A 72,089-nucleotide genomic window follows, 5' to 3' on the forward strand; every position below is an offset into this window, starting at 1 on the left:
TGTGTGAGGCTACCCCAGGAGAGTTCCAAATGTGTGTGGGTAGAATACATATCCCACGGGGGTAAAATTGAAAAAAGTTGAAAAATTATTTTTTTTTGGACTGTCATTTTTCCGGCGTTTAACAGACTTTCAATTAGGGGAAATGTCAGTGCGCGTTCCGATTTCATTTCCAGAGCGATTCGCCCGATGAGTCCTTGATATTTAGTCGTTTTCAGCCAGTTTTCTGAATTTTTGAAAATTTCACTTTTTTGTGAAAATATCCACTAAATGAGGGAATAATATGTGTGAGGGTACCCCAGGAGAGTTCCAAATGTGTGTGGGTAGAATATATATCCCACGCGGGTAAAATTGAAAAAAGTTGAGAAAATTTTTTTTTTTTGGGCTTAGTCATTTTTCCGTCGTTTATCACACTTTCAGATAGGGGAAATGTAAGTGAGCATTCCGATTTCAGTTCCAGAGCGATTCACCCGATGAGTCCTTGATATTTAGAAGTTTTCAGCCAATTTTCTGAATTTTTGAAAATGTCACTTTTTTGTGAAAATATCCACTAAATGAGGGAATAATATGTGTGAGGGTACCCCAGGAGAGTTCCAAATGTGTGTGGGTAGAATATATATCCCACGGGGGTAAAATTGAAAAAAGTTGAAAAAAATTATTTTTTTTGGGCTTAGTCTTTTTTCCGTCGTTTATCAGACTTTCAGATAGGGGAAATGTCAGTGAGCGTTCCGATATCAGTTCCAGAGCGATTCGCCCGATGAGTCCTTGATATTTAGAAGTTTTCATCCAATTTTCTTAATTTTTGAAAATTTCACTTTTTTGTGAAAATATCCACTAAATGAGGGAATAATATGTGTGAGGGTACCCCAGGAGAGTTCCAAATGTGCGTGGGTAGAATATATATCCCACGGGGTAAAATTGAGAAAAGTTGAAAACATTTTTTTTTTGGACTTAGTCATTTTTCGGGCGTTTATCAGACTTTCAGATAGGGGAGATGTCATTGAGCATTCCGATTTCAGTTCCAGAGCGATTCGCCCAATGAGTCCTTGATATTTAGTCGTTTTCAGCCAGTTTTCTGAATTTTTGAAAATGTCACTTTCTTGTGAAAATATCCACTAAATGAGGGAATAATATGTGTGAGGCTACCCCAGGAGAGTTCCAAATGTGTGTGGGTAGAATACATATCCCACGGGGGTAAAATTGAAAAAAGTTGAAAAATTATTTTTTTTTGGACTGTCATTTTTCCGGCGTTTAACAGACTTTCAATTAGGGGAAATGTCAGTGCGCGTTCCGATTTCAGTTCCAGAGCGATTCGCCCGATGAGTCCTTGATATTTAGTCGTTTTCAGCCAGTTTTCTGAATTTTTGAAAATTTCACTTTTTTGTGAAAATATCCACTAAATGAGGGAATAATATGTGTGAAGGTACCCCTGGAGAGTTCCAAATGTGTGTGGGTAGAATATATATCCCACGGGGGTAAAATTGAAAAAAGTTGAAAAAATTTTTTTTTTTTGGGCTTAGTCATTTTTCCGTCGTTTATCAGACTTTCAGATAGGGGAAATGTCAGTGAGCATTCCGATTTCAGTTCCAGAGCGATTCGCCCGATGAGTCCTTGATATTTAGAAGTTTTCAGCCAATTTTCAGAATTTTTGAAAATGTCACTTTTTTGTGAAAATATCCACTAAATGAGGGAATAATATGTGTGAGGGTACCCCAGGAGAGTTCCAAATGTGTGTGGGTAGAATATATATCCCACGGGGGTAAAATTGAAAAAAGTTGAAAAAAATTTTTTTTTTTGGGCTTAGTCATTTTTCCGTCGTTTATCAGACTTTCAGATAGGGGAAATGTCAATGAGCGTTCCGATATCAGTTCCAGAGCGATTCGCCCGATGAGTCATTGATATTTAGAAGTTTTCATCCAATTTTCTTAATTTTTGAAAATTTATCTTTTTTGTGAAAATATCCACTAAATGAGGGAATAACATGTGTGAGGGTACCCCAGGAGAGTTCCAAATGTGTGTGGGTAGAATATATATCCCACGGGGGTAAAATTGAAAAAAGTTGAAAACATTTTTTTTTTGGACTTAGTCATTTTTCGGGCGTTTATCAGACTTTCAGATAGGGGAGATATCAGTGAGCATTCCGATTTCAGTTCCAGAGCGATTCGCCCGATGAGTCCTTGATATTTAGTCGTTTTCAGCCAGTTTTCTGAATTTTTGAAAATTTCACTTTTTTGTGAAAATATCCACTAAGTGAGGGAATAATATGTGTGAGGGTACCCCAGGAGAGTACCAAATGTGTGTGGGTAGAATATATATCCCACGGGGGTAAAATTGAAAAAAGTTGAAAAATTATGATTTTTTGGACTGTCATTTTTCCGGCGTTTATCAGACTTTCAGATAGGGAAATGTCAGTGAGCGTTCCGATTTCAGTTCCAGAGCGATTCGCCTGATGAGTTCTTGATATTTAGTCGTTTTCAGCCAGTATTCTGAATTTTTGAAAATGTCACTTTTTTGTGAAAATATCCACTAAATGAGGGAATAATATGTGTGAGGGTACCCCAGGAGAGTTCCAAATGTGTGTGGGTAGAATATATATCCCACGGGGTAAAATTGAAAAAAGTTGAAAACATTTTTTTTTTGGACTTAGTCATTTTTCGGGCGTTTATCAGACTTTCAGATAGGGGAGATGTCAGTGAGCATTCCGATTTCAGTTCCAGAGCGATTCGCCCAATGAGTCCTTGATATTTAGTCGTTTTCAGCCAGTTTTCTGAATTTTTGAAAATTTCACTTTTTTGTGAAAATATCCACTAAATGAGGGAATAATATGTGTGAGGGTACCCCAGGAGAGTACCAAATGTGTGTGGGTAGAATATCTATCGCACGGGGGTAAAATTGAAAAAAGTTGAAAAAGTTTTTTTTTGGACTTAGTCATTTTTCGGGCGTATATCAGACTTTCAGATAGGGGAAATGTCAGTGAAAGTTCTGATTTCAGTTCCAGAGCGATTCGGCCAATGAGTCCTTGATATTTAGTCGTTTTCAGCCAGTTTACTGAATTTTTGAAAATGTCACTTTTTTGTGAAAATATCCACTAAATGAGGGAATAATATGCGTGAGGGTACCCCAGGAGAGTTCCAAATGTGTGTGGGTAGAATATATATCCCACGAGGGTAAAATTGAAAAAAGTTGAAAAAATTTTTTTTTTTTGGGCTTAGTCATTTTTCCGTCGTTTATCAGACTTTCAGATAGGGGAAATGTAAGTGAGCGTTCCGATTTCAGTTCCAGAGCGATTCGCCCGATGAGTCCTTGATATTTAGAAGTTTTCAGCCAATTTTCTGAATTTTTGAAAATGTCACTTTTTTGTGAAAATATCCACTAAATGAGGGAATAATATGTGTGAGGGTACCCCAGGAGAGTACCAAATGTGTGTGGGTAGAATATATATCCCACGGGGGTAAAATTGAAAAAAGTTGAAAAATTATTATTTTTTGGACTGTCATTTTTCCGGCGTTTATCAGACTTTCAGATAGGGAAATGTAAGTGAGCGTTCCGATTTCAGTTCCAGAGCGATTCGCCCAATGAGTCCTTGATATTTAGTCATTTTCAGCCAGTTTTCTGAATTTTTGAAAATTTCACTTTTTTGTGAAAATATCCACTAAATGAGGGAATAATATGTGTGAGGGTACCCCATGAGAATTCCACATGTATTTGGGTAGAATATATATCCCACGGGGGTAAAATTGAAAAAAGTTAAAAACATTTTTTTTTTGGACTGTCATTTTTCCGGCGTTTATTAGACTTTCAGATAGGGGAAATGTCAGTGAGCGTTCCGATTTCAGTTCCAGAGCGATTCGCCTGATGAGTCCTTGATATTTAGTCGTTTTCAGCCAGTTTTCTGAATTTTTGAAAATGTCACTTTTTTGTGAAAATATCCACTAAATGAGGGAATAATATGTGTAAGGGTACCCCAGGAGTATTCCAAATGTGTGTGGGTAGAATATATATCCCACGGAGGTAAAATTGAAAAAAGTTTAAAAAATTTTTTTTTTGGACTGTCATTTTTCCGGCGTTTATCAGACTTTCAGATAGGGAAATGTCAGTGAGCATTCCGATTTCAGTTCCAGAGTGATTCGCCCAATGACTCCTTGATATTTAGTCTGTAACGGGTCTGGGAGGTGGAACCTCTGAGCTACTATACAAGGGGGCGGTCCTTGTAAGGGAGCGGGTGGCGACCAGGTTATATGGGCAGGCAGTCACAGCAGGTGACTGGGACAGTCTCTGAATGAACGGACAGGAGGTCACGGCAAGTGACCGGGGCAGTCTCTGGATGAACGGGCAGGAGGTCACGGTAAGTGACCGCTGCAGTCTCTCGATGAACGGGCAGGAGGTCACGGCAAGTGACCGGGGCAGTCTCTGGATGAACGGGCAGGAGTTCACGGCAAGTGACCGGGGCAGTCTCTGGGTAAAGGATTGTTACGACCTGTGGCGGCAGATGATAGACGTGAGCTCCCAGGTGAGCAGGCGAGAGTCTCTGGATAATCGGGTGGTCACAGCATGTGACGGCGGAGCCTCCAGGAAGACCAACAGACAGGTAGCAGATGAGTGCTCCCAGGTGAGCGGGCAGGAGTCTCTGGACAGGCGGGTGGTCACAGCACGTGACGGCAGAGCCTCCTGGTAGGCTAGCAGACAGGCAGCAGATGAGCGCTCCCAGGTGAGCGGGCAAGCTGGTCCTTAGACAGACTGACAGGAGTTGGAAGGCAGACCGTCGGACCTCAGGCAAGCAGGCAGGTAGAAGATGTGCGCTCCCAGGTGAGCGGGCAGGCTGGTCCTTAGACAGACTGACAGAAGTTGGAAGGCAGACCGTCGGACCTCAGGCTAGCAGGCAGGTAGCAGGATATCAGGCAGGAATTAGACAGCAGACTGGCAGGAATCTGGCAGGTATCTGGCAGGTAATTGGCAACGGGACCTGAGGGCTGAAGCAGAGTAGTGAACAGTGCTACAACATTGCTCGGGCACCTCCATTTTGGAGGAGGTGCCTTTTATATGGGAGGTCCTCCGGCAATTGTCCGGGGACTCCTTAGGACGGCGCGCGCGGTCCCTTTAAGAGAGGGGGAGCGCGCGCCCTAAGCACACTGCCGGGGAAGGAGCGCGTGCTGGAAGCAGCGGGGAGAGAAGCGCTGGAGGACGCCGCGCCAGGAGCGGGGAGGTGAGAGGGACGGCGTCTCTGCCTAGAACGGGGCAGAGACGCCGATGCTACAGTACCCCCCCCTTTAGGCCCCCTCTTTTTTTGGTCAAAAAGAAATTTCTCAAGGAGAAGCGGGGCGTTGATGTTCTCCCTGGGTTCCCAAGTTCTCTCCTCAGGACCAAACCCCTTCCAATCTACCAGAAAAAAGGTTTTTCCTCTTACCCTCTTGGAGGCCAGAATACTCTCTACCTCAAAGATGTCATCAGCGGAAACCGGAGCCGGAGGGGCACCTGGATTTTTGGAAAAAAAGTTAAAGACAACTGGTTTGAGGAGAGATACGTGGAAGGAGTTGGGGATCCGTAGGGTGGCCGGGAGTTTTAATTTGTACGCCACAGGGTTAATTTGCCTGAGGACTTCGAAGGGGCCGATGAATCGAGGACCCAACTTGTAGGAGGGTACTTTGAGCCGCACATGTTTGGATGAGAGCCAAACCTTGTCTCCCGGATGGAATTGGGGCGGATCCAGACGTCTCTTATCAGCATATCTCTTCATCCGCTCAGAGGAGAGAAGAAGAGCGGACCTGGTGCTCTCCCAAATAGTAGAAAATTCGCTGACAAGAGACTCCGCAGCAGGGTTGTCCACAGAAACGGAGACAGGAAGTGGAATCCGGGGATGTTGGCCACCGACTATAAAGAACGGGGATTTGGAAGAGGACTCGCTCTCATGGTTGTTATAAGAGAACTCGGCCCATGGTAGGAGATCCACCCAGTCCGAGTGGTGAGCATCAACGAAGTGCTGGAGGTAGCTGGACAAGATCTGATTGATCCGCTCCACTTGACCATTGGACTGAGGGTGGTAAGCGGAGGAGAAATCCAGGGTAATGTCCAGCAGCTTACATGTGGCTCTCCAGAAGCGAGAGGTGAACTGAACCCCACGATCCGACACGATGTGGAGGGGCAGACCATGGAGACGGAAGATGTGGCGGATAAAGTCTTTAGCCAGCTCGGGTGCAGACGGAAGACCAGGCAGGGGAATGAAGTGGGCCATCTTAGAAAAACGGTCAGCGACAACCCAAATGACAGTACAACCGGCAGAAACTGGAAGGTCGGTGATAAAGTCCATAGCGATGTGTTGCCAAGGAGCAGCAGGTACGGAAAGGGGCAGGAGATGGCCGGCAGGTAGATGTCGGGGAACTTTGTTACGGGCACAGGATGAACAGGCCGCGACGAAGTCTACCACGTCCTTACGCAGGGTAGGCCACCAGTAATGCCGGGTAATAAGTTGGAAGGTCTCCTTTTGGCCAGCATGGCCAGCTAGTTTAGAAGAATGTCCCCAGCGAAGAACCCTCTCCCGATCTGGCACAGCTACGAACGTCTTACCGGGTGGAAGACGAGTCAGATCCAAGGGGGCCACATTCATCACCTTGGAGGAGTCGATGATGTGCGTAGGTTCCTCCTCTTGATCGGAGGACAGGAAGGACCGGGACAAGGCATCAGCTTTGACGTTCTTGTCCGCCGGACGGAAATGAAGAATGAAGTCGAAGCGGGCAAAAAACAACGACCACCGGGCCTGGCGAGGATTGAGTCTCTGGGCATTTTGGAGATATGCCAGGTTTTTGTGATCCGTGTAGATAATTACCGGGTAGAGAGCCCCTTCAAGCAGATAGCGCCACTCTCCCAGTGCCAATTTGATGGCTAGCAATTCCCGGTCTCCAATGGAGTAGTTGCGCTCCGACGAGGAGAAGATTTTGGAGAAGAAGCCGCACGTTACCATTCTCCCGGTAGAAGACTTCTGGGTGAGCACCGCTGCGGCTCCGGAGGAGGAGGCATCAACCTCCAGGTAGAATTGTTTATTACAGTCCGGACGGTGCAGGACGGGAGCAGAGGCGAAGGCTTTCTTTAGGGAAAGGAAGGCCTCCTCGGCTTCAGGCGACCATGTCCTGGGGTTAGCCCCCTTACGGGTAAGTGCAGATATGGGAGCAGTCCGAGACGAGAAGTGTGGGATGAAAAGACGATAATAATTAGCGAAGCCCAGGAATCGCTGTATCGCCTTCAAACCTTCAGGACGAGGCCATTTTAGAACGGAAGAGAGCTTCTCGGGATCCATTTGCAGACCTGTTTGGGAGATGACATAGCCCAAGAACGGAAGGGAGGTCTGATCGAAGAGGCACTTCTCGTATTTGGCGTAAAGGTGGTTCTGCCGAAGCCTAAGCAGGACCTGACGAACATCCCTCCGGTGTGTGGGGAGATCCGGAGAGAAGACCAAGATATCGTCCAGGTATACCACTACGCAGGAGTACAGGAGGTCACGGAAGATGTCGTTGACTAGTTCCTGAAAGACCGCGGGAGCATTACAGAGACCGAAGGGCATCACAAGGTACTCGTAGTGACCGTCCCGGGTATTGAATGCCGTCTTCCACTCGTCTCCTTGACGGATACGGACCAGATTATACGCTCCTCGTAGATCCAGCTTGGAGAAGATACTGGCGCCCTTGAGACGGTCAAACAATTCGGAGATGAGTGGCAGGGGATATTTGTTTTTTACCGTGATGAGATTGAGTCCTCTGTAGTCAATACAGGGACGTAGCGAGCCGTCTTTCTTTTTGACAAAGAAGAATCCGGCTCCAGCCGGGGAGGTAGATTTTCGGATAAATCCCCTAGCCAGATTCTCTTCAATGTACTCAGACATGGCTCGGGTCTCGGCTGCAGACAACGGGTAGATACGCCCACGGGGAGGAGTGGTGCCAGGTACCAGGTCGATCGGGCAATCGTATGGTCTATGGGGTGGCAACGTCTCAGCTTCCTTCTTACCGAAGACGTCCGCATAGGGCCAGTAGGGAGCCGGGAGACCAGGTAAGTTAGCTGGAGTAGGCTGAGGGCGAAGTGGACGGACCGGGACCAGGCAGGTCCTATGGCAGTCAGGACCCCATCGGAGTACTTCACCGGACCGCCAGTTCAATACGGGTTCATGTGTCTGGAGCCAAGGTAGACCTAGCAACAGGGAGTGAGAAAGTCCGGACAGCACATGGAATGAGATCTCCTCAGAGTGCAGCATTCCCACCTGCAGGGTTATGGGTTCAGTGACGAGCAGGATGGTCTCCGAGAGAAGTCTTCCATCCACGGAGGCGACTGACAATGGTTCAGCCAGGGACTTGGTGGGAATATGGTATCTCTCTACCAGAGACTGGGAGATGAGGTTTCCAGCAGCTCCAGAATCCAGATGGGCGAGTTCAAAGAGATGGTTTTCTCCCCAAGCAATAGAGACCGGTAAGGTCAGAGACGGAGAGGGCTTACTTTTGTCTAGGACGACCTCTCCGAGTGGTCCTAGACACTGGCGTTTCCCGGCTTTTCCGGGCAGGAACGGATGAAGTGCTTCATACTGCCACAATAGAAACAGCTTCCCTCGGCTCGGCGAGATTCTTGGCGAGAACCGACCATCTTGGTCTGGTTGACCTGCATAGGCTCAGGAGAGTGTAGCTGAGGAGAGACGGAGGGAGTGACGGGTTTCTGAAAAGTAGGAGCTAGACGTGGAAACCTCCTCTCACGGGTGGCCTCTTTGGCACGCTCCTGGAACCGCAGGTCAATCCGGGTGGCAAGAGTTATTAGGTCATCGAGAGTGGTAGGAATGTCCCGACCGGCAAGTTCATCTTTAATACGGCCGGACAGACCCTCCCAGAAGACGGAAACCAGAGCGTCATTATCCCAGGCCAGCTCCGAGGCAAGGGTACGGAACCGTATGGCATATTGGCCCACGGTGAGACTTCCCTGACGGAGGCGTAGCAGAGATGATGCGGATGAGGTCTTCCGTCCGGGTTCGTCGAAGACTTTCCGGAAAGCCGTGAGAAAGGCAGGCAAGTCGGACACCAGGGGGTCTCCTCTCTCCCATAGAGGATTTAGCCAGGCCAGGGCCTCTCCGGTGAGATGGGACATGATGAAGGCAATTTTGGCCCGGTCGGAGTTAAACTGGTGAGACAGGAGTTCAAAGTGCAGGGTGCACTGATTTATGAAGCCCCGAGCCTGGGCGGAGTCGCCTCCGAAACGAGGAGGTGCAGAAAGCCGGGGTCCGGGGTAGGATACCATGTTATTAGTGGGCAGTGGAGCTGCCGGATTGCGAGTCATGGCACTGGCGGTGGTTGCAGGCAGAGCAGTCAGAGTGTCCAGGCGAGAATTGACATTCCGCAGGTGACCCAGGATGGACTCCTGTTGGGACCTCTGACGGGACAGTTCATGACACAGGTCCGAGAGCGAGGGAGCTTGGGTGCCACCGGGTTCCATGGCCCGAGCAAACTGTAACGGGTCTGGGAGGCGGAACCTCTGAGCTACTATACAAGGGGGCTGTCCTTGTAAGGGAGCGGGTGGCGACCAGGGTAGACGGGCAGGCAGTCACAGCAGGTGACTGGGACAGTCTCTGAATGAACGGACAGGAGGTCACGGCAAGTGACCGGGGCAGTCTCTGGATGAACGGGCAGGAGGTCACGGCAAGTGACCGGGGCAGTCTCTGGATGAACGGGCAGGAGGTCACGGCAAGTGACCGGGGCAGTCTCTGGATGAACGGGCAGGAGGTCACGGCAAGTGACCGGGGCAGTCTCTGGGTAAAGGATTGGTACGACCTGTGGCGGCAGATGATAGACGTGAGCTCCCAGGTGAGCAGGCGAGAGTCTCTGGATAATCGGGTGGTCACAGCATGTGACGGCGGAGCCTCCAGGAAGACCAACAGACAGGTAGCAGATGAGCGCTCCCAGGTGAGCGGGCAGGAGTCTCTGGACAGGCGGGTGGTCACAGCACGTGACGGCAGAGCCTCCTGGTAGGCTAGCAGACAGGCAGCAGATGAGCGCTCCCAGGTGAGCGGGCAAGCTGGTCCTTAGACAGACTGACAGGAGTTGGAAGGCAGACCGTCGGACCTCAGGCAAGCAGGCAGGTAGAAGATGTGCGCTCCCAGGTGAGCGGGCAGGCTGGTCCTTAGACAGACTGACAGAAGTTGGAAGGCAGACCGTCGGACCTCAGGCTAGCAGGCAGGTAGCAGGATATCAGGCAGGAATTAGACAGCAGACTGGCAGGAATCTGGCAGGTATCTGGCAGGTAACTGGCAACGGGACCTGAGGGCTGAAGCAGAGTAGTGAACAGTGCTACAACATTGGTCGGGCACCTCCATTTTGGAGGAGGTGCCTTTTATATGGGAGGTCCTCCGGCAATTTGCCGGGGACTCCTTAGGACGGCGCGCGCGGTCCCTTTAAGAGAGGGGGAGCGCGCGCGCGCCCTAAGCACACGGCCGGGGAAGGAGCGCGTGCCGGAAGCAGCGGGGAGAGAAGCGCTGGAGGACGCCGTGCCAGGAGCGGGGAGGTGAGAGGGACGGCGTCTCTGCCTAGAACGGGGCAGAGACGCCGATGCTACATAGTCGTTTTCAGCCAGTTTTCTGAATTTTTGAAAATTTCACTTTTTTGTGAAAATATCCACTAAATGAGGGAATAATATGTGTGAGGGTACCCCAGGAGAGTTCCAAATGTGTGTGGGTAGAATATCTATCCCACGGGGGTAAAATTGAAAAAAGTTGAAAAATTTTTTTTTTTCGACTTAGTCATTTTTCGGCCGTTTATCAGACTTTCAGATAGGGGAAATGTCAGTGAGCATTCCGATTTCAGTTCCAGAGCAATTCGCCCAATGAGTCCTTGATATTTAGTCGTTTTCAGCCATTTTTCAGAATTTTTGAAAATTTCACTTTTTTCTGAAAATATCCACTAAATGAGGGAATAATATGTGTTAGGGTACCCCAGGAGAGTTCCAAATGTGTGTGGGTAGAATATATATCCCACGGGGGTAAAATTTAAAAAAGTTGAAAAATTTTTTTTTTTTTGGACTGTCATTTTTCGGCCGTTTATCAGACTTTCAGATAGGGGAAAAGTCAGTGAGCATTCCGATTTCAGTTCCAGAGCAATTCGCCCAATGAGTCCTTGATATTTAGTCGTTTTCAGCCATTTTTCAGAATTTTTGAAAATTTCACTTTTTTCTGAAAATATCCACTAAATGAGGGAATAATATGTGTTAGGGTACCCCAGTAGAGTTCCAAATGTGTGTGGGTAGAATATATATCCCACGGGGGTAAAATTTAAAAAAGTTGAAAAATTTTTTTTTTTTTGGACTGTCATTTTTCTGGCGTTTATCAGACTTTCAGATAGGGGAAATGTCAGTGAGCGTTCCGATTTCAGTTCCAGAGCGATTCGCCTGATGAGTCCTTGATATTTAGTCGTTTTCAGCCAGTTTTCTGAATTTTTGAAGATGTCACTTTTTTGTGAAAATATCCACTAAATGAGGGAATAATATGTGTGAGGGTACCCCAGGAGAATTCCATATGTGTGTGGGTAGAATATATATCCTACGGGGGTAAAATTGCAAAAAGTTGCAAAAAATTTTTTTTTGGGACTTAGTCATTTTTCGGGCGTTTATCAGACTTTCAGATAGGGGAAATGTCAGTGAGCGTTCCGATTTCAGTTCCAGAGCAATTCGCCTGATGAGTCCTTGATATTTAGTCGTTTTCAAACAGTTTTCTAAATTTTTGAAAATTTCACTTTTTTGTGAAAATATCTACTAAATGAGGGAATAATATGTGTGAGGGTACCCCAGGAGAATTCCAAATGTGTGTGGGTAGAATATATATCCCACGGGGGTAAAATTGAAAAAAGTTGAAAATTTTTTTTTTTGGACTTAGTCATTTTTCCGGCGTTTATCAGACTTTCAGATAGGGGAAATGTCAGTGAGCGTTCCGATTTCAGTTCCAGAGCGATTCGCCCAATGAGTCCTTGATATTTAGTCGTTTTCAGCCAGCTTTCTGAATCTTTGAAAATTTCACTTTTTTGTGAAAATATCCACTAAATGAGGGAATAATATGTGTGAGGGTACCCCAGGAGATTCCATATGTGTGTGGGTAGAAAATATATCCCACGGGGGTAAAATTGCAAAAAGTTGAAAAAATTTTTTTTTTTGACTTAGTCATTTTTCCGGCGTTTATCAGACTTTCAGATAGGGGAAATGTCAGTGAGCGTTCGGATTTCAGTTCCAGAGTGATTCGCCCAATGAGTCCTTGATATTTAGTCGTTTTCAGCCAGTTTTCTGAATTTTTGAAAATTTCACTTTTTTGTGAAAATATCCACTAAATGAGGGAATAATATGTGTGAGGGTACTCCAGGAGAGTTCCAAATGTGTGTGGGTAGAATATATATCCCACGAGGGTAAAATTGAAAAAAGTTGAAAAAATTTTTTTTTTTTATACTGTCATTTTTCCGGCGTTTATCAGACTTTCAGATAGGGGAAATGTCAGTGAGCATTCAGATTTCAGTTCCAGAGCGATTCGCCCATTGAGTCCTTGATATTTAGTCGTTTTCAGCCAGTTTTCTGAATTTTTGAAAATTTCACTTTTTTGTGAAAATATCCACTAAATGAGGGAATAATATGTGTAAGGGTACTCCAGGAGAATTCCAAATGTGTGTGGGTAGAATATATATCCCACGGGGGTAAAATTGAAAAAAGTTGAAAAAAATTTTTTTTTAGACTTAGTCATTTTTCCGGCGTTTATCAGACTTTCAGATAGGGGAAATGTCAGTGAAAGTTCCGATTTCAGTTCCAGATTGAATCACCCAATGAGTACTTGATATTTAGTCGTTTTCAGCCAGTTTTCTGAATTTTTGAAAATGTCACTTTTTTGTGAAAATATCCACTAAATGAGGGAATAATATGTGTAAGGGTACTCCAGGAGAATTCCAAATGTGTGTGGGTAGAATATATATCCCACGGGGGTAAAATTGAAAAAAGTTGAAAATTTTTTTTTTTGGACTTAGTCATTTTTCGGGCGTTTATCAGACTTTCAGATAGGGGAAATGTCAGTAAGCATTCCGATTTCAGTTCCAGAGCGATTCGCCTGATGAGTCCTTGATATTTAGTCGTTTTCAGACAGTTTTCTGAATTTTTGAAAATTTAACTTTTTTGTGAAAATATCTACTAAATGAGGGAATAATATGTGTGAGGGTACCCTAGGAGAATTCCAAATGTGTGTGGGTAGAATATATATCCCACGGGGGTAAAATTGAAAAAAGTTGAAAAATTTTTTTTTTTGGACTTAGTCATTTTTCCGGCGTTTATCAGACATTCAGATAGGGGAAATGTCAGTGAGCATTCAGATTTCAGTTCCAGAGTGATTCGCCCAATGAGTCCTTGATATTTAGTCGTTTTCAGCCAGTTTTCTGAATTTTTGAAAATGTCACTTTTTTGTGAAAATATCCACTAAATGAGAGAATAATATGTGTGAGGGTACCCCAGGAGAGTTCCAAATGTGTGTGGGTAGAATATCTATCCCACGGGGGTAAAATTGAAAAAAGTTGCAAAAAATTTTTTTTTGGGACTTAGTCATTTTTCGGGCGTTTATCAGACTTTCAGATAGGGGAAATGTCAGTGAGCGTTCCGATTTCAGTTCCAGAGCGATTCGCCTGATGAGTCCTTGATATTTAGTCGTTTTCAAACAGTTTTCTAAATTTTTGAAAATTTCACTTTTTTGTGAAAATATCTACTAAATGAGGGAATAATATGTGTGAGGGTACCCCAGGAGAATTCCAAATGTGTGTGGGTAGAATATATATCCCACGGGGGTAAAATTGAAAAAAGTTGAAAAAAAATTTTTTTTTGACTTAGTCATTTTTCCGGCGTTTATCAGACTTTCAGATAGGGGAAATGTCAGTGAGCGTTCCGATTTCAGTTCCAGAGCGATTCGCCCAATGAGTCCTTGATATTTAGTCGTTTTCAGCCAGCTTTCTGAATCTTTGAAAATTTCACTTTTTTGTGAAAATATCCACTAAATGAGGGAATAATATGTGTGAGGGTACCCCAGGAGATTCCATATGTGTGTGGGTAGAAAATATATCCCACGGGGGTAAAATTGCAAAAAGTTGAAAAAAATTTTTTTTTTGACTAAGTCATTTTTCCGGCGTTTATCAGACTTTCAGATAGGGGAAATGTCAGTGAGCGTTCCGATTTCAGTTCCAGAGTGATTCGCCCAATGAGTCCTTGATATTTAGTCGTTTTCAGCCAGTTTTCTGAATTTTTGAAAATTTCACTTTTTTGTGAAAATATCCACTAAATGAGGGAATAATATGTGTGAGGGTACCCCAGGAGAGTTCCAAATGTGTGTGGGTAGAATATATATCCCACGAGGGTAAAATTGAAAAAAGTTGAAAAATTTTTTTTTTTTTATACTGTCATTTTTCCGGCGTTTATCAGACTTTCAGATAGGGGAAATGTCAGTGAGCATTCAGATTTCAGTTCCAGAGCGATTCGCCCATTGAGTCCTTGATATTTAGTCGTTTTCAGCCAGTTTTCTGAATTTTTGAAAATTTCACTTTTTTGTGAAAATATCCACTAAATGAGGGAATAATATGTGTGAGGGTACCCCAGGAGAATTCCATATGTGTGTGGGCAGAATATATATCCCACGGGGGTAAAATTGCAAAAAGTTGAAAAAATTTTTTTTTTAGACTTAGTCATTTTTCCGGCGTTTATCAGACTTTCAGATAGGGGAAATGTCAGTGAAAGTTCCGATTTCAGTTCCAGAGTGAATCACCCAATGAGTACTTGATATTTAGTCGTTTTCAGCCAGTTTTCTGAATTTTTGAAAATGTTACTTTTTTGTGAAAATATCCACTAAATGAGGGAATAATATGTGTAAGGGTACTCCAGGAGAATTACAAATGTGTGTGGGTAGAATATATATCCCACGGGGGTAAAATTGAAAAAAGTTGAAAATTTTTTTTTTTGGACTTAGTCATTTTTCGGGCGTTTATCAGACTTTCAGATAGGGGAAATGTCAGTGAGCGTTCCGATTTCAGTTCCAGAGCGATTCGCCTGATGAGTCCTTGATATTTAGTCGTTTTCAAACAGTTTTCTAAATTTTTGAAAATTTCACTTTTTTGTGAAAATATCTACTAAATGAGGGAATAATATGTGTGAGGGTACCCCAGGAGAATTCCAAATGTGTGTGGGTAGAATATATATCCCACGGGGGTAAAATTGAAAAAAGTTGAAAAAAAATTTTTTTTTGACTTAGTCATTTTTCCGGCGTTTATCAGACTTTCAGATAGGGGAAATGTCAGTGAGCGTTCCGATTTCAGTTCCAGAGCGATTCGCCCAATGAGTCCTTGATATTTAGTCGTTTTCAGCCAGCTTTCTGAATCTTTGAAAATTTCACTTTTTTGTGAAAATATCCACTAAATGAGGGAATAATATGTGTGAGGGTACCCCAGGAGATTCCATATGTGTGTGGGTAGAAAATATATCCCACGGGGGTAAAATTGCAAAAAGTTGAAAAAATTTTTTTTTTTGACTAAGTCATTTTTCCGGCGTTTATCAGACTTTCAGATAGGGGAAATGTCAGTGAGCGTTCCGATTTCAGTTCCAGAGTGATTCGCCCAATGAGTCCTTGATATTTAGTCGTTTTCAGCCAGTTTTCTGAATTTTTGAAAATTTCACTTTTTTGTGAAAATATCCACTAAATGAGGGAATAATATGTGTGAGGGTACCCCAGGAGAGTTCCAAATGTGTGTGGGTAGAATATATATCCCACGAGGGTAAAATTGAAAAAAGTTGAAAAATTTTTTTTTTTTTATACTGTCATTTTTCCGGCGTTTATCAGACTTTCAGATAGGGGAAATGTCAGTGAGCATTCAGATTTCAGTTCCAGAGCGATTCGCCCATTGAGTCCTTGATATTTAGTCGTTTTCAGCCAGTTTTCTGAATTTTTGAAAATTTCACTTTTTTGTGAAAATATCCACTAAATGAGGGAATAATATGTGTAAGGGTACTCCAGGAGAATTACAAATGTGTGTGGGTAGAATATATATCCCACGGGGGTAAAATTGAAAAAAGTTGAAAATTTTTTTTTTTGGACTTAGTCATTTTTCGGGCGTTTATCAGACTTTCAGATAGGGGAAATGTCAGTAAGCATTCCGATTTCAGTTCCAGAGCGATTCGCCCAATTAGTCCTTGATATTTAATCGTTTTCAGCCAGCTTTCTGAATCTTTGAAAATTTCACTTTTTTGTGAAAATATCCACTAAATGAGGGAATAATATGTGTGAGGGTACCCCAGGAGATTCCATATGTGTGTGGGTAGAATATATATCCCACGGGGGTAAAATTGCAAAAAGTTGAAAAAAATTTTTTTTTTTACTTAGTCATTTTTCCGGCGTTTATCAGACTTTCAGATAGGGGAAATGTCAGTGAGCGTTCTGATTTCAGTTCCAGAGTGATTCGCCCAATGAGTCCTTGATATTTAGTCGTTTTCAGCCAGTTTTCTGAATTTTTGAAAATTTCACTTTTTTGTGAAAATATCCACTAAATGAGGGAATAATATGTGTGAGGGTACCCCAGGAGAGTTCCAAATGTGTGTGGGTAGAATATATATCCCACGAGGGTAAAATTGAAAAAAGTTGAAAATTTTTTTTTTTTTTATACTGTCATTTTTCCGGCGTTTATCAGACTTTCAGATAGGGGAAATGTCAGTGAAAGTTTCGATTTCAGTTCCAGAGTGATTCGCCCAATGAGTCCTTGATATTTAGTCGTTTTCAGACAGTTTTCTGAATTTTTGAAAATTTCACTTTTTTGTGAAAATATCCACTAAATGAGGGAATAATATGTGTAAGGGTACCCCAGGAGAATTCCAAATGTGTGTGGGTAGAATATATATCCCACGAGGGTAAAATTGAAAAAAGTTGAAAAATTTTTTTTTTTGAACTTAGTCATTTTTCCGGCGTTTATCAGACTTTCAGATAGGGGAAATGTCAGTGACCGTTCCGATTTCAGTTCCAGAGCGATTCGCCCTTTGAGTCCTTGATATTTAGTCATTTTCAGCCAGTTTTCTGAATTTTTGAAAATGTCACTTTTTTGTGAAAAAATCCACTGAGGGAATAATATGTGTGAGGGTACCCCAGGAGAGTTCCAAATGTGTGTGGGTAGAATATATATCCCACGGGGGTAAAATTGAAAAAAGTTGAAAAAATTATAGAGGTAGTTTGCAGTATCTCGTGGCCTGGAAAGGTTTCGGACCCGAGGATAACTCATGGGTGAGGTCGGATGATGTTTCCGCGTCCAGACTTATCAGAGCTAGTGTTGAGCGATACCTTCCGATATCAGGAAATATCGTATCGGATTGGATCGGGCCGATACCCAAAAAGTATCGGATATCGCCGATTCCGATACCGGAAACCAATGCAAGTCAATGGGACACAAATATCGGAATGAAAATAAACCCTTTCTTTCCTTGTAGGTTAATTCTACATGAAGTAAAACAACTAAGAATAATGTAGAATGACATGAAAAGCCGGCAATTCAGCAGCGGCATTCACCGGTACCCGACAATTTACAACAGAAAGAATAGAGCATCACACATAGATTAGATAGATAGAAACATGTCAGTCACATATATATGAAGTACAGTGACAGTGCTGCTTACTGTACTTGTCATTTAGTGTAAAGGATTTATTAAAAAAAATATTAGTGTTTTCGTGCACCGTCTCTTTAAAAAAGGCGGCCGGCAATTCAGCAGCGGTACCCGACAATTTATAACAGACAGAATAGAGCTTCACACATAGATTAGATAGATAGAAACATGTCAGCCACATATATAAGAAGTACAGTGACAGTGTTGCTTACTGTACTTGTCATTTAGTGTAAAGGATTTATTTAAAAAAATAATAGTGTTTTCATGCACCGTCTCTTTAAGAAAGCCGGCCGGCAATTCAGCATCTGTACCCGACAATTTAGAATAGAAAGAATAGAGAATCACACATAGATTAGATAGATGGAAACATGTCAGTCACATATATATGAAGTACAGTGATAGTGTTGATTACTGTACTTGTCATTTAGTGTTAAAATAAAGGATTTATTTAAAAAAAAATTGGCGTGGGGTTCCCCTTAATTTTAGGCTCTAGCGGAGGTTAAGCAGACAGCTGGGGCAAATGTTTGAAGCCTGGGAAGGGGGTAATACCCACGGAGCTTCCCAGGCTACTAATATCAGCCCCCAGCTGAATACCTAGCCTTTACTAGCTATTAAAATGGGGGAACCCCCCAAAAAAAATAACGTGGGGTCCCCCCTAATTTAATAGCTAGCACAGGCTAGGCAGACAGCTGGGGGCTGATATTAATAGCCCAGGAAGGGTGCCATGAATATTGGCCCCCTCCCAGGCTAGAAACACCAGCCGTCAGCCGCCCCAGAAATGGCGCATCTGGCACTTAGCCTCGCTCTTCCACGCTGCCCTGGTGCGGTGGCAGGGGGTAATAGGGTTGGGGTTGAAGTCAGCTTATAATGCCAGCTGACATCAAGCCCAGGTTAGTAATGGAGAGGCGTCTATAAGACAGCCCCATTACTAACCCCATAGTCAAAGTTAAAGAAAAACACAAACACCCAGAATAAAGTCCTTTAATTGAAATAAAGACACAATCCTTTATTGTTCTAAATTAAACCATACTTACCATCACGCCCATTCCAGCTGAAGCCAACGATCTCCTGCAATAAAAGTAAAATAATAAAGCAACCTCATCCTTACCTTTCCATGGTTCCCACGACAGCTTCAGCTCTGCTACATCGAGATGACAGGCTGGACCGCAGCAGAACGCTGCCATCCAGCCTGTCATCCCGCAGACACTGAGAAGCGCAGGCATGCTTGCGCTCCTCAGTGTCTCTCTGTGACGTCATCCAGATGAGCCGAGTTCATGTCCAATGAACTCAGCTCACCTCATGCACGTCACTGACAGCGTGGGAAAATTCTCACGCTGAAGTGCTGAGTGCAGGAGAATTTTCCCACGCTGTCAGTGACGTACATGAGGTGAGCTGAGTTCATTGGACATGACCTCGGCTCATCTGGATGCCGTCACAGCCAGACACTGAGGAGTGGAAGTATGCCTGCGCTTCTCAGTGTCTGCGGGATGACAGGATGGATGGCAGCGTTCTGCTGCGGTCCAGCCTGTCATCTCGATGTAGCAGAGCTGAAGCTGTCGTGGGAGCCATGGAAAGGTAAGGATGATGTTGCTTTATTATTTTACTTTTATTGCAGGAGATCGTTGGCTTCAGCTGGAATGGGCGTGATGGTAAGTATGGTTTAATTTAGAACAATAAAGAATTGTGTGTTTATTTCAATTAAAGGACTTTTTTCTGGGTGTTGTGTTTTTTTAAATACTTTACTAGAAATTCATGGTGGTCATGTCTAATATTGGCGTGACCCCATGAATTTCGGGCTTAGGGCCAGCTGATAATGCCAAGCTGGCCTTAACCCCTTTATTACCCAGTGAGCCACCGCACCAGGGCCCTGGATGAGTTGGGTACAGCGCTAGAAGATGGCGCTTCTATGAACGCGCCATTTTCTGGGGCGGCTGCGGACTGCAATTTGCAGCGGGGGTGGCCCAGAAAGCTTGGGCCTCCCTGCGCTGCGGATTCCAGCCCCCAGCTGCCTAGTTGTATCTGGCTGGGCACAAAAATAGGGCGAAGCCCCACGCATTTTTTTTTTTAATTATTTCATGAAATTCATGGAATAATTAAGAAAAAAAGGGCTTCACTATATTGTTGTGTCCAACCAGGTACAAATAGGCAGCTGGTGGTTGGGGGCAGCCCATTCCTGCCTGCTGTACCTGGCTGGACACAAATATAGTGCGAAGCCCCACGTCAATTTTTTTTTAATTATTTCATGAAATAATTTTTTTAAAAAAGGGCTTCCCTATATTGTTGTGTCCGGCCAGGTACAAATAGGCAGCTGGTGGTTGGGGGCAGCCTGTTCCTGCCTGCTGTACCTGGCTGGACACAAATATAGGGCGAAGCCCCACGTCAATTTTTTTTAAAATAAATCCTTTATTTTAACACTAAATGACATTTGAGGAGTTAATAAAGATGCAGTCCCTAAATTATTATTTATTTTTTAATTAATTTTTCCCAAAACTTTTGACGTGGGCTTCGCCATATTTTTGTATGCCAGCCAGGTACAGCATCCAGCTTCTATGAACGCGCCATTTTCCGGGGTGGCTGCGGACTGCAATTTTCAGCGGGGGGGGGGGGGGGCAGAAAGCTTGGGCCTCCCTGCGCTGCAGATTCCATCCCCCAGCTGCCTAGTTGTACCTGGCTGGACACAAAAATAGGGAGAAGCTTCAAGTATTTTTTTTTTTAATTATTTCATGAAATTCATGAAATAATTAAGAAAAAAAGGGCTTCCCTATATTGTTGTGTCCAACCAGGTACAAATAGGCAGCTGGTGGTTGGGGGCAGCCCGTTCCTGCCTGCTGTACCTGGCTGGACACAAATATAGTGCGAAGCCCCACGTCAATTTTTTTTAAATCATTTCAGGAAATTCATGAAATAATTAAAAAAAATTGATGTGGGGCTTCGCCCTATATTTGTGTCCAGTCAGGTACAGCAGGCAGGAACGGGCTGCCCCCAACCACCAGCTGCCTATTTGTACCTAGCCGGACACAACAATATAGGGAAGCCCTTTTTTTCTTAATTATTCCATGAATTTCATGAATTTAAAAAAAAAAACGTGGAGCTTCGCCCTATTTTTGTGTCCAGCCAGGTACAACTAGGCAGCTGGGGGCTGGAATCTGCAGCGCAGGGAGGCCCAAGCTTTCTGGGCCCCACCCGCTGCAAATTGCAGTCCGCAGCCGCCCCGGAAAATGGCGCGTTCATAGAAGCGCCATCTTCTGGCGCTGTACCCAACTCATCCAGGGCCCTGGTGCGGTGGCTCACTGGGTAATAAAGGGGTTAAGGCCAGCTTGGCATTATCAGCTGGCCCTAAGCCCGAAATTCATGGGGTCACGCCAAAATTAGACATGACCACCATGAATTTCTAGTAAAGTATTTAAAAAAAACACAAACACCCAGAAAAAAGTCCTTTAATTGAAATAAACACACAATTCTTTATTGTTCTAAATTAAACCATACTTACCATCACGCCCATTCCAGCTGAAGCCAACGATCTCCTGCAATAAAAGAAAAATAATAAACCAACCTCATCCTTACCTTTCCATGGCTCCCACGACGGCTCCAGCTCTGCTACATCGAGATGACAGGCTGGACCGCAGCAGAACGCTGCCATCCAGCCTGTCATCCCGCAGACACTGAGAAGCGCAGGCATACTTCCACTCCTCAGTGTCTGGCTGTGACGGCATCCAGACGACAATGAACTCGGCTCACCTCATGTACGTCACTGACAGCGTGGGAGAATTCTCCTGCACTCAGCGCTTCAGCGTGAGAATTTTCCCACGCTGTCAGTGACGTGCATGAGGTGAGGTCATGTCCAATGAACTCGGCGCACCTCATGCACGTCACTGACAGCGTGGGAAAATTCTCACGCTGAAGCGCTGAGTGCAGGAGAATTTTCCCACGCTGTCAGTGACGTGCATGAGGTGAGCTGAGTTCATTGGACATGACCTCCGCTCATCTGGATTCCGTCACAGCGAGACACTGAGGAGCGCAAGCATGCCTGCGCTTCTCAGTGTCTGCGGGATGACAGGCTGGATGGCAGCGTTCTGCTGCGGTCCAGCCTGTCATCTCGATGTAGCAGAGCTGAAGCTGTCCTGGGAACCATGGAAAGGTAAGGATGAGGTTGCTTTATTATTTTACTTTTATTGCAGGAGATCGTTGGCTTCAGCTGGAATGGGCGTGACTGTAAGTATGGTTTAATTTAGAACAATAAAGAATTGTGTCTTTATTTCAATTAAAGGACTTTTTTCTGGGTGTTTGTGTTTTTTTTAAATACTTTACTAGAAATTCATGGTGGTCATGTCTAATATTGGCGTGACCCCATGAATTTCGGGCTTAGGGCCAGCTGATAATGCCAAGCTGGCCTTAACCCCTTTATTACCCAGTGAGCCACCGCACCAGGGCCCTGGATGAGTTGGGTACAGCGCCAGAAGATGGCGCTTCTATGAACGCGCCATTTTCCGGGGCGGCTGCGGACTACAATTTGCAGCGGGTGGGGCCTAGAAAGCTTGGGCCTCCCTGCGCTGCGGATTCCAGCCCCCAGCTGCCTTGTTGTACCTGGCTGGACACAAAAATAGGGCGAAGCCCCACGTATTTTTTTTTTTAATTATTTCATGAAATTCATGGAATAATTAAGAAAAAAAGGGCTTCCCTATATTGTTGTGTCCGGCTAGGTACAAATAGGCAGCTGGTGGTTGGGGGCAGCCCGTTCCTGCCTGCTGTACCTGACTGGACACAAATATAGGGCGAAGCCCCACATAATTTTTTTTTAATTATTTCATGAATTTCCTGAAATAATTAAAAAAAAATTGACGTGGGGCTTTGCACTATATTTGGGTCCAGCCAGGTACAGCAGGCAGGAACGGGCTGCCCCCAACCACCAGCTGCCTATTTGTACCTGGTTGGACACAACAATATAGGGAAGCCCTTTTTTTCTTAATTATTCCATGAATTTCATGAAATAATTAAAAAAAAAAAAACGTGGAGCTTCTCCCTATTTTTGTGTCCATCCAGGTACAACTAGGCAGCTGGGGGATGGAATCTGCAGCGCAGGGAGGCCCAAGCTTTCTGCCCCCCGCTGAAAATTGCAGTCCGCAGCCGCCCCGGAAAATGGCGCGTTCATAGAAGCTGGATGCTGTACCTGGCTGGCATACAAAAATATGGCGAAGCCCACGTCAAAAGTTTTGGGAAAAATTAATTAAAAAATAAATAATAATTTAGGGACTGCATCTTTATTAACTCCTCAAATGTCATTTAGTGTTAAAATAATGGATTTATTTTAAAAAAAAAATGGCGTGGGATCCCCCATAATTTTAGTCTCTAGCGGAGGTTAAGCAGACGGCTGGGGCAGATGTTTGAAGCCTGGGAAGGGGGTAAAACCCACGGAGCTTCCCAGGCTACTAATATCAGCCCCCAGCTGAATACCTAGCCTTTACTAGCTATTAAAATGGGGGACCCCCCCAAAAAAATGACATGGGGTCCCCCCTATTTTAATAGCTAGCAAAGGCTACGCAGACAGCTGGGGGCTGATATTAATAGTCCAGGAAGGGTGCCATGAATATTGGCCCCCTCCCAGGCTAGAAACACCAGTCGTCAGCCGCCCCAGAAATGACGCATCCATAGGATGCGCCAATTCTGGCACTTAGCCTCGCTCTTCCACGCTGCCCTGGTGCGGTGGCAGGGGGTAATAGTGGTGGGGTTCATGTCAGCGCCAGCTGCCATGAAGCCCAGGTTAGTAATGATGGGCGTCTATAAGACACCCCCATTACTAACCTACAAAGTGTTAAAAAGAAAAAACACACACTACACCCAGAAAAAAATAATTTATTTGAAATAAAACACACAATTTTATTTAATTCTTAGTTTACTAAAAATAATAGTTACCTGTCCACGTTCCTGCGCTGATCTCCCATGCACAGCTGTCACATCTGGAGATGGTGACAGCTGTGCATGGCTGCTGTAAGCTCACGCTGCCGGGAACACGTCCGCTCCCGGCAGCGGGAGCCACTGACTGAGGTCACCGGAGTGCATTCAGTCAGCGCAGCTCCGGAGACCTCCTTTACGGCACTGCTGTACCGTGGGAATTTCTCACTATACAGCAGGGCCGTAAAGCAGCTAACCGGAGCAGCGCTGCCTGAACTCCGGTGAACCCGCTTATGCTGTCATTCTAGCGGCGGCAGCGGTTCAGAGCGGTCACATTCTATGTGGCTGCTCTGAACTGGAGATCTTCGTGGGACACTCGTGGACTACTACGGAGGGGTAAGGATAAGGTTGTGGTTTATTATTTTATATTTTATTACAGGAGATCGATGGCTTCGGGGAATTAGGTGTCTTGGTGAGTATAGGTGTAGTTTTTTATTTTTTACTTTATTTTAGGTGGCGATCGGCGGGGACAGGTAATGTATGAACTAATTTCTTTTAGGTAACCACTGGCCACCAATGACATGTATTTAACATTTATTGGGGACACAGTAGGGCAATTTAAATAGCAGGATCAGTCTGATGGGAACTACTGCTCCCATCGAGCTGATCCTGCTGGCAGGAGTGGACGGGGGACAGACATAGGCCGATGGGAGTAGTAGTGTCACATCGGCCTATGTCTGCCTGCACGCACACACACCGCACACACCCGCACACATCGCACAGACACCCCGCACACACACCCCGCACACACACCCCGCACACATCGCACAGACACCGCGCACACCCGCACAAACATCGCGCACACACCCTGCACACACACCCCGCACACACACTAATCATGACGGGTCTGGGAGGTGAGGCTGACCTGTGCGGCCGTGGGAAAGTTGATGTGAGTTCATGCAGTCAAGCATGAACTCACATGAACCCTCTGAGGGCAACGCGGCGACTTCAAATGAACAGCTGATCGGCATCACCTGATACCTCAGCTGTTCATTTGAAATAACCGGCGGGAGAGCGCAGCACAGAACGGGAAAGCCGGCGGTGAAGTCTTTTCACTGCCGGCTTCCCCGCCCGGGTCCTTCACTCCCCTCTCCTTGGAGCTGCGCTCCCCGCCCGGTCCTAACTTACGATCGGGATGGGAGGTGGCGAGGGGAGCGGAGGATCGGGGTGGGAGGCTGCGGGGAAGCAGTATGGGGCTGTGTGATTGTTTAAAAGCCGGCGGCTTTATACCGCCCGCCGGCTTTTAAACAATCAGGAGAATTCTCCCCCGCTGGGATGGCATTCTGATGACAGGCTGGATCGCGCTGCCATCCAACTTGTCATCCTTCACAGACACTACAGAGCGCAGGCATTATGGGAACTTCCGATTCCGGTATCCGATATTGTAAAAGTATCGGAATTAAGTATCGGAATTCCGATACCGCGAATATCGGCCGATACCCGATATTACAGTATCGGAATGCTCAACACTAATCAGAGCGTTTCACAGGAGATTTCCTGATAAGCCTGGTCCTAGGGGATCCGGAGGATCCTCTTAGAAGGGGGGTACTGTTAGAACCTTGCTCTTAGGTTTTTTCTATTGCTGGTCACATGACCTTGTTGGCCTATTTAGTCCTGCTCCGCCCTTCTGGCTTTGCTGGACTTCATTGTATTACTACTCTTTAGCTAGCCTGTGCTCTGTATCTAACTCTGTTAGTTTGCTTGGTCTTCGGACCTCTGTGTTCTTTATATTTTGTTTGTTCGTCTGTCTGCTACTATTTCTGTTAGGAGGTGTCCATTTTGCTCCCAGTCCCTAGTACTTGTAGGGATTCCTTCCCCACATCTATAGGTCTCCGTACAGACTAGCTGAGGACTTTAGCAGGTCTGATCGCAGGATCAGGTTCCCTGTTACATCGTAGGGATCAAGCTGAGTTCTATCGTAGGGACAGATCTCCTCTCTTTCCTTAGCTCTGGTAGCAGAACATAACAGAGGGTACCCATATGTGTGTGGGTAGAATATATATCCCACGGGGGTAAAATTGCAAAAAGTTGAGAATTTTTTTTTTTGGACTTAGTCATTTTTCGGGCGTTTATCAGACTTTCAGATAGGGGAAATGTCATTGAGCGTTCCGATTTCAGTTCCAGAGCGATTCGCCCAATGAGTCCTTGATATTTAGTCGTTTTCAGACAGTTTTCTGAATTTTTGAAAATTTCACTTTTTTGTGAAAATATCCACTAAATGAGGGAATAATAAGTGTGAGGGTGCCCCAGGAGAATTCCAAATGTGTGTGGGTAGAATATATATCCCACGGGGGTAAAATTGAAAAAAGTTGAAAAATTTTTTTTTTTTGGACTTAGTCATTTTTCCGGCGTTTATCAGACTTTCAGATAGGGGAAATGTCAGTGAGTGTTCCGATTTCAGTTCCAGAGCGATTCGCCCAATAAGTCCTTGATATTTAGTCGTTTTCAGCCAGTTTTCTGAATTTTTGAAAATGTCACTTTTTTGTGAAAATATCCACTAAATGAGGGAATAATATGTGTGAGGGTACCCCAGGAGAGTTCCAAATGTGTGTGGGTAGAATATATATCCCATGGGGGTAAAATTGAAAAAAGTTGAAAAAATTATAGAGGTAGTTTGCAGTATCTCGTGGCCTGGAAAGGTTTCGGACCCGAGGATAACTCATGGGTGAGGTCGGATGATGTTTCCGCGTCCAGACTTATAAGAGCGTTTCACAGGAGATTTCCTGATAAGCCTGGTCCTAGCGGATCCGGAGGATCCTCTTAGAAGGGGGGGTACTGTTAGAACCTTGCTCTTAGGTTTTTTCTATTGCTGGTCACATGACCTTGTTGGCCTATTTAGTCCTGCTCCGCCCTTCTGGCTTTGCTGGACTTCATTGTATTACTACTCTTTAGCTAGCCTGTGCTCTGTATCTAACTCTGTTAGTTTGCTTGGTCTTCGGACCTCTGTGTTCTTTATATTTTGTTTGTTCGTCTGTCTGCTACTATTTCTGTTAGGAGGTGTCCATTTTGCTCCCAGTCCCTAGTACTTGTAGGGATTCCTTCCCCACATCTATAGGTCTCCGTACAGACTAGCTGAGGACTTTAGCAGGTCTGATCGCAGGATCAGGTTCCCTGTTACATCGTAGGGATCAAGCTGAGTTCTATCGTAGGGACAGATCTCCTCTCTTTCCTTAGCTCTGGTAGCAGAACATAACAGAGGGTACCCATATGTGTGTGGGTAGAATATATATCCCACGGGGGTAAAATTGCAAAAAGTTGAGAATTTTTTTTTTTGGACTTAGTCATTTTTCCGGCGTTTATCAGACTTTCAGATAGGGGAAATGTCAGTGAGCGTTCCGATTTCAGCTCCAGAGCGATTCGACTGATGAGTCCTTGATATTTAGTCGTTTTCAGCCAGTTTTCTGAATTTTTGAAAATTTCACTTTTTTGTGAAAATATCCACTAAATGAGGGAATAATAAGTGTGTGGGTACCACAGGAGAGTTCCAAATGTATATGGGTAGAATATATATCCCACGGGGGTAAAATTGAAAAAAGTTAAAAACATTTTTTTTTTGGACTTAGTCATTTTTCGGGCGTTTATCAGACTTTCAGATAGGGGAAATGTCATTGAGCATTCCGATTTCAGTTCCAGAGCGATTCGCCCAATGAGTCCTTGATATTTAGTCGTTTTCAGCCAGTTTTCTGAATTTTTGAAAATTTCACTTTTTTGTGAAAATATCCACTAAATGAGGGAATAATATGTGTGACGGTACCCCAGGAGAGTTCCAAATGTGTGTGGGTAGAATATATATCCCATGGGGGTAAAATTGAAAAAAGTTGAAAAAATTATAGAGGTAGTTTGCAGTATCTCGTGGCCTGGAAAGGTTTCGGACCCGAGGATAACTCATGGGTGAGGTCGGATGATGTTTCCGCGTCCAGAGTTATCAGAGCGTTTCACAGGAGATTTCCTGATAAGCCTGGTCCTAGGGGATCCGGAGGATCCTCTTAGAAGGGGGGGTACTGTTAGAACCTTGCTCTTAGGTTTTTTCTATTGCTGATCACATGACCTTGTTGGCCTATTTAGTCCTGCTCCGCCCTTCTGGCTTTGCTGGACTTCATTGTATTACTACTCTTTAGCTAGCCTGTGCTCTGTATCTAACTCTGTTAGTTTGCTTGGTCTTCGGACCTCTGTGTTCTTTATATTTTGTTTGTTCGTCTGTCTGCTACTATTTCTGTTAGGAGGTGTCCATTTTGCTCCCAGTCCCTAGTACTTGTAGGGATTCCTTCCCCACATCTATAGGTCTCCGTACAGACTAGCTGAGGACTTTAGCAGGTCTGATCGCAGGATCAGGTTCCCTGTTACATCGTAGGGATCAAGCTGAGTTCTATCGTAGGGACAGATCTCCTCTCTTTCCTTAGCTCTGGTAGCAGAACATAACAGAGGGTACCCATATGTGTGTGGGTAGAATATATATCCCACGGGGGTAAAATTGCAAAAAGTTGAAAAAATTTTTTTTTTTTGGACTGTCATTTTTCCGGCGTTTATCAGACTTTCAGATAGGGGAAATGTCAGTGAGCGTTCCGATTTCAGTTCCAGAGCGATTCACCCAATTAGTCCTTGATATTTAGTCGTTTTCAGCCAGTTTTCTGAATTTTTGAAAATTTCACTTTTTTGTGAAAATATCCACTAAATGAGGGAATAATATGTGTGAGAGTACCCCAGTAGAATTCCAAATGTGTGTGGGTAGAATATATATCCCACGGGGGTAAAATTGCAAAAAGTTGAAAAATTTTTTTTTTTGGACTTAGTCATTTTTCCGGCGTTTATCAGACTTTCAGATAGGGGAAATGTCAGTGACCGTTCTGATTTCAGTTCCAGAGCGATTCGCCCAATGAGTCCTTGATATTTAGTCATTTTCAGCCAGTTTTCTGAATTTTTGGAAATGTCACTTTTTTGTGAAAATATCCACTAAATGAGGGAATAATATGTGTGAGGGTACCCCAGGAGAATTACAAATGTGTGTGGGTAGAATATATATCCCACGGGAGTAAAATTGAAAAAAGTTGAAAAATTTTTTTTTTTGGACTTAGTCATTTTTCCGGCGTTTATCAGACTTTCAGATAGGGGAAATGTCAGTGAGCGTTCCGATTTCAGTTCCAGAGCGATTCGCCCAATGAGTCCTTGATATTTAGTCGTTTTCAGCCAGTTTTCTGAATTTTTGAAAATTTCACTTTTTTGTGAAAATATCCACTAAATGAGGGAATAATATGTGTGAGGGTACCCCAGGAGAATTCCAAATGTGTGTGGGTAGAATATATATCCCACGGAGGTAAAATTGCAAAAAGTTGAAAAATTTTTTTTTTTGGACTTAGTCATTTTTCCGCCGTTTATCAGACTTTCAGATAGGGGAAATGTTAGTGAGCGTTCCGATTTCAGTTCCAGAGCGATTCGCCCAATGAGTCCTTGATATTTAGTCGTTTTCAGCCAGTTTTCTGAATTTTTGAAAATTTCACTTTTTTGTGAAAAAATCCACTAAATGAGGGAATAATATGTGTGAGGGTACCCCAGGAGAGTTCCAAATGTGTGTGGGTAGAATATATATCCCACGGGGGTAAAATTTAAAAAAGTTGAAAAAATTTTTTTTTTTTGGACTGTCATTTTTCCGGCGTTTATCAGACTTTCAGATAGGGGAAATGTCAGTGAGCGTTCCGATTTCAGTTCCAGAGCGATTCACCCAATGAGTCCTTGATATTTAGTCGTTTTCAGCCAGTTTTCTGAATTTTTGAAAATTTCACTTTTTTGTGAAAATATCCACTAAATGAGGGAATAATATGTGTGAGAGTACCCCAGTAGAATTCCAAATGTGTGTGGGTAGAATATATATCCCACGGGGGTAAAATTGCAAAAAGTTGAAAAATTTTTTTTTTTGGACTTAGTCATTTTTCCGGCGTTTATCAGACTTTCAGATAGGGGAAATGTCAGTGACCGTTCTGATTTCAGTTCCAGAGCGATTCGCCCAATGAGTCCTTGATATTTAGTCATTTTCAGCCAGTTTTCTGAATTTTTGAAAATTTCACTTTTTTGTGAAAATATCCACTAAATGAGGGAATAATATGTGTGAGGGTACCCCAGGAGAGTTTCAAATGTGTGTGGGTAGAATATATATCCCACGGTGGTAAAATTGAAAAAAGTTGAAAAATTTTTTTTTTTCGACTTTGTCATTTTTCCGGCGTTTATCAGACTTTCAGATAGGGGAAATGTCAGTGAGCGTTCCGATTTCAGTTCCAGAGCGATTCGCCCAATGAGTCCTTGATATTTAGTCGTTTTCAGCCAGTTTTCTGAATTTTTGAAAATTTCACTTTTTTGTGAAAATATCCACTAAATGAGGGAATAATATGTGTGAGGGTACCCCAGGAGAGTTCCAAATGTGTGTGGGTAGAATATATATCCCACGGGGGTAAAATTGAAAAAAGTTGAAAAATTTTTTTTTTTGGACTTAGTCATTTTTCCGCCGTTTATCAGACTTTCAGATAGGGGAAATGTTAGTGAGCGTTCCGATTTCAGTTCCAGAGCGATTCGCCCAATGAGTCCTTGATATTTAGTCGTTTTCAGCCAGTTTTCTGAATTTTTGAAAATTTCACTTTTTTGTGAAAAAATCCACTAAATGAGGGAATAATATGTGTGAGGGTACCCCAGGAGAGTTCCAAATGTGTGTGGGTAGAATATATATCCCACGGGGGTAAAATTAAAAAAAGTTGAAAAAATTTTTTTTTTTTGGACTGTCATTTTTCCGGCGTTTATCAGACTTTCAGAGAGGGGAAATGTCAGTGAGCGTTCCGATTTCAGTTCCAGAGCGATTCACCCAATGAGTCCTTGATATTTAGTCGTTTTCAGCCAGTTTTCTGAATTTTTGAAAATTTCACTTTTTTGTGAAAATATCCACTAAATGAGGGAATAATATGTGTGAGGGTACCCCAGGAGAGTTCCAAATGTGTGTGGGTAGAATATATATCCCACGGGGGTAAAATTGAAAAAAGTTTAAAAATTTTTTTTTTTGGACTTAGTCATTTTTCCGGCGTTTATCAGATTTTCAGATAGGGGAAATGTCAGTGAGCATTCAGATTTCAGTTCCAGAGCGATTCGCCCAATGAGTCTTTGATATTTAGTCATTTTCTGCCAATTTTCTGAATTTTTGAAAATTTCACTTTTTTGTGAAAATATCCACTAAATGAGGGAATAATATGTGTGAGGGTACCCCAGGAGAGTTTCAAATGTGTGTGGGTAGAATATATATCCCACGGTGGTAAAATTGAAAAAAGTTGAAAAATATTTTTTTTTCGACTTTGTCATTTTTCCGGCGTTTATCAGACTTTCAGATAGGGGAAATGTCAGTGAGCGTTCCGATTTCAGTTCCAGAGCGATTCGCCCAATGAGTCCTTGATATTTAGTCGTTTTCAGCCAGTTTTCTGAATTTTTGAAAATTTCACTTTTTTGTGAAAATATCCACTAAATGAGGGAATAATATGTGTGAGGGTACCCCAGGAGAGTTCCAAATGTGTGTGGGTAGAATATATATCCCACGGGGGTAAAATTGAAAAAAGTTTAAAAATTTTTTTTTTTTGGGCTTAGTCATTTTTCCGGCGTTTATCAGACTTTCAGATAGGGGAAATGTCAGTGAGCATTCAGATTTCAGTTCCAGAGCGATTCGCCCAATGAGTCTTTGATATTTAGTCATTTTCTGCCAATTTTCTGAATTTTTGAAAATTTCTCTTTTTTGTGAAAATATCCACTAAATGAGGGAAGAATATGTGTGAGGGTACCCCAGGAGAGTTTCAAATGTGTGTGGGTAGAATATATATCCCACGGTGGTAAAATTGAAAAAAGTTGAAAAATTTTTTTTTTTCGACTTTGTCATTTTTCCGGCGTTTATCAGACTTTCAGAGAGGGGAAATGTCAGTGATAGTTCCGATTTCCGTGCTAGAGTGATTTGCCCGATGAGTCGTTCATATTTAGTCGTTTTCAGCCATTTTTCTGAATTTTTGAAAATTTCACTTTTTTGAAAATATCCACTAAATGAGGAAATAATATGTGTGAGTGTACCCCGTACCCCATTAGAGTTCCAAATGTGTGTGGGTAGAATATATATCTTACGGGGGTAAAATTGAAAAAAGTTGAAAAAATCTTTTTTTTGGACTTAGTCATTTTTACCGGCGTTTATCAGACTTTCAGAGAGGGGAAATGTCAGTGATAGTTCCGATTTCCGTGCTAGAGCGATTTGCCCGATGAGTCCTTCATATTTAGTCGTTTTCAGCCATTTTTCAGAATTTTTGAAAATTTCACTTTTTTGAAAATATCCACTAAATGAGGAAATAATATGTGTGAGTGTACCCCGTACCCCATTAGAGTTCCAAATGTGTGTGGGTAGAATATATATCCCACGGGGGTAAAATTGAAAAAAGTTGAAAAAATCTTTTTTTTGGACTTAGTCATTTTTCCGCTGTTTATCAGACGTTCAGATAGGGGAAATGTCAGTGACCGTTCTGATTTCAGTTCCAGAGCGATTCGCCCTTTGAGTCCATGATATTTAGTCGTTTTCAGCCAGTTTTCTGAATTTTTGAAAATGTCACTTTTTTGTGAAAATATCCACTAAATGAGAGAATAATATGTGTGAGAGTACCCCAGGAGAGTTCCAAATGTGTGTGGGTAGAATATATATCCCACGGGGGTAAAATTGAAAAAAGTTGAAAAAAATTTTTTTTTTTGGACTGTCATTTTTCCGGCGTTTATCAGACTTTCAGATAGGGGAAATGTCAGTGAGCGTTCCGATTTCAGTTCCAGAGCGATTCACCCAATGAGTCCTTGATATTTAGTCGTTTTCAGCCAGTTTTCAGAATTTTTGAAAATTTCACTTTTTTGTGAAAATATCCACTAAATGAGGGAATAATATGTGTGAGGGTACCCCAGGAGCATTTTAAATGTGTGTGGGTAGAATATATATTCCACGGGGGTAAAATTGAAAAAAGTTAAAAAAAATTTTTTTTGGACTTAGTCATTTTTCCGGCGTTTATCAGACTTTCAGATAGGTGAAATGTCAGTGAGCATTCAGATTTCAGTTCCAGAGCGATTCGCCCAATGAGTCCTTGATATTTAGTCATTTTCAGCCATTTTTCAGAATTTTTGAAAATTTCACTTTTTTGTAAAAATATCCACTAAATGAGGGAATAATATGTGTGAGGGTACCCCAGGAGAGTTGCAAATGTGTGCGGGTAGAATATATATCCCATGGGGGTAAAATTGAAAAAAGTTGAATAAAATTTTTTTTTGTACTTAGTCATTTTTCTGGCGTTTATCAGACTTTCAGAAAGGGGAAATGTCAGTGAGCGTTCCGATTTCAGTTCCAGAGCGATTTGCCCGATGAGTCTTTGATATTTAGTTATTTTCTGCCAATTTTCTGAATTTTTGAAAATTTCACTTTTTTGTGAAAATATCCACTAAATGAGGGAATAATAAGTGTGAGGGTACCCCAGGAGAGTTTCAAATGTGTGTGGGTAGAATATATATCCCACGGTGGTAAAATTGAAAAAAGTTGAAAAAATTTTTTTTTTCGACTTTGTCATTTTTCCGGCGTTTATCAGACTTTCAGAGAGGGGAAATGTCAGTGATAGTTCCGATTTCCGTGCTAGAGCGATTTGCCCGATGAGTCCTTCATATTTAGTCATTTTCAGCCATTTTTCTGAATTTTTAAAAATTTCACTTTTTTGAAAATATCCACTAAATGAGGAAATAATATGTGTGAGTGTACCCCGTAACCCATTAGAGTTCCAAATGTGTGTGGGTAGAAAATATATCCCACGGGGGTAAAATTGCAAAAAGATGAAAAAAAATTTTTTTGGACTTAGCCATTTTTCCGGCGTTTATCAGACTTTCAAATAGGGGAAATGTCAGTGAGCATTCCGATTTCAGTTCCAGAGCGATTCGCCCAATGAGTCCTTGATATTTAGTCGTTTTCAGCCAGTTTTCTGAATTTTTGAAAATTTCACTTTTTTGTTTAAATATCCAATAAATGAGGGAATAATATGTGTGAGGGTACCCCAGGAGAATTCCAAATGTGTGTGGGTAGAATATATATCCCACGTGGGTAAAATTGAAAAAAGATGAAAAATTATTTTTTTTTGGACTGTCATTTTTCCGGCGTTTATCAGACTTTCAGATAGGGGAAATGTCAGTGAGCGTTCCGATTTCAGTTCCAGAGCGAATTGACCCGATAAGTCCTTGATATTTAGTCGTTTTCAGCCAGTTTTCTGAATTTTTGAAAATTTCACTTTTTTGTGAAAATATCCACTGAGGCTGTGTGCCCACGTAGCGTTTTTCAAGCGTTTGTGCTGCGGAATTTCCGCAGCGGAAACGCTTATGAAACGCTAGGTAATCAGCACCCCATGGTCCCCAAGGGGATTCCGCATGTTCTATGCACATGCTGCGGATTTTTCCGCAGCGTTAATGCTGCGTGCAAAAATCCGCAGCATGTCATTTAATTTTGCGGAAGTGCAGCGGAACTCCCGCCGTTGACTTGCATTGAGACGCACAGAAACCGCGACTGTACATTTTTACAAGCGGCTTCTATGCGTCTTTATGTGCTGATGGTACCCAGTTCTGGAGGAGAGGAGACTCTCATCCAGACCTGGGTACCATTTTACCTGTAAAAAAAGAATAAAATAACAAATAAAGTTTATACTCACCTTTCCGAAGGCTTGTCTCTGAATGCCAGCAGCGCTGAAGGACCTTCGGTGACGTCACAGTCATGTGACCGCAGGCCCTTCACCGCTCTGTCTCGCGATATGACGGCAGCCGGGAACCAGCCAGGAAGCAGCGCTGCAGCCACGCCGGGGCCTCGGGGGTGAGTATAGCTTTATTTGTTTTAATTTTTACAGTTCACACTGTATAAATCCATGCCGTTTGCATGGATTTATACAGTGTGACCTAGTTGTCAAGCACTTTCCAAGTGATGCTATCGCCTGGAAAGCGCTTGTCAATCTGCATGCGGAAACGCATGTGGATCCGCATGTATTCTGCAGGAAAAACGCAAGCACAATCTGCATGCGTTTTTTTCTGCCAGGGAGATGCAGAAATGCTGCAGAAATTTTCTGCTTCATTTCTGCATCGTGGGCACATAGCCTTAATGAGGGAATAATATGTGTGAGGGTTCCCCAGGAGAGTTCAAAATGTGTCTGGGTAAAATATATTTCCCACTGGGGTAAAATTGAAAAAAGTTCAAAAATTATTATTTTTTCTACTTAGTCATTTTTCGGGCATTTATCTGACTTTCAGATAGGGGAATTGTCAGTGAGCGTTCCGATTTCAGTTCCAGAGCGATTCGCCCGTTGAGTCCTTGATATTTAGTTGTTTTCAGCCAATTTTCTGAATTTTCGAAAATGTCCCTTTTTTGTGAAAATATCCACTAAATGAGGGAATAATATGTGTGAGGGTAACCCAGGAGAGTTCCAAATGTGTGTGGGTAGAAAATATATCCTACGGGGGTAAAATTGCAAAAAGTTGAAAAAATTTTTTTTTTGGACTTAGTCATTTTTTGGCCGTTTATCAGACTTTCAGATAGGGGAAATGTCAGTGAGCGTTACGATTTCAGTTCCAGAGCGATTTGCCCGATGAGTCCTTGATATTTAGTCGTTTTCAGACAATTTTCTGAATTTTTGAAAATGTCACTTTTTTGTGAAAATAACCACTAAATGAGGGAATAATATGTGTGAGGGTACCCTAGGAGAGTTCCAAATGTGTGTGGGTAGAAAATATATCCCATGGGGGTAAAATTGCAAAAAGATGAAAAATTATTTTTTTTGGACTTAGTCATTTTTCGGGCGTTTATCAGACTTTCAGATAGGGGAAATGTCAGTGAGCGTTCCGATTTCAGTTCCAGAGCGATTTGACCCGATAAGTCCTTGATATTTAGTCGTTTTCAGACAATTTTCTGTATTTTTGAAAATTTCACTTTTTTGTGAAAATATCCACTAAATGAGGGAATAATATGTGTGAGGGTTCCCCAGGAGAGTTCCAAATGTGTGTGGGTAGAATATATTTCACACTGTAGTAAAATTGAAAAAAGTTCAAAAATTATTATATTTTGGACTTAGTCATTTTTCGGGCATTTATCAGACTTTCAAATAGTGGAAATGTCAGTGAGCATTCCGATTTCAGTTCCAGACGATTTGCCCGATGAGTCCTTAATATTTAGTCGTTTTCAGTCAATTTACTGAATTTTTGAAAATTTCACTTTTTTGTGAAAATATCCACTAAATGAGGGAATAATATTTGTGAGGGTACCCCAGGAGAGTTCCAAATGTGTGTGGGTAGAAAATATATCCCACGGGGGTAAAATTGCAAAAAGTTGAAACATTTTTTTTTGGGGGACTTAGTCATTTTTCCGGCGTTTATCACACTTTCAGATAGGGAAAATGTCAGTGAGCGTTCCGATTTCAGTTCCAGAGCGATTCGCCCGATGAGTCCTTGATATTTAGTAGTTTTCAGCCAATTTTCTGAAGTTTTAAAAATTTCACCTTTTTGTGAAAATATCCCCTAAATGAGGGAATAATATGTGTGAGGGTACCCCAGGAGAGTTCCAAATGTGTGTGGGTAGAATATATATCCCACGGGGGTAAAATTGAAAAAAGTTGAAACATTTTTTTTTTTTGGACTTAGTCATTTTTCCGGCATTTATCAGACTTTCAGATCGGGGAAATGTCAGTGAGCATTCCGATTACAGTTCCAGAGCGATTTGCCCGATGAGTCCTTGATATTTAGTCGTTTTCAGCCAGTTTTCTGAATTTTTCAAAATGTCACTTTTTTGTGAAAATATCCACTAAATGAGGGAATAATATGTGTGAGGGTACCTAAGGAGAGTTCCAAATGTGTGTGGGTAGAAAATATATCCCACGGTGGTAAAATTGCAAAAAGTTGAAAACATTTTTTTTTGGGCCTTAGTCATTTTTCCGGCGTTTATCAGACTTTCAGATAGTGGAAATGTCAGTGAGTGTTCCGATTTCAGTTCTAGAGCGATTCGCCTGATGAGTCCTTGATATTTAGTCGTTTTCAGCAAATTTTCAGAATTTTTGAAAATTTCACTTTTTTGTGAAAATATCTACTAAATGAGGAAATAATTTGTGTGAGGGTACCCCAGGAGAGTTCCAAATGTGTGTGGGTAGAAAATATATCCCACGGGGGTAAAATTGCAAAAAGTTGAAAAAAAAATTTTTCTAGACTTTGTCATTTTTTGGGCGTTTATCAGACTTTCAGATAGGGGAAATGTCAGTGAGCGTTCAAATTTCAGTTCCAGAGTGATTCGCCCGTTGAGTCTTTGATATTTAGTCGTTTTCAGCCAATTTTCTGAATTTTTGAAAATTTCACTTTTTTGTGAAAATATCCACTAAATGAGGGAATAATATGTGTGAGGGTACACCAGGAGAGTTCCAAATGTGTGTGGGTAGAAAATATATCCCACGGTGGTAAAATTGCAAAAAGTTGAAAACATTTTTTTTGGGGCCTTAGTCATTTTTCCGGCGTTTATCAGACTTTCAGATAGGGAAAATGTCAGTGAGTGTTCCGATTTCAGTTCTAGAGCGATTCGCCCGATGAGTCCTTGATATTTAGTCGTTTTCAGCCAATTTCCTGAAGTTTTGAAAATTTCACTTTTTTGTGAAAATATCTACTAAATGAGGAAATAATATGTGTGAGGGTACCCAAGGAGAGTTCCAAATGTGTGTGGGTAGAAAATATATCCCACGGGGGTAAAATTGCAAAAAGTTGAAACTTTTTTTTTTGGACTTAGTCATTTTTCCGGCGTTTATCAGACTTTCAGATAGGGGAAATGTCAGTGAGCGTTCCGATTTCAGTTAAAGAGCGATTCGCCCGTTGAGTCCTTGATATTTAGTCGTTTTCAGCCAATTTTCTGAATTTTTGAAAATTTCACTTTTTTATGAAAATCTCCACTAAATGAGGGAATAATATGTGTGAGGGTACCCTAGGAGAGTTCCAAATGTGTGTGGGTATAAAATATATCCCACGGGGGTAAAATTGAAAAAAGTTGAAAACTTTTTTTTTTTTAGACTTAGTCATTTTTTGGGCATTTATCAGACTTTCAGATAGGGGAAATGTCAGTGAGCGTTCCAATTTCAGTTCCAGAGCAATTCACCCAATGAGTCCTTGATATTTCGTCATTTTCAGACAGTTTTCTGAATTTTTGAATATGTCACATTTTTGTGAAAATATCCACTAAATGAGGGAATAATATGTGTGAGGGTACCCCAGGAGAGTTCTAAATGTGTGTGGGTAGAATATATTGCCCACGGGGGTAAAATTGAAAAAAGTTGAAAACATTTTTTTTTGGACTTAGTCATTTTTCCGGCGTTTATCAGACTTTCATATAGGGGAAATGTCAGTGACCGTTCCGATTTCAGTTCCAGAGCGATTCGCCTGTTGAGTCCTTGATATTTAGTCATTTTCAGTCAATTTTCTGAATGTTTGAAAATTTCACTTTTTTGTGAAAATATCCACTAAATGAGGGAATAATATGTGTGAGGGTACCCCAGGTGAGTTCCAAATGTGTGTGGGTAGAATATATATCCCACGGGGGTAAAATTGAAAAAAGTTGAAAAAAATATTTTTTTGGACTTAGTCATTTTTCGGGCGTTTATCAGACTTTCAGATAGGGGAAATGTCAGTGAGCGTTCCGATTTCAGTTCCAGAACGATTCTCCCGATGAGTCCATGATATTTAGTCATTTTCAGCCAGTATTTTGAATTTTTGAAAATGTTACTTTTTTGTGAAAATAACCACTAAATGAGGGAATAATATGTGTGAGGGTACCCCAGGAGAGTACCAAATGTGTGGGGGTAGAATATATATCCCACGGGGGTAAAATTGAAAAAAGGTGAAAAATTATTTTTTTTTGGACTTAGTCATTTTTCGTGCGTTTATCAGACTTTCAGATAGGGGAAATGTCAGTGAGCGTTCCAATTTCAGTTCCAGAGCGATTCGCCTGTTGAGTCCTTGATATTTAGTCATTTTCAGTCAATTTTCTGAATTTTTGAAAATTTCACTTTTTTGTGAAAATAGCCACTAAATGAGGGAATAACATGTGTTAGGGTACCCCAGGAGAGTTCCAAATGTGTGTGGGTAGAATATATATCCCACGGGGGTAAAATTGAAAAAAGTTGAAAAAATTTTTTTTTTGGACTTAGTCATTTTTCCGGCGTTTATCAGACTTTCAGATAGGGGAAATGTCAGTGAGCATTCCGATTTCAGTTCCAGAGCGATTCGCCCGATGAGTCCTTGATATTTAGTCGTTTTCAGCCAATTTTCAGAATTTTTGAAAATGTCACTTTTTTGTGAAAATATCCACTAAATGAGGGAATAATATGTGTGAGGGTACCCCAGGAGAAATACAAATGTGTGTGAGTAGAATATATATCCCACGGGGGTAAAATTGAAAAAAGTTGAAAAATTATTTTTTTTTGGACTTAGTCATTTTTCGGGCATGTATCAGACTTTCAGATAGGGGAAATGTCAGTGAGCGTTCCGATTTCAGTTCCAGAGTGATTCGCCCGTTGTGTCCTTGATATTTAGTCGTTTTCAGTCAATTATCTGAATTTTTGAAAATTTCACTTTTTTGTGAAAATATCCACTAAATGAGGGAGGATATTTAGTGGATATGTAAGGGTACCCCAGGTGAGTTCCAAATGTGTGTGGGTAGAATATATATCCCACGGGGGTAAAATTGAAAAAAGTTGAAAAAAATATTTTTTTGGACTTAGTCATTTTTCCGGCGTTTATCAGATTTTCAGATAGGGGAAATGTCAGTGAGCGTTCTGATTTCAGTTCCAGAGCGATTCGGCCGATGAGTCCTTGATATTTAGTCGTTTTCAGCCAGTTTTCTGAATTTTTGAAAATGTCACTTTTTTGTGAAAATATCCACTAAATGAGGGAATAATATGTGTGAGTGTACCCCAGGAGAGTTCCAAATGTGTGTGGGTAGAATATTAATCCCACGGGGGTAAAATTGAAAAAAGTTGAAAAATTTTTTTTTTTTGGACTTAGTCATTTTTCGGGCGTTTATCAGACTTTCAGATAGGGGATATGTCAGTGAGCGATCCAATTTCAGTTCCAGAGCGATTCGCCTGTTGAGTCCTTGATATTTAGTCATTTTCAGTCAATTTTCAGAATTTTTGAAAATTTCACTTTTTTGTGAAAATATCCACTAAATGAGGGAATAATATGTGTAAGGGTACCCCAGGTGAGTTCCAAATGTGTGTGGGTAGAATATATATCCCACGGGGGTAAAATTGAAAAAAGTTGAAAAATTATTTTTTTTTGGACTTAGTCATTTTTCGGGCGTTTATCACACTTTCAGATAGGGGAAATGCCAGTGAGCGTTTCGATTTCAGTTCCAGAGTGATTCGCCCGTTGTGTCCTTGATGTTTAGTCGTTTTCAGCCTATTTTCAGAATTTTTGAAAATTTCACTTTTTTGTGAAAATAGCCACTAAATGAGGGAATAATATGTGTTAGGGTACCCCAGGAGAGTTCCAAATGTGTGTGGGTAGAATATATATCCCACGGGGGTAAAATTGAAAAAAGTTGAAAAAATTTTTTTTTTGGACTTAGTCATTTTTCCGGCGTTTATCAGGCTTTCTGATAGGGGAAATGTCAGTGAGCGTTCTGATTTCAGTTCCAGAGCGATTCGGCCGATGAGTCCTTGATATTTAGTCGTTTTCAGCCAGTTTTCTGAATTTTTGAAAATGTCACTTTTTTGTGAAAATATCCACTAAATGAGGGAATAATATGTGTGAGGGTACCCCAGGAGAGTACCAAATGTGTGGGGGTAGAATATATATCCCACGGGGGTAAAATTGAAAAAAGTTGAAAAATTATTTTTTTTTGGACTTAGTCATTTTTCGGGCGTTTATCAGACTTTCAGATAGGGGAAATGTCAGTGAGCGTTCCAATTTCAGTTCCAGAGCGATTCGCCTGTTGAGTCCTTGATATTTAGTCATTTTCAGTCAATTTTCAGAATTTTTGAAAATTTCACTTTTTTTGTGAAAATATCCACTAAATGAGGGAGGATATTTAGTGGATATGTAAGGGTACCCCAGGTGAGTTCCAAATGTGTGTGGGTAGAATATATATCCCACGGGGGTAAAATTGAAAAAAGTTTAAAAAAATATTTTTTTGGACTTAGTCATTTTTCCGGCGTTTATCAGACTTTCAGATAGGGGAAATGTCAGTGAGCATTCCAATTTCAGTTCCAGAGCGATTCGCCTGTTGAGTCCTTGATATTTAGTCATTTTCAGTCAATTTTCTGAATTTTTGAAAATTTCACTTTTTTGTGAAAATAGCCACTAAATGAGGGAATAACATGTGTTAGGGTACCCCAGGAGAGTTCCAAATGTGTGTGGGTAGAATATATATCCCACGGGGGTAAAATTGAAAAAAGTTGAAAAAATTTTGTTTTGGACTTAGTCATTTTTCCGGCGTTTATCAGACTTTCAGATAGGGGAAATGTCAGTGAGCATTCCGATTTCAGTTCCAGAGCGATTCGCCCGATGAGTCCTTGATATTTAGTCGTTTTCAGCCAATTTTAAGAATTTTTCAAAATGTCACTTTTTTGTGAAAATATCCACTAAATGAGGGAATAATATGTGTGAGGGTACCCCAGGAGAGATACAAATGTGTGTGAGTAGAATATATATCCCACGGGGGTAAAATTGAAAAAAGTTGAAAAATTATTTTTTTTTGGACTTAGTCATTTTTCGGGCGTTTATCACACTTTCAGATAGGGGAAATGTCAGTGAGCATTCTGATTTTAGTTCCAGAGCGATTTACCCGTTGAGTCCTTGATATTTAGTCGTTTTCAGCCAATTTTCAGAATTTTTGAAAATTTCACTTTTTTGTGAAAATATCCACTAACTGAGGAAATAATATGTGTGAGGGTACTCTAGGATAGTTCCAAATGTGTGTGGGTAGAAAATATATCCCACGGGGGTAAAATTGCAAAAAGTTGAAAAAAATTATTTTTTGGACTTAGTAATTTTTCCGGTGTTTATCAGACTTTCAGATAGGGGAAATGTCAGTGAGCATTCCAATTTCAGCTCCAGAGCGATTTGCCCGATGACTCCTTGATATTTAGTCGTTTTCAGCCAATTTTCAGAATTTTTGAAAATTTCACTTTTTTGTGAAAATATCCACTAAATGAGGGAAAAATATGTGTGAGGGTACCCCAGGAGAGTTCCAAATGTGTGTGGGTAGAATATATATCCCACGGGGGTAAAATTGAAAAAAGTTGAAAAAAAATTTTTTTTGGACTTAATCATTTTTCGGGCGTTTATCAGACTTTCAGATAGGGGAAATGTCAGTGAGCATTCCGATTTCAGTTCCAGAGTGATTCATCTGACGAGTCCTTGATATTTAGACGTTTTCAATCAATTTTCAGAATTTTTGAAAATTTCACTTTTTTGTGAAAATATCCACTAAATGAGGGAATAATATGTGTGAGGGTACCCCAGGAGAGTTCCAAATGTGTGTGGGTAGAATATATATCCCACGGGGGTAAAATTGAAAAAAGTTGAAAAAAATTTTTTTTTGGACTTAATCATTTTTCGGGCGTTTATCAGACTTTCAGATAGGGGAAATGTCAGTGAGCATTCCGATTTCAGTTCCAGAGTGATTCATCTGACGAGTCCTTGATATTTAGACGTTTTCAATCAATTTTCAGAATTTTTGAAAATTTCACTTTTTTGTGAAAATATCCACTAAATGAGGGAATAATATGTGTGAGGGTACCCCAGGAGAGTTCCAAATGTGTGTGGGTAGAATATATATCCCACGGGGGTAAAATTGAAAAAAGTTGAAAAAAATTTTTTTTTGGACTTAATCATTTTTCGGGCGTTTATCAGACTTTCAGATAGGGGAAATGTCAGTGAGCATTCCGATTTCAGTTCCAGAGTGATTCATCTGACGAGTCCTTGATATTTAGACGTTTTCAATCAATTTTCAGAATTTTTGAAAATTTCACTTTTTTGTGAAAATATCCACTAAATGAGGAAATAATATGTGTGAGGGTACCCCAGGAGAGTTCCAAATGTGTGTGGGTAGAATATATATCCCACTGGGGTAAAATTGAAAAAAGTTTAAAAAATTTTATTTTTGGACTTAGTCATTTTTTTGGGCGTTTATCAGACTTTCAGATAGGGGAAATGTCAGTGAGCGTTCCGATTTTAGTTCCAGAGCGATTCACCCTTTGAGTCCTTGATATTTAGTTGTTTTCAGCCAATTTTCAGAATTTTTGAAAATTTCTCTTTTTTGTGAAAATATCCACTAAATGAGGGAATAATATGTGTGAGGGTACCCCAGGAGAGTTCCAAATGTGTGTGGGTAGAAAATATATCCCACGGAGGTAAAATTGAAAAAAGTTGAAAAATTATTTTTTTTGGACTCAGTCATTTTTACGGCATTCATCAGACTTTCAGATAGGGGAAATGTCAGTGAGCGTTCCGATTTCAGTTCCAGAGCGATTCGTCTGATGAGTCCTTGATATTTAGACGTTTTCAGCCAGTTTTCTGAATTTTTGAAAATGTCACTTTTTTGTGAAAATATCCACTAACTGAGGAAATAATAATATGTGTGAGGGTACTCTAGGAGAGTTCCAAATGTGTGTGGGTAGAAAATATATCCCACGGGGGTAAAATTGCAAAAAGTTGAAAAAAATTATTTTTTGGACTTAGTAATTTTTCCGGTGTTTATCAGACTTTCAGATAGGGGAAATGTCAGTGAGCATTCCAATTTCAGTTCCAGAGCGATTTGCCCGATGAGTCCTTGATATTTAGTCGTTTTCAGCCAATTTTCAGAATTTTTGAAAATTTCACTTTTTTTGTGAAAATATCCACTAAATGAGGGAATAATATGTGTGAGGATACCCCAGGAGAGTTCCAAATGTGTGTGGGTAGAATATACAGTGCCTACAAGTAGTATTCAACCCCCTGCAGATTTAGCTGGTTTGATAAGATGCAAATAAGTTAGAGCCTTCAAACTGCAAACGAGAGTAGGATTTATGAACAGAAGCATAAATCTTACAAACCAAAAAGTTATGTTGCTCAGTTGAATTTTATTAAATTTTAAACATAAAAGTGTGGGTCAATTATTATACAACCCCTATGTTTAATATTTTGTGGAATAACCATTGTTTGCAATTACAGCTAATAATCGTCTTTTATAAGACCTGATCCGGCCGGCACAGGTCTGTGGAGTTATCTTGGCCCACTCCTCCATGCAGATCTTCTCCAAGTTATCTAGGTTCTTTGGGTGTCTCATGTGGACTTTATTCTTGAGCTCCTTCCACAAGTTTTCAATTGGGTTAAGGTCAGGAGACTGACTAGGCCACTCCAACACCTTGACTTTTTCCCTCTTGAACCAGGCCTTGGTTTTCTTGGCTGTGTGCTTTGGGTCGTTGTCTTGTTGGAAGATGAAATTACGACCCATCTTAAGATCCTTGATGGAGGAGCGGAGGTTCTTGGCCAAAATCTCCAGGTAGGCCGTGCTATCCATCTTCCCATGGATGCGGACCAGATGGCCAGGCCCCTTGGCTGAGAAACAGCCCCACGGCATGATGCTGCCACCACCATGCTTGACTGTAGGGATGGTATTCTTGGGGTCGTATGCAGTGCCATCCAGTCTCCAAACGTCACGTGTGTGGTTGGCACCAAAGATCTCGATCTTTGTCTCATCAGACCATAGAACCTTGAACCAGTCTGTCTCAGAGTCTTCCAAGTGATCATGAGCAGACTGTAGACGAGCCTTGACATGACGCTTTGAAAGGAAATGTACCTTACGGGCTCGTCTGGAACGGAGACCATTGCGGTTGGGTACGTTACTTATGGTATTGACTGAAACCAATGTCCCCACTGCCATGAGATCTTCCCGGAGCTCCTTCCTTGTTGTCCTTGGGTTAGCCTTGACTCTTCGGACAAGCCTGGCCTCGGCACGGGAGGACACTTTCAAAGGCTGTCCAGGCCGTGGAAGGCTAACAGTAGTTCCATAAGCCTTCCACTTACGGATGATGCTCCCAACAGTGGAGACAGGTAGGCCCAACTCCTTGGAAAGGGTTTTGTACCCCTTGCCAGCCTTGTGACCCTCCACGATCTTGTCTCTGATGGCCTTGGAATGATCCTTTGTCTTTCCCATGTTGACCATGTCTGAGTGCTGTTCACAAGTTTGGGGAGGGTCTTAAATAGTCAGAAAAGGCTGGCAAAAGAGATCTTTAATCCACACATGTGAAGCTCATTATTCTTGGTGCCTGAACTACTTCTTAATAATTTAGGGGGACCACACACAATTCTTGTGGTTTGAGGGGTTGAATAATAAATGACACACTGAATTAACTTTCAACGTTTTAAAAAAAAAAAAAAAAAAAAAACAATATTTGCTGCAGTGCATTTCCCACTTCCAGGATGATCTACAGTACAAATGTCACAATGCCAAGTTAATTCCGCATGTGTCAACCAGCTAAATCTGCAGGGGGTTGAATACTACTTGTAGGCACTGTATATCCCACGGGGGTAAAATTGAAAAAAGTTGAACACATTTTTTTTTTGGACTTAGTCATTTTTCCGGCGTTTATCAGACTTTCAGATAGGGGAAATGTCAGTGAGCGCTCTGATTTCAGTTCCAGATCGATTCGCCCGATGAGTCCTTGATAATTAGTCGTTTTCAGCCAATTTTCTGAATTTTTGAAAATGTCACTTTTCTGTGAAAATATCCATTAACTGAGGGAATAATATGTGTGAGGGTACCCCAGGAGAGTTCCAAATGTGTGTGGGTAGAATATATATCCCACGTGGGTAAAATTGCAAAAAGTTGAAAAAAATTATTTTTTGGACGTAGTAATTTTTCCGGCGTTTATCAGACTTTCAGATAGGGGAAATGTCAGTGAGCATTCCAATTTCAGCTCCAGAGCGATTTGCCCGATGACTCCTTGATATTTAGTCGTTTTCAGCCAATTTTCAGAATTTTTGAAAATTTCACTTTTTTGTGAAAATATCCACTAAATGAGGGAATAATATGTGTGAGGGTACCCCAGGAGAGATACAAATGTGTGAGAGTAGAATATATATCCCACGGGGGTAAAATTGAAAAAAGTTGAAAAATTATTTTTTTTTGGACTTAGTCATTTTTCGGGCGTTTATCAGACTTTCAGATAGGGGAAATGTCAGTGAGCGTTTCGATTTCAGTTCCAGAGTGATTCGCCCGTTGTGTCCTTGATATTTAGTCGTTTTCAGCCTATTTTCAGAATTTTTGAAAATTTCACTTTTTTGTGAAAATAGCCACTAAATGAGGGAATAACATGTGTTAGGGTACCCCAGGAGAGTTCCAAATGTGTGTGGGTAGAATATTAATCCCACGGGGGTAAAATTGAAAAAGGTTGAAAAATTTTTTTTTTTTGGACTTAGTCATTTTTCGGGGGCGTTTATCAGACTTTCAGATAGGGGAAATGTCAGTGAGCGTTCTGATTTCAGTTCCAGAGCGATTCGGCCGATGAGTCCTTGATATTTAGTCGTTTTCAGCCAGTTTTCTGAATTTTTGAAAATGTCACTTTTTTGTGAAAATATCCACTAAATGAGGGAATAATATGTGTGAGGGTACCCCAGGAGAGTACCAAATGTGTGGGGGTAGAATATATATCCCACGGGGGTAAAATTGAAAAAAGTTGAAAAATTATTTTTTTTTGGACTTAGTCATTTTTCGGGCGTTTATCAGACTTTCAGATAGGGGAAATGTCAGTGAGCGTTCCAATTTCAGTTCCAGAGCGATTCGCCTGTTGAGTCCTTGATATTTAGTCATTTTCAGTCAATTTTCTGAATTTTTGAAAATTTCACTTTTTTGTGAAAATAGCCACTAAATGAGGGAATAACATGTGTTAGGGTACCCCAGGAGAGTTCCAAATGTGTGTGGGTAGAATATATATCCCACGGGGGTAAAATTGAAAAAAGTTGAAAAAATTTTTTTTTTGGACTTAGTCATTTTTCCGGCGTTTATCAGACTTTCAGATAGGGGAAATGTCAGTGAGCATTCCGATTTCAGTTCCAGAGCGATTCGCCCGATGAGTCCTTGATATTTAGTCGTTTTCAGCCAATTTTAAGAATTTTTGAAAATGTCACTTTTTTGTGAAAATATCCACTAAATGAGGGAATAATATGTGTGAGGGTACCCCAGGAGAGTACCAAATGTGTGGGGATAGAATATATATCCCACGGGGGTAAAATTGAAAAAGGTTGAAAAATTTTTTTTTTTTGGACTTAGTCATTTTTCGGGGGCGTTTATCAGACTTTCAGATAGGGGAAATGTCAGTGAGCGTTCCGATTTCAGTTCCAGAGCGATTCACCCGATGAGTCCGTGATATTTAGTCGTTTTCAGCCAATTTTCTGAATTTTTGAAAATTTCACTTTTTTGTGAAAATATCCACTAAATGAGGGAATAATATGTGTGAGGATACCCCAGGAGAGTTCCAAATGTGTGTGGGTAGAATATACAGTGCCTACAAGTAGTATTCAACCCCCTGCAGATTTAGCTGGTTTGATAAGATGCAAATAAGTTAGAGCCTTCAAACTGCAAACGAGAGTAGGATTTATGAACAGAAGCATAAATCTTACAAACCAAAAAGTTATGTTGCTCAGTTGAATTTTATTAAATTTTAAACATAAAAGTGTGGGTCAATTATTATACAACCCCTATGTTTAATATTTTGTGGAATAACCCTTGTTTGCAATTACAGCTAATAATCGTCTTTTATAAGACCTGATCAGGCCGGCACAGGTCTGTGGAGTTATCTTGGCCCACTCCTCCATGCAGATCTTCTCCAAGTTATCTAGGTTCTTTGGGTGTCTCATGTGGACTTTATTCTTGAGCTCCTTCCACAAGTTTTCAATTGGGTTAAGGTCAGGAGACTGACTAGGCCACTCCAACACCTTGACTTTTTCCCTCTTGAACCAGGCCTTGGTTTTCTTGGCTGTGTGCTTTGGGTCGTTGTCTTGTTGGAAGATGAAATTACGACCCATCTTAAGATCCTTGATGGAGGAGCGGAGGTTCTTGGCCAAAATCTCCAGGTAGGCCGTGCTATCCATCTTCCCATGGATGCGGACCAGATGGCCAGGCCCCTTGGCTGAGAAACAGCCTCACAGCATGATGCTGCCACCACCATGCTTGACTGTAGGGATGGTATTCTTGGGGTCGTATGCAGTGCCATCCAGTCTCCAAACGTCACGTGTGTGGTTGGCACCAAAGATCTCGATCTTGGTCTCATCAGACCATAGAACCTTGAACCAGTCTGTCTCAGAGTCCTCTAAGTGATCATGAGCAAACTGTAGACGAGCCTTGACATGACGCTTTGAAAGGAAAGGTACCTTACGGGCTCGTCTGGAACGGAGACCATTGCGGTGGAGTACGTTACTTATGGTATTGACTGAAACCAATGTCCCCACTGCCATGAGATCTTCCCGGAGCTCCTTCCTTGTTGTCCTTGGGTTAGCCTTGACTCTTCGGACAAGCCTGGCCTTGGCACGGGAGGACACTTTCAAAGGCTGTCCAGGCCGTGGAAGGCTAACAGTAGTTCCATAAGCCTTCCACTTACGGATGATGCTCCCAACAGTGGAGACAGGTAGGCCCAACTCCTTGGAAAGGGTTTTGTACCCCTTGCCAGCCTTGTGACCCTCCACGATCTTGTCTCTGATGGCCTTGGAATGATCCTTTGTCTTTCCCATGTTGACCATGTCTGAGTGCTGTTCACAAGTTTGGGGAGGGTCTTAAATAGTCAGAAAAGGCTGGCAAAAGAGATCTTTAATCCACACATGTGAAGCTCATTATTCTTGGTGCCTGAACTACTTCTTAATAATTTAGGGGGACCACACACAATTCTTGTGGTTTGAGGGGTTGAATAATAAATGACACACTGAATTAACTTTTAACGTTTTTAAAAAAAAAAACAAAAAAAAAAAACAATATTTGCTGCAGTGCATTTCCCACTTCCAGGCTGATCTACAGTACAAATGTCACAATGCCAAGTTAATTCCGCATGTGCCAACCAGCTAAATCTGCAGGGGGTTGAATACTACTTGTAGGCACTGTATATCCCACGGGGGTAAAATTGAAAAAAGTTGAATACATTTTTTTTTGGACTTAGTCATTTTTCCGGCGTTTATCAGACTTTCAGATAGGGGAAATGTCAGTGAGCGCTCTGATTTCAGTTTCAGATCGATACGCCCGATGAGTCCTTGATATTTAGTCGTTTTCAGCCAATTTTCGGAATTTTTGAAAATGGCACTTTTTTGTGAAAATATCCACTAACTGAGGGAATAATATGTGTGAGGGTACCCCAGGAGAGTTCCAAATGTGTGTGGGTAGAATATATATCCCACGTGGGTAAAATTGCAAAAAGTTGAAAAAAATTATTTTTTGGACTTAGTAATTTTTCCGGCGTTTATCAGACTTTCAGATAGGGGAAATGTCAGTGAGCATTCCAATTTCAGCTTCAGAGCGATTTGCCCGATGACTCCTTGATATTTAGTCATTTTCAGCCAATTTTCAGAATTTTTGAAAATTTCACTTTTTTGTGAAAATATCCACTAAATGAGGGAAAAATATGTGTGAGGGTACCCCAGGAGAGTTCCAAATGTGTGTGGGTAGAATATATATCCCACGGGGGTAAAATTGAAAAAAGTTGAAAAAAATTTTTTTTTGGACTTAATCATTTTTCGGGCGTTTATCAGACTTTCAGATAGGGGAAATGTCAGTGAGCATTCCGATTTCAGTTCCAGAGCGATTCGTCTGATGAATCCTTGATATTTAGACGTTTTCAACCAATTTTCCGAATTTTTGAAAATTTCACTTTTTTGTGAAAATATCCACTAAATGAGGGAATAATATGTGTGAGGGTACCCCAGGAGAGTTCCAAATGTGTGTGGGTAGAATATATATCCCACGGGGGTAAAATTGAAAAAAGTTGAAAATTTTTTTTTTTTTAACTTAGTCATTTTTCCGGCGTTTATCAGACTTTCAGATAGGGGAAATGTCAGTGAGCGCTCTGATTTCAGTTCCAGATCGATTCGCCCGATGAGTCCTTGATATTTAGTCGTTTTTAGCCAATTTTCTGAATTTTTGAAAATGTCACTTTTTTGTGAAAATATCCACTAACTGAGGAAATAATATGTGTGAGGGTACTCTAGGAGAGTTCCAAATGTGTGTGGGTAGAATATATATCCCACGGGGGTAAAATTGAAAAAAGTTAAAAAAAATTTTTTTTTGGACTTAGTCATTTTTCAGGCCTTTATCAGACTTTCAGATAGGGGAAATGTCAGTGAGCACTACAATTTTAGTTCCAGAGCGTTTCGCCTGTTGAGTCCTTGATATTTAGTCATTTTCTGTCAATTTTCTGAATTTTTGAAAATTTCACTTTTTTGTGAAAATATCCACTAAATGAGGGAATAATATGTGTGAGGGTACCCTAGCAGAGTTCCAAATGTGTGTGGGTAGAAAATATATCCCACGGGGGTAAAATTGAAAAAAGTTAAAAAAAATTTTTTTTTGGACTTAGTCATTTTTCGGGCGTTTATCAGACTTTCAGATAGGGGAAATGTCAGTGAGCGTTCCGATTTCAGTTCCAGAGCGATTTGCCCGTTGAGTCCTTGATATTTAGTCATTTTCAGTCAATTTTCTGAATTTTTGAAAATTTCACTTTTTGTGAAAATATCCACTAAATGAGGGAATAATATGTGTGAGGGTACAGCAGGAGAGTTCCAAATGTGTGTGGGTAGAAAATATATCCCAAGAAGGTAAAATTGAAAAAAGTTGAAAAAATTTTTTTTTTGGACTTAGTCATTTTTCGGGCCTTTATCAGACTTTCAGCTAGGGGAAATGTCAGTGAGCGTTCCAATTTCAGTTCCAGAGCGATTCGCCCGTTGAGTCCTTGATATTTAGTCATTTTCAGTCAATTTTCTGAATTTTTGAAAATTTAACTTTTTGTGAAAATATCCACTAAATGAGGGAATAATATGTGTGAGGGTACAGCAGGAGAGTTCCAAATGTGTGTGGGTAGAATAAATATCCCACGGGGGTAAAATTGAAAAAAGTTGAAAAATTATTTTTTTTTGGACTTAGTCATTTTTCGGGCCTTTATCAGACTTTCAGCTAGGGGAAATGTCAGTGAGCGTTCCGATTTCAGTTCCAGAGCGAATCGCCCATTGAGTCCTTGATATTTAGTCGTTTTCAGCCAATTTTCAGAATTATTGAATATTTCACTTTTTTGTGAAAATATCCACTAAATGAGGGAATAATATGTGTGAGGGTACCCCAGGAGAGTTCCAAATGTGTGTGGGTAGAATATATATCCCACGGGGGTAAAATTGAAAAAAGTTGAAATAAATTTTTTTTTTGGACTTAGTCATTTTTCCGTCGTTTATCAGACTTTCAGATAGGGGAAATGTCAGTGAGCGTTCCGATTTCAGTTCCAGAGCGATTCGCCCGATGAGTCCTTGATATTTAGTCGTTTTCAGCCAGTTTTCTGAATTTTTGGAAATGTCACTTTTTTGTGAAAATATCCACTAAATGAGGGAATAATATGTGTGAGGGTACCCCAGGAGAGTTCCAAATGTGAGTGGGTAGAATATATATCCCACTGGGGTAAAATGTAAAAAAGTTGAAAAAATTTTTTTTTTGGACTTAGTCAATTTTCCGGCTTTTATCAGACTTTCAGATAGGGGAACTGTCAGTGAGCGTTCCGATTTCAGTTCCAGAGCGATTCGCCCAATGAGTCCTTTATATTTAGACGTTTTCAGCCAATTTTCTGAATTTTTGAAAATGTCACTTTTTTGTGAAAATATCCACTAAATGAGGGAATAATATGTGTGAGGGTACCCTAGGAGAGTTCCAAATGTGTGTGGGTAGAATATATATCCCACGGGGGTAAAATTGAAAAAAGTTAAAAAAAATTTTTTTTTGGACATAGTCATTTTTCGGGCGTTTATCAGACTTTCAGATAGGGGAAATGTCAGTGAGCGTTCCGATTTCAGTTCCAGAGCGATTTGCCCGTTGAGTCCTTGATATTTAGTCATTTTCAGTCAATTTTCTGAATTTTTGAAAATTTCACTTTTTGTGAAAATATCCACTAAATGAGGGAATAATATGTGTGAGGGTACAGCAGGAGAGTTCCAAATGTGTGTGGGTAGAAAATATATCCCAAGAAGGTAAAATTGAAAAAAGGTGAAAAAATTTTTTTTTTGGACTTAGTCATTTTTCCGGCGTTTATCAGACTTTCAGATAGGGGAAATGTCAGTGAGTGTTCCAATTTCAGTTCCAGAGCGATTCGCCCGTTGAGTCCTTGATATTTAGTCATTTTCAGTCAATTTTCTGAATTTTTTAAAATTTTACTTTTTGTGAAAATATCCACTAAATGAGCGAATAATATGTATGAGGGTACCCCAGGAGAGTTCCAAATGTTTGTGGGTAGAATATATATCCCATGGGGGTAAAATTGAAAAAAGTTTAAAAAAACTTTTTTTTGGACTTAGTCATTTTTTGGGCATTTATCAGACTTTCAGATAGGGGAAATGTCAGTGAGAGTTCCAATTTCAGTTCCAGAGCGATTTGCCCGTTGAGTCCTTGACATTTAGTCATTTTCAGTCAATTTTCTGAATTTTTGAAAATTTCACTTTTTTGTGAAAATATCCACTGAATGAGAAAATAATATGTGTGAGGGTACCCTAGGAGAGTTCCAAATGTGTGTGGGTAGAATATATATCCCACGGGGGTAAAATTGAAAAAAGTTGAAAAATTTTTTTTTTTGCCTTAGTCATTTTTCGGGCCTTTATCAGACTTTCAGATAGGGGAAATGTCAGTGAGCACTCTAATTTTAGTTCCAGAGCGTTTCGCCCGTTGAGTCCTTGATATTTAGTCATTTTCTGTCAATTTTCTGAATTTTTGAAAATTTCATTTTTTGTGAAAATATCCACTAAATGAGGGAATAATATGTGTGAGGGTACCCCAGGAGAGTTCCAAATGTGTGTGGGTAGAATATATATCCCACGGGGGTAAAATTGAAAAAAGTTAAAAAAAATTTTTTTTTGGACTTAGTCATTTTTCGGGCGTTTATCAGACTTTCAGATAGGGGAAATGTCAGTGAGCGTTCCGATTTCAGTTCCAGAGCGATTCGCCCGTTGAGTCCTTGATATTTAGTCGTTTTCAGCCAGTTTTCTGAATTTTTGAAAATGTCACTTTTTTGTGAAAATATCCACTAAATGAGGGAATAATATGTGTGAGGGTACCCCAGGAGATTTCCAAATGTTTGTGGGTAGAATATATATCCCATGGGGTAAAATTGAAAAAAGTTAAAAAAAAATTTTTTTTGTACTTAGTCATTTTTTGGGCGTTTATCAGACTTTCAGATAGGGGAAATATCAGTGAGCATTCCGATTTCAGTTCCAGAGCGATTCGCCCGTTGAGTCCTTGATATTTAGTCGTTTTTAGCCAATTTTCTGAAGTTTTGAAAATTTCACTTTTTTGTGAAAATATCCACTAAATGAGGAAATAATATGTGTGAGGGTACCCTAGGAGAGTTCCAAATGTGTGTGGGTAGAAAATATATCCCAAGAAGGTAAAATTGCAAAAAGTTTAAAAAAATGTATTTTTGGACTTAGTCATTTTTTGGGCGTTTATCAGACTTTCAGATAGGGGAAATGTCAGTGAGCGTTCCAATTTCAGTTCCAGAGCGATTCGCCCATTGAGTCCTTGATATTTAGTCATTTTCAGTCAATTTTCTGAATTTTTGAAAATTTCACTTTTTTGTGAAAATATCCACTAAATGAGAAAATAATATGTGTGAGGGTACCCTAGGAAAGTTCCAAATGTGTGTGGGTAGAATATATATCCCACGGGGTAAAATTGAAAAAAATTGAAAAAAATTTATTTTTGGACTTAGTCATTTTTTGGGCGTTTATCAGACTTTCAGATAGGGGAAATGTCAGTGAGCGTTCCAATTTCAGTTCCAGAGTGATTCGCCCGTTGAGTCCTTGATATTTAGTCATTTTCAGTCAATTTTCTGAATTTTTGAAAATTTCACTTTTTTGTGAAAATATCCACTAAATGAGGGAATAATATGTGTGAGGGTACCCCAGGAGAGTTACAAATGTGTGTGGGTAGAATATATATCCCACGGGGGTAAAATTGGAAAAAGTTGAAAAATTATTATTTTTTGTACTTAGTCATTTTTCGGGTCTTTATCAGACTTTCAGATAGGGGAAATGTCAGTGAACACTCTAATTTTAGTACCAGAGCGTTTCGCCCGTTAAGTCCTTGATATTTAGTCATTTTCTGTCAATTTTCTGAATTTTTGAAAACTTCACTTTTTTGTGAAAATATCCACTAAATGAGGGAATAATATGTGTGAGGGTACCCCAGGAGAGTTCCAAAAGTGTTTGGGTAGAATATATATCCCACGGGAGTAAAATTGAAAAAAGTTGAAAAATAATTTTTTTTTCACTTCGTCATTTTTCGGGCGTTTATCAGACTTTCAGATAGGGGAAATGTCAGTGAGCGTTCCAATTTCAGTTCCAGAGCGATTCGCCCATTGAGTCCTTGATATTTAGTCGTTTTTAGCCAATTTTCAGAATTTTTGAAAATTTCACTTTTTTGTGAAAATATCCACTAAATAAGGGAATAATATGTGTGAGGGTACCCCAGGAGAGTTCCAAATGTGTGTGGGTACAATATATATCCCACAGGGGTAAAATTGAAAAAAGTTTAAAAAAAAATTTTTTTTGGACTTAGTCATTTTTCCGGCGTTTATCAGACTTTCAGATAGGGGAAATGTCAGTGAGCATTCCGATTTCAGTTCCAGAGCGATTCGCCCGTTGAGTCCTTGATATTTAGTCGTTTTCAGCCAATTTTCAGAATTATTGAAAATTTCACTTTTTTGTGAAAATATCCACTAAATGAGGGAATAATATGTGTGAGGGTACCCCAGGAGAGTTCCAAATGTGTGTGGGTAGAATAAATATCCCACGGGGGTAAAATTGAAAAAAGTTTAAAAAATTTTTTTTTTGGACTTAGTCATTTTTTGGGCGTTTATCAGACTTTCAGATAGGGAAAATGTCAGTCAGCGTTCCGATTTCAGTTCCAGAGCGATTTGCCCGATGAGTCCTTGATATTTAGTCGTTTTCAGCCCATTTTCTGAATTTTTGAAAATTTCACTTTTTTGTGAAAATAGCCACTAAATGAGGGAATAATATGTGTGAGGGTACCCCAGGAGAGTTCCAAATGTCTTTGGTTAGAATATATATGCCACGGGGGTAAAATTTAAAAAAGTGGAACAATTATTTTTTTTGGACTTAGTCAATTTTCCGGCTTTTATCAGACTTTCAGATAGGGGTACTGTCAGTGAGCGTTCCGATTTCAGTTCCAGAGCGATTCGCCCAATGAGTCCTTTATATTTAGACGTTTTCAGCCAATTTTCTGAATTTTTGAAAATGTCACTTTTTTGTGAAAATATCCACTAAATGAGGGAATAATATGTGTGAGGGTACCCTAGGAGAGTTCCAAATGTGTGTGGGTAGAATATATATCCCACGGGGGTAAAATTGAAAAAAGTTAAAAAAAATTTTTTTTTGGACATAGTCATTTTTCGGGCGTTTATCAGACTTTCAGATAGGGGAAATGTCAGTGAGCGTTCCGATTTCAGTTCCAGAGCGATTTGCCCGTTGAGTCCTTGATATTTAGTCATTTTCAGTCAATTTTCTGAATTTTTGAAAATTTCACTTTTTGTGAAAATATCCACTAAATGAGGGAATAATATGTGTGAGGGTACAGCAGGAGAGTTCCAAATGTGTGTGGGTAGAAAATATATCCCAAGAAGGTAAAATTGAAAAAAGGTGAAAAAATTTTTTTTTTGGACTTAGTCATTTTTCCGGCGTTTATCAGACTTTCAGATAGGGGAAATGTCAGTGAGCATTCTGATTTCAGTTCCAGAGCGATTCGCCCAATGAGTCCTTGATATTTAGTCGTTTTCAGCCAATTCTCTGAATTTTTGAAAATTTCACTTTTTTGTGAAAATATCCACTAAATGAGGGAATAATATGTGTGAGGGTACCCTAGGAGAGTTCCAAATGTGTGTGGGTAGAATATATATCCCACGGGGGTAAAATTGAAAAAAGTTGAAAAATTATTTTTTTTGCCTTAGTCATTTTTCGGGCCTTTATCAGACTTTCAGATAGGGGAAATGTCAGTGAGCACTCTAATTTTAGTTCCAGAGCGTTTCGCCCGTTGAGTCCTTGATATTTAGTCATTTTCTGTCAATTTTCTGAATTTTTGAAAATTTCATTTTTTGTGAAAATATCCACTAAATGAGGGAATAATATGTGTGAGGGTACCCCAGGAGAGTTCCAAATGTGTGTGGGTAGAATATATATCCCACGGGGGTAAAATTGAAAAAAGTTAAAAAAAATTTTTTTTTGGACTTAGTCATTTCTCGGGCGTTTATCAGACTTTCAGAAAGGGGAAATGTCAGTGAGCGTTCCGATTTCAGTTCCAGAGCGATTCGCCCGTTGAGTCCTTGATATTTAGTCGTTTTCAGCCAGTTTTCTGAATTTTTGAAAATGTCACTTTTTTGTGAAAATATCCACTAAATGAGGGAATAATATGTGTGAGGGTACCCCAGGAGATTTCCAAATGTTTGTGGGTAGAATATATATCCCATGGGGTAAAATTGAAAAAAGTTAAAAAAAACTTTTTTTTGTACTTAGTCATTTTTTGGGCGTTTATCAGACTTTCAGATAGGGGAAATATCAGTGAGCATTCCGATTTCAGTTCCAGAGCGATTCGCCCGTTGAGTCCTTGATATTTAGTCGTTTTTAGCCAATTTTCTGAAGTTTTGAAAATTTCACTTTTTTGTGAAAATATCCACTAAATGAGGAAATAATATGTGTGAGGGTACCCTAGGAGAGTTCCAAATGTGTGTGGGTAGAAAATATATCCCAAGAAGGTAAAATTGCAAAAAGTTTAAAAAAATGTATTTTTGGACTTAGTCATTTTTTGGGCGTTTATCAGACTTTCAGATAGGGGAAATGTCAGTGAGCGTTCCAATTTCAGTTCCAGAGCGATTCGCCCATTGAGACCTTGATATTTAGTCATTTTCAGTCAATTTTCTGAATTTTTGAAAATTTCACTTTTTTGTGAAAATATCCACTAAATGAGAAAATAATATGTGTGAGGGTACCCTAGGAAAGTTCCAAATGTGTGTGGGTAGAATATATATCCCACGGGGTAAAATTGAAAAAAATTGAAAAAAATTTATTTTTGGACTTAGTCATTTTTTGGGCGTTTATCAGACTTTCAGATAGGGGAAATGTCAGTGAGCGTTCCAATTTCAGTTCCAGAGTGATTCGCCCGTTGAGTCCTTGATATTTAGTCATTTTCAGTCAATTTTCTGAATTTTTGAAAATTTCACTTTTTTGTGAAAATATCCACTAAATGAGGGAATAATATGTGTGAGGGTACCCCAGGAGAGTTACAAATGTGTGTGGGTAGAATATATATCCCACAGGGGTAAAATTGGAAAAAGTTGAAAAATTATTATTTTTTGGACTTAGTCATTTTTCGGGTCTTTATCAGACTTTCAGATAGGGGAAATGTCAGTGAACACTCTAATTTTAGTACCAGAGCGTTTCGCCCGTTAAGTCCTTGATATTTAGTCATTTTCTGTCAATTTTCTGAATTTTTGAAAACTTCACTTTTTTGTGAAAATATCCACTAAATGAGGGAATAATATGTGTGAGGGTACCCCAGGAGAGTTCCAAAAGTGTGTGGGTAGAATATATATCCCACGGGAGTAAAATTGAAAAAAGTTGAAAAATAATTTTTTTTTGACTTCGTCATTTTTCGGGCGTTTATCAGACTTTCAGATAGGGGAAATGTCAGTGAGCGTTCCAATTTCAGTTCCAGAGCGATTCGCCCATTGAGTCCTTGATATTTAGTCGTTTTTAGCCAATTTTCAGAATTTTTGAAAATTTCACTTTTTTGTGAAAATATCCACTAAATAAGGGAATAATATGTGTGAGGGTACCCCAGGAGAGTTCCAAATGTGTGTGGGTACAATATATATCCCACAGGGGTAAAATTGAAAAAAGTTTAAAAAAAAATTTTTTTTGGACTTAGTCATTTTTCCGGCGTTTATCAGACTTTCAGATAGGGGAAATGTCAGTGAGCATTCCGATTTCAGTTCCAGAGCGATTCGCCCGTTGAGTCCTTGATATTTAGTCGTTTTCAGCCAATTTTCAGAATTATTGAAAATTTCACTTTTTTGTGAAAATATCCACTAAATGAGGGAATAATATGTGTGAGGGTACCCCAGGAGAGTTCCAAATGTGTGTGGGTAGAATATATATCCCACGGGGGTAAAATTGAAAATAGTTGAAAAATTTTTTTTTTTTTACTTAGTCATTTTTCGGGCATTTATCAGACTTTCAGATAGGGGAAATGTCAGTGAGCGTTCCGATTTCAGTTCCAGAGCGATTCGCCCGTTGAGTCCTTGATATTTAATCATTTTCAGTCAATTTTCTGAATTTTTGAAAATTTCACTTTTTGTGAAAATATCCACTAAATGAGGGAATAATATGTGTGAGGGTACAGCAGGAGAGTTTCAAATGTGTGTGGGTAGAATAAATATCCCACGGGGGTAAAATTGAAAAAAGTTTAAAAAATTTTTTTTTTGGACTTAGTCTTTTTTCCGGCATTTATCAGACTTTCAGATAGTGGAAATGTCAGTGAGCGCTCCAATTTTTTTCCAGAGCGATTCGCCCGTTGAGTCCTTGATATTTACTCATTTTCAGTCAATTTTCAGAATTTTTGAAAATTTCACTTTTTTGTGAAAATATCCACTAAATGAGGGAATAATATGTGTGAGGGTACCCCAGGAGAGTTCCAAATGTGTGTGGGTAGATTATATATCCCACGGGGGTAAAATTGAAAAAAGTTGAAAAATAATTTTTTTTTGCACTTAGTCATTTTTCCGGCGTTTATCAGACTTTCAGCTAGGGGAAATGTCAGTGATCATTCCGATTTCAGTTTCAGAGCGATTCGCCCGATGAGTCCTTGATATTTAGTCGTTTTCAGCCAGTTTTCTGAATTTTTGAAAATGTCACTTTTTTGTGAAAATATCCACTAAATGAGGAAATAATATGTGTGAGGGTACCCTAGGAGAGTTCCAAATGTGTGTGGGTAGAAAATATATCCCAAGAAGGTAACATTGCAAAAAGTTTAAAAAAAATTTTTTTTGGACTTAGTCATTTTTCCGGCGTTTATCAGACTTTCAGATAGGGGATATGTTAGTGTGCATTCCGATTTCAGTTCCAGAGCGATTTGCCCAATGAGTCCTTCATATTTTGTCGTTTTCTGCCAGTTTTCTGGATTTTTGAAAATGTCACTTTTTTGTGAAAATATCCACTACATGAGGGAATAATATGTGTGAGGGTACCCCAGCAGAGTTCCAAATGTGTGTGGGTAGAATATATATCCCACGGGGGTAAAATTGAACAAAGTTGAAAAAAATTTTTTTTTGGACTTAGTCATTTTTCCGGCGTTTATCAGACTTTCAGCTAGGGGAAATGTCAGTGAGCATTCCGATTTCAGTTCCAGAGCGATTCGCCCGATGACTCCTTGATATTTAGGCGTTTTCAGCCAATTTTCGAAAATTTTACTTTTTTGTGAAAATATCCACTAAATGAGGGAATAATATGAGTGAGGGTACCCCAGGAGAGTTCCAAATGTGTGTGGGTAGAATATATATCCCACGGGGGTAAAATTGAAAAAAGTTGAAAAATTATTTTTTTTTGGACTTAGTCATTTTTCGGGCATTTATCAGACTTTCAGATAGGGGAAATGTCAGTGAGCGTTCCGATTTCAGTTCCAGAGCGATTCGCCTGATGAGTCCTTGATATTTAGTCGTTTTTAGCCAATTTTCAGAATTTTTGAAAATTTCACTTTTTTGTGAAAATATCCACTAAATGAGGGAATAATATGTGTGAGGGTACCCCAGGAGAGTTCCAAATGTGTGTGGGTAGAATACATATCCCACGGGGGTAAAATTGAGAAAAGTTGAAAAATTATTATTTTTTGGACTTAGTCATTTTTCGGGCCTTTATCAGACTTTCAGATAGGGGAAATGTCAGTGAGTGTTCCAATTTCAGTTCCAGAGCGATTCGCCCGTTGAGTCCTTGATATTTAGTCATTTTCAGTCAATTTTCTGAATTTTTTAAAATTTTACTTTTTGTGAAAATATCCACTAAATGAGGGAATAATATGTATGAGGGTACCCCAGGAGAGTTCCAAATGTTTGTGGGTAGAATATATATCCCATGGGGGTAAAATTGAAAAAAGTTAAAAAAAACTTTTTTTTGGACTTAGTCATTTTTTGGGCATTTATCAGACTTTCAGATAGGGGAAATGTCAGTGAGAGTTCCAATTTCAGTTCCAGAGCGATTTGCCCGTTGAGTCCTTGACATTTAGTCATTTTCAGTCAATTTTCTGAATTTTTGAAAATTTCACTTTTTTGTGAAAATATCCACTGAATGAGAAAATAATATGTGTGAGGGTACCCTAGGAGAGTTCCAAATGTGTGTGGGTAGAATATATATCCCACGGGGGTAAAATTGAAAAAAGTTGAAAAATTATTTTTTTTGCCTTAGTCATTTTTCGGGCCTTTATCAGACTTTCAGATAGGGGAAATGTCAGTGAGCACTCTAATTTTAGTTCCAGAGCGTTTCGCCCGTTGAGTCCTTGATATTTAGTCATTTTCTGTCAATTTTCTGAATTTTTGAAAATTTCATTTTTTGTGAAAATATCCACTAAATGAGGGAATAATATGTGTGAGGGTACCCCAGGAGAGTTCCAAATGTGTGTGGGTAGAATATATATCCCACGGGGGTAAAATTGAAAAAAGTTAAAAAAAATTTTTTTTTGGACTTAGTCATTTTTCGGGCGTTTATCAGACTTTCAGATAGGGGAAATGTCAGTGAGCGTTCCGATTTCAGTTCCAGAGCGATTCGCCCGTTGAGTCCTTGATATTTAGTCGTTTTCAGCCAGTTTTCTGAATTTTTGAAAATGTCACTTTTTTGTGAAAATATCCACTAAATGAGGGAATAATATGTGTGAGGGTACCCCAGGAGATTTCCAAATGTTTGTGGGTAGAATATATATCCCATGGGGTAAAATTGAAAAAAGTTAAAAAAAACTTTTTTTTGTACTTAGTCATTTTTTGGGCGTTTATCAGACTTTCAGATAGGGGAAATATCAGTGAGCATTCCGATTTCAGTTCCAGAGCGATTCGCCCGTTGAGTCCTTGATATTTAGTCGTTTTTAGCCAATTTTCTGAAGTTTTGAAAATTTCACTTTTTTGTGAAAATATCCACTAAATGAGGAAATAATATGTGTGAGGGTACCCTAGGAGAGTTCCAAATGTGTGTGGGTAGAAAATATATCCCAAGAAGGTAAAATTGCAAAAAGTTTAAAAAAATGTATTTTTGGACTTAGTCATTTTTTGGGCGTTTATCAGACTTTCAGATAGGGGAAATGTCAGTGAGCGTTCCAATTTCAGTTCCAGAGCGATTCGCCCATTGAGACCTTGATATTTAGTCATTTTCAGTCAATTTTCTGAATTTTTGAAAATTTCACTTTTTTGTGAAAATATCCACTAAATGAGAAAATAATATGTGTGAGGGTACCCTAGGAAAGTTCCAAATGTGTGTGGGTAGAATATATATCCCACGGGGTAAAATTGAAAAAAATTGAAAAAAATTTATTTTTGGACTTAGTCATTTTTTGGGCGTTTATCAGACTTTCAGATAGGGGAAATGTCAGTGAGCGTTCCAATTTCAGTTCCAGAGTGATTCGCCCGTTGAGTCCTTGATATTTAGTCATTTTCAGTCAATTTTCTGAATTTTTGAAAATTTCACTTTTTTGTGAAAATATCCACTAAATGAGGGAATAATATGTGTGAGGGTACCCCAGGAGAGTTACAAATGTGTGTGGGTAGAATATATATCCCACAGGGGTAAAATTGGAAAAAGTTGAAAAATTATTATTTTTTGGACTTAGTCATTTTTCGGGTCTTTATCAGACTTTCAGATAGGGGAAATGTCAGTGAACACTCTAATTTTAGTACCAGAGCGTTTCGCCCGTTAAGTCCTTGATATTTAGTCATTTTCTGTCAATTTTCTGAATTTTTGAAAACTTCACTTTTTTGTGAAAATATCCACTAAATGAGGGAATAATATGTGTGAGGGTACCCCAGGAGAGTTCCAAAAGTGTGTGGGTAGAATATATATCCCACGGGAGTAAAATTGAAAAAAGTTGAAAAATAATTTTTTTTTGACTTCGTCATTTTTCGGGCGTTTATCAGACTTTCAGATAGGGGAAATGTCAGTGAGCGTTCCAATTTCAGTTCCAGAGCGATTCGCCCATTGAGTCCTTGATATTTAGTCGTTTTTAGCCAATTTTCAGAATTTTTGAAAATTTCACTTTTTTGTGAAAATATCCACTAAATAAGGGAATAATATGTGTGAGGGTACCCCAGGAGAGTTCCAAATGTGTGTGGGTACAATATATATCCCACGGGGGTAAAATTGAACAAAGTTGAAAAAAATTTTTTTTTGGACTTAGTCATTTTTCCGGCGTTTATCAGACTTTCAGCTAGGGGAAATGTCAGTGAGCATTCCGATTTCAGTTCCAGAGCGATTCGCCCGATGACTCCTTGATATTTTGTCGTTTTCAGCCAGTTTTCTGGATTTTTGAAAATTTCACTTTTTTGTGAAAATATCCACTACATGAGGGAATAATATGTGTGAGGGTACCCCAGGAGAGTTCCAAATGTGTGTGGGTAGAATATATATCCCACTGGGGTAAAATTTAAAAAAGTTGAAAACATTTTTTTTTTGGACTTAGTCATTTTTCCGGCGTTTATCAGACTTTCAGATAGGGGAAATGTCAGTGAGCATTCCGATTTCAGTTCCAGAGCGATTTGCCCAATGAGTCCTTGATATTTAGTCGTTTTCAGCAAATTTTCTGAATTTTTAAAAATTTCACTTTTTTGTGAAAATATCCACTAAATGAGGGAATAATATGTGTGAGGGTGGCCCAGGAGAGTTGCAAATCTGTGTGGGTAGAATATATATCCCACGGGGGTAAAATTGCAAAAAGTTGAAAAACTATTTTTTTTTGGACTTAGTCATTTTTCCGGCGTTTATCAGACTTTCAGATAGGGGAAATGTCAGTGAGCGTTTCGATTTCAGTTCCAGAGCGATTCGCCCGATGAGTCCTTGATATTTAGACGTTTTCAGCCAGTTTTCTGAATTTTTGAAAATGTCACTTTTTTGTGAAAATATCCACTAACTGAGGAAAAAATATGTGTGAGGGCACTCTAGGAGAGTTCCAAATGTGTGTGGGTAGAATATATATCCCACGGGGGTCAAATTGAACACAGTTGAAAAAAATTTTTTTTTGGACTTAGTCATTTTTCCGGCGTTTATCAGACTTTCAGCTAGGGGAAATGTCAGTGAGCATTCCGATTTCAGTTCCAGAGCGATTCGCCCGATGACTCCTTGATATTTAGGCGTTTTCAGCGAATTTTCGAAAATTTTACTTTTTTGTGAAAATATCCACTAAATGAGGGAATAATATGAGTGAGGGTACCCCAGGAGAGTTCAAATGTGTGTAGGTAGAATATATATCCCACGGGGGTAAAATTGAAAAAAGTTGAAAAATTATTTTTTTTTGGACTTAGTCATTTTTCGGGCGTTTATCAGACTTTCAGATAGGGGAAATGTCAGTGAGCGCTCCAATTTTAGTTCCTGAGCGATTCGCCCGTTGAGTCCTTGATATTTAGTCATTTTCAGTCAATTGTCTGAATTTTTGAAAGTTTCACTTTTTGTGAAAATATCCACTAAATGAGGGAATAATATGTGTGAGGGTACCCCAGGAGAGTTCCAAATGTGTGTGGGTAAAATATATATCCCGCGGGGGTAAAATTGAAAATAGTTATAAAATTATTTTTTTCTGGACTTAGTCAATTTTCCGGCCTTTATCAGACTTTCAGTTTGGGGAAATGCCAGTGAGCATTCCGATTTCAGTTCCAGAGCGATTTGCGCGATGACTCCTTGATATTTAGTCGTTTTCAGCCAATTTTCTGAATTTTTGAAAATTTCACTTTTTTGTGAAAATATCCACTAAATGAGGGAATAATATGTGTGAGGGTACCCCAGGAGAGTTCCAAATGTGTGTGGGTAGAATATATATCCCACGGGGGTAAAATTGAAAAAAGTTGAAAAATTATTGTTTTTTGGACTTAGTCATTTTTCGGGCGTTTATCAGACTTTCAAATAGGGGAAATGTCAGTGAGCATTCCGATTTCAGTTCCAGAGCGATTTGCCCAATGAGTCCTTGATATTTAGTCATTTTCAGCAAATTTTCTGAATTTTTGAAAATTTCACTTTTTTGTGAAAATAACCACTAAATGAGGGAATATTATGTGTGAGGGTGGCCCAGGAGAGTTCCAAATCTGTGTGGGTAGAATATATATCCCACGGGGGTAAAATTGAAAAAAGTTGAAAAATTATTATTTTTTGGACTTGGTCATTTTTCCGGCGTTTATCAGACTTTCAGATAGGGGAAATGTCAGTGTGCATTCCGATTTCAGTTCCAGAGCGATTTGCCTGATAAGTCCTTGATATTTTGTCGTTTTCAGCCAGTTTTCTGGATTTTTGAAAATGTCACTTTTTTTGTGAAAATATCCACTACATGAGGGAATAATATGTGTAAGGGTACCCCAGGAGAGTTCCAAATGTGTGTGTGTAGAATATATATCCCACGGGGGTAAAATTGCAAATAGTTGAAAAATTATTTTTTTTTGGACTTGGTCATTTTTCGAGCATTTATCAGACTTTCAGATAGGGTAAATGTCAATGTGCATTCCGATTTCAGTTCCAGAGCGATTTGCCTGATAAGTCCTTGATATTTTTCGTTTTCAGCCAGTTTTCTGGATTTTTGAAAATGTCACTTTTTTGTGAAAATATCCACTAAATGAGGGAATATTATGTGTGAATGTACCCGAGGAGAGTTCCAAATGTGTGTGTGTAGAATATATATCCCACGGGGGTAAAATTGAAAAAAGTTGAAAAATTATTATTTTTTGGACTTAGTCATTTTTCCGGCGTTTATCAGACTTTCAGGTAGGGGAAATGTCAGTGAGCATTCCGATTTCAGTTCCAGAGCGATTCGCCCGATGAGTCCTTGATATTTAGTTATTTTCAGTCAATTTTCAGAATTTTTGAAAATTTCACTTTTTTTGTGAAAATATCCACTAAATGAGGGAATATTATGTGTGAATGTACCCGAGGAGAGTTCCAAATGTGTGTGGGTAGAATGTATATCCCACGGGGATAAAACTGAAAAAAGTTGAAAAATTATTTTTTTTTGGACTTAGTCATTTTTCCGGCGTTTATCAGACTTTCAGCTAGGGGAAATGTCAGTGAGCGTTCCGATTTCAGTTCCAGAGCGATTCGCCCGATGAGTCCTTGATATTTAGACATTTTCAGCCAGTTTTCTGAATTTTTGAAAATGTCACTTTTTTGTGAATATAACCACTAAATGAGGGAATAATATGTGTGAGGGTACCCCAGGAGAGTTCCAAATGTGTATGGGTAGAATATATATCCCACGGGGGTAAAATTGCAAAAAGTTGAAAAACATTTTTTTTTGGACTTAGTCATTTTTCGGGCATTTATCAGACTTTCAGATAGGGGAAATGTCAGTGAGCATTCCGATTTCAGTTCCAGAGCGATTCGCCGGATGAGTCCTTGATATTTAGACGTTTTCAGCCAGTTTTCTAAATTTTAGAAAATGTCACTTTTTTGTGAAAATATCCACTAACTGAGGAAATAATATGTGTGAGGGTACTCTAGGAGTGTTCCAAATGTGTGTGGGTAGAATATATATCCCACGGGGGTAAAATTGAAAAAAGTTGAAAAATTATTATTTTTTGGACTTAGTCATTTTTCCGGCGTTTATCAGACTTTCAGATAGGGGAAATGTCAGTGAGCATTCCGATTTCAGTTCCAGAGCGATTTGCCCAATGAGTCCTTGATATTTAGTCGTTTTCAGCAAATTTTCTGAATTTTTGAAAATTTCACTTTTTTGTGAAAATGACCACTAAATGAGGGAATAATATGTGTGAGGGTGGCCCAGGAGAGTTCCAAATGTGTGTGGGTAGAATATATATCCCACGGGGGTAAAATTGAAAAAAGTTGAAAAATTTTTTTTTTTTGGACTTAGTCATTTTTCCGGCGTTTATCAGACTTTCAGATAGGGGAAATGTCAGTGAGCATTCCGATTTCAGTTCCAGAGCGATTCCCCCGATGAGTCCTTGATATTTAGTCGTTTTCAGCCAATTTTCTGAATTTTTGAAAATTTCACTTTTTTGAGAAAAAAAATCCACTAAATGAGGGATACCCCAGGAGAGTTTCAAATGTGTGTGGGTAGAAAATATATCCCACGGGGGTAAAATTGCAAAAAGTTGAAAATTTTTTTTTTCTGACTTAGTCATTTTTCCGGCGTTTATCAGACTTTCAGATAGCGGAAATGTCAGTGAGCGTTCCGATTTCAGTTCCAGAACGATTTGCCCGATGTGTCCTTGATATTTTGTCGTTTTCAGACAATTTTCAGAATTTTTGAAAATTTCACTTTTTTGAGAAAATATCCACTAAATGAGGGAATAATATGTGTGATGGTACCCCAGGAGAGTTCCAAATGTGTGTGGGTAGAAAATATATCCCACGGGGGTAAAATTGAAAAAAGTTGAAAAATTTTTTTTTTTGGACTGTCATTTTTTTGGCGTTTATCATACTTTCAGAGAGGGGAAATGTCAGTGAGCGTTCCGAATTCAGTTCCAGAGCAATTTGCCCGATGAGTCCATATTATTTATTTGTTTTCAGCCAGTTTCCTGAATTTTTGAAAATTGCACTTGTTTGTGAAAATATCCACTAAATGAGGGAATAATATGTGTGAGGGTACCCCAGGACAGTTCCAAATGTGTGTGGGTAGAATATTTATCACACGGGGGTAAAATTGCAAAAAGTTGAAAACATTTTTTTTTGGGACTTAGTCATTTTTCCTGCGTTTATCAGACTTTCAGATAGGGGAAATGTCATTGAGCGTTCCGATTTCAGTTCCAGAGCGATTCGCCCAAAGAGTCCTTGATATTTAGTCGTTTTCAGCCAATTTTCTGAAGTTTTGAAAATTTCACTTTTTTGTGAAAATGTCCACTAAATGAGGAAATAATATGTGTGAGGGTACCCTAGGAGAGTTACAAATGTGTGTGGGTAGAAAATATATCCCACGGGGGTAAAATTGCAAAAAGTTGAAAAAATTTTTTTTTTGGACTTAGTAATTTTTCCGGCGTTTATCAGACTTTCAGATAGGGGAAATGTCAGTGAGCATTCCGATTTCAGTTCCAGAGCGATTTGTCCATTGAGTCCTTGATATTTAGTCGTTTTCAGTTAATTTTCTGAATTTTTGAAAATCTCACTTTTTTGTGAAAATATCCACTAAATGAGGAAATAATATGTGTGAGGGTACCCCAGGAGAGTTCCAAATGTGTGTGGGTAGAAAATATATCCCACGGGGGTAAAATTGCAAAAAGTTGAAAAAAAATTTTTTTGGACTTAGTCATTTTTCTGGCATTTATCAGACTTTCAGAAAGGGGAAATGTCAGTGAGCATTCCGATTTCAGTTCCAGAGCGATTCACCCGATGAGTCCTTGATATTTAGTCGTTTTCAGCCAATTTTCTGAAGTTTTGAAAATTTCACTTTTTTGTGAAAATATCCACTAAATGAGGAAATAACATGTGTGAGGGTACCCCAGGAGAGTTCCAAATGTGTGTGGGTAGAAAATATATCCCACGGGGGTAAAATTGCAAAAAGTTGAAAAATTATTATTTTTTGGACTTAGTCATTTTTCTGGCATTTATCAGACTTTCAGATAGGGGAAATGTCAGTGAGCGTTCCAATTTCAGTTCCAGAGCGATTTGTCCTTTGATTCCTTGATATTTAGTCGATTTCAGTTAATTTTCTGAATTTTTGAAAATTTCACTTTTTTGTGAAAATATCCACTAAATGAGGGAATAATATGTGTGAGGGTACCCCAGGAGAGTTCCAAATGTGTGTGGGTAGAATATTTATCACACGGGGGTAAAATTGCAAAAAGCTGAAAATTTTTTTTTTTTTGGCTTAGTCATTTTTCTGGCGTTTATCAGACTTTCAGATAGGGGAAATGTCAGTGAGCATTCCGATTTCAGTTCCAGAGCGATTCGCCCGATGAGTCCTTGATATTTAGTCGTTTTCAGCCAATTTTCTGAAGTTTTGAAAATTTCACTTTTTTGTGAAAATATCCACTAAATGAGGAAATAATATGTGTGAGGGTACCCCAGGAGAGTTCCAAATGTGTGTGGGTAGAAAATATATCCCACGGGGGTAAAATTGCAAAAAGTTGAAAAAAAATTTTTTTTGGACTTAGTCATTTTTCCGGCGTTTATCAGAATTTCAGATAGGGGAAATGTCAGTGAGCATTCCGATTTCAGTTCCAGAGCGATTCGCCCGATGAGTCCTTGATATTTAATCGTTTTCAGCCAATTTTCTGAAGTTTTGAAAATTTCACTTTTTTGTGAAAATATCCACTAAATGAGGAAATAATATGTGTGAGGGTACCCTAGGAGAGTTCCAAATGTGTGGGTAGAAAATATATCCCACGGGGGTAAAATTGCAAAAAGTTGAAAAAATTTTTTTTTGGGGATTTAGTCATTTTTCCGGCGTTTATCAGACTTTCAGATAGGGGAAATGTCAGTGATCGTTCCAATTTCAGTTCCAGAGCGATTCGCCCGATGAGTCCTTGATATTTAGTCGTTTTCAGCCAATTTTCTGAAGTTTTGAAAATTTCACTTTTTTGTGAAAATATCCACTAAATGAGGAAATAATATGTGTGAGGGTACCCCAGGAGAGTTCCAAATGTGTGTGGGTAGAAAATATATCCCACGGGGGTAAAATTGCAAAAAGTTGAAAAAATTTTTTTTTATTGGACTTAGTCATTTTTCCAGCGTTTATCAGACTTTCAGATAGGGGAAATGTCATTGAGCGTTCCGATTTCAGTTCCAGAGCGATTCGCCCAAAGAGTCCTTGATATTTAGTCGTTTTCAGCCAATTTTCTGAAGTTTTGAAAATTTCACTTTTTTGTGAAAATGTCCACTAAATGAGGAAATATGTGTGAGGGTACCCTAGGAGAGTTACAAATGTGTGTGGGTAGAAAATATATCCCACGGGGGTAAAATTGCAAAAAGTTGAAAAAATTTTTTTTTTGGACTTAGTAATTTTTCCGGCGTTTATCAGACTTTCAGATAGGGGAAATGTCAGTGAGCATTCCGATTTCAGTTCCAGAGCGATTTGTCCATTGAGTCCTTGATATTTAGTCGTTTTCAGTTAATTTTCTGAATTTTTGAAAATCTCACTTTTTTGTGAAAATATCCACTAAATGAGGAAATAATATGTGTGAGGGTACCCCAGGAGAGTTCCAAATGTGTGTGGGTAGAAAATATATCCCACGGGGGTAAAATTGCAAAAAGTTGAAAAAAATTTTTTTTTTGGACTTAGTCATTTTTCCGGCGTTTATCAGTCTTTCAGATAGGGGAAATGTCAGTGAGCATTACGATTTCAGTTCCAGAGCGATTTGCCCGATTATTCCTTGATATTTAGTCGTTTTCAGACAATTTTCTGAAGTTTTGAAAATTTCACTTTTTTGTGAAAATATCCACTAAATAAGGAAATAATATGTGTGAGAATACCCCAGGAGAGTTCCAAATGTGTGTCGGTAGAAAATATATCCCACAGGGGTAAAATTGCAAAAAGTTGAAAAAAAATTTTTTTGGACTTAGTCATTTTTCTGGCATTTATCAAACTTTCAGATAGGGGAAATGTCAGTGAGCATTCCGATTTCAGTTCCAGAGCGATTCACCCGATGAGTCCTTGATATTTAGTCGTTTTCAGCCAATTTTCTGAAGTTTTGAAAATTTCACTTTTTTGTGAAAATATCCACTAAATGAGGAAATAACATGTGTGAGGGTACCCCAGGAGAGTTCCAAATGTGTGTGGGTAGAAAATATATCCCACGGGGGTAAAATTGCAAAAAGTTGAAAAATGTTTTTTTTATTGGACTTAGTCATTTTTCCAGCGTTTATCAGACTTTCAGATAGGGGAAATGTCAGTGAGCGTTCCGATTTCAGTTGCAGAGCAATTTGCCCGATGAGTCCTTGATATTTAGTCGTTTGCAGACAATTTTCTGAATTTTTTAAAATGTCACTTTTTTGTGAAAATATCCACTAAATGAGGGAATAAGATGTGTGAGGGTACCCCAGGAGAGTTCCAAATGTGTGTGGGTAGAATATATATCCCACGGGGGTAAAATTGCAAAAAGTTGGAAAAATTTTTTTTTTTGGCTTTGTCATTTTTCCGGCGTTTATCAGACTTTCAGATAGGGGAAATGTCAGTGAGTGTTCCGATTTTAGTTCCAGAGCGATTTGCCCGATGAGTCCTTGACATTTAGTCATTTTCAGACAATTTTCTGAAGTTTTGAAAATTTCACTTTTTTGTGAAAATATCCAATAAATGAGGAAAAAATATGTGTGAGGGTACCCTAGGAGAGTTCCAAATGTGTGTGGGTAGAATATATATCCCACGGTGGTAAAATTGCAAAAAGTTGAAAAAAAAATTTTTTTGGACTTAGTCATTTTTCAGCGTTTATCAGACTTTCAGATACAGGAAATGTCAGTGAGCGTTCTGATTTCAGTTCCAGAGCGATTCGCCTGATGAGTCTTTGATATTTAGTCATTTTCAGACAATTTTCTGAAGTTTTGAAAATTTCACTTTTTTGTGAAAATATCCACTAAATGAGGAAATAATATGTGTGAGGGTATCCCAGGAGAGTTCCAAATGTGTGTGGATAGAATATATATCCCACGGGGGTAAAATTGCAAAAAGTTGAAAAATGTTTTTTTTTGGACTTAGTCATTTTTCCGGCGTTTATCAGACTTTCAGATAGGGGAAATGTCAATGAGCATTCCGATTTCAGTTCCAGAGTGATTTGCCCAATTATTCCTTGATATTTAGTCGTTTTTAGACAATTTTCTGAATTTTTTAAAATGTCACTTTTTTGTGAAAATATCCACTAAATGAGGGAATAAGATGTGTGAGGGTACCCCAGGAGAGTTCCAAATGTGTGTGGGTAGAATATATATCCCACGGGGGTAAAATTGCAAAAAGTTGAAAAAAAATTTTTTTTTGGACTCAGTCATTTTTCCGGCGTTTATCAGACTTTCAGATAGGGGAAGTGTCAGTGAGCGATCCGATTTCAGTTCCAGAGCGATTTGCCCGATGAGTCCTTGATATTTAGTCGTTTTCAGACAATTTTCTGAAGTTTGAAAATTTCACTTTTTTGTGAAAATATCCAATAAATGAGGAAAAAATATGTGTGAGGGTACCATAGGAGAGTTCCAAATGTGTGTGGGTAGAACATATATCCCACGGTGGTAAAATTGCAAAAAGTTGAAAAAAAATTTTTTTTGGACTTAGTCATTTTTCGGCGTTTTTCAGACTTTCAGAAACAGGAAATGTCAGTGAGCGTTCCGATTTCAGTTCCAGAGTGATTCGCCTGAAGAGTCCTTGGTATTTATTCGTTTTCAGCCAATTTTCTGAAGTTTGAAAATTTCACTTTTTTGTGAAAATATCCAATAAATGAGGAAAAAATATGTGTGAGGGTACTCTAGGAGAGTTCCAAATGTGTATGGGTAGAAAAAAAATCCCAAGAGGGTAAAATTGCAAAAAGTTGAAAATTTTTTTTTTTTTGGCTTAGTCATTTTTCCGGGATTTATCAGACTTTCAGATAGGGGAAATGTCAGTGAGCGTTCCGATTTCAGTTCCAGAGCGATTCGCCTGATGAGTCCTTGATATTTAGTCGTTTTCAGCCAATTTTCTGAAGTTTTGAAAATTTCACTTTTTTGTGAAAATATCCACTAAATGAGGATATAATATGTGTGAGGGTACCCTAGGAGAGTTCCAAATGTGTGTGGGTAGAAAATATATACCACGGGAGTAAAATTGCAAAAAGTTGAAAAATGTTTTTTTTTGGACTTAGTCATTTTTCCGGCGTTTATCAGACTTTCAGATAGGGGAAATGTCAGTGAGCATTCTGATTTCAGTTCCAGAGCGATTTGCCTGATTATTCCTTGATATTTAGTCGTTTTTAGACAATTTTCAGAATTTTTTAAAATGTCACTTTTTTGTGAAAATATCCACTAAATGAGGGAATAAGATGTGTGAGGGTAAG

This window comes from Phyllobates terribilis, unplaced genomic scaffold, assembly GCF_046119375.1.
Source record: "Phyllobates terribilis strain yellow unplaced genomic scaffold, ASM4611937v1 Scaffold_13__5_contigs__length_258822181, whole genome shotgun sequence".
Lineage (NCBI taxonomy): Eukaryota > Metazoa > Chordata > Amphibia > Anura > Dendrobatidae > Phyllobates > Phyllobates terribilis.